The sequence below is a fragment of the Felis catus genome, chromosome D1, assembly GCF_018350175.1.
Source record: "Felis catus isolate Fca126 chromosome D1, F.catus_Fca126_mat1.0, whole genome shotgun sequence".
Taxonomy (NCBI): Eukaryota; Metazoa; Chordata; class Mammalia; order Carnivora; family Felidae; genus Felis; species Felis catus.
Genome location: NC_058377.1, coordinates 78911117 through 78983205, shown reverse-complemented (window position 1 = coordinate 78983205; position 72089 = coordinate 78911117). Strand labels below are relative to the sequence as shown.

The following is a 72089-nucleotide window of genomic DNA, read 5'->3' as shown; positions in this document are numbered from 1 at the left end:
GGTAAATAGTATCAAGTCTACTTAATGTAGTAGATACAGTCAGAGTGCCTGAACCACTCACCATCTCCACGGCTGGAAAGCTTCCCAAGAGTCAGGATCGCATCTCACTCCCACATCTAGCCTTAGAAGAATAAATAAATTGAGGACACAGAACTCAATACTAGTCAAACCTTAGGATAACCAAAGATCTATTTATTATAAACTTGGCATACAAACATGACTTATCCAATCAGATGCTATTTTCTTGAATATTTTTACTGAGAAACGTCAAAGAAATCATGGCACTTAGCAGTAAGTAAGAATGGAAGCAGAAGAAGCATCATGAAGAAAGAGCAGGGAGAAAACCAAAGATAAGTGGCAGAAACTATGAATCATAACAACTCACGTAGAGAACATGCATGTAAACTAGTAGATGAAGGGGATTGATCAGGAAAGAGAAAATAAGAAGCAGATTTAGTTACTTCTTAGCCACATGTGGCAAATCCTGAACAGAAGCTCCAAGTAGCTACCACTGTTGCGATTGCCCTGGATCCAGAAACAACCATCAATCTCTACAGTCTGGACTCCTTGTTTTTTTTGTTTGTTTTTAGTTCAGACTTCAATAAACCCAGTGTGAATTTAGTTACCTTTAGGATGCCTAGACAAAATAGCTCGATAATATCTGATTGTGAATGGAATTCAAATAGGATTTCAATCAGACAGAACTCAAACAGTATAATGTGTATTTCTAAAGGATTAGCCCATAAACCTATGGTGTTCACACTTAGCAGTTTCATTGCAGTGTTAAGATTTTTTAGTTGGTTTGCTTGATTTTGGTTTAAACAAATCATCAAACCCAGATAAAATCAATTAGTTACCTCCCAAGAGTTGACACATCTCCTAGACATTTTTTTAAACTCCATTTTACAAGGTATATTCATTCAGTCATGTAAAAAGAAAAACGAATAATTGTTTTTGTTTCTATCTCATTTTATTTAACACCATGAATAGCATTGCTGACCCTCATTACCTACCTTATTGAGCAACTGAAACAATTAGCTGGTGTTCAAAATCAATCATCTATCTGTAAGGAATAAAATTTTTCATTTACTGTGTTTGTTTAAAGTAATCTATTCCAGGTTCCTGCTGAGGAGCTCTAGAGATTCCTATGTATTATTGAAATAAGTCTCCAGCTATAGATGTTCATTAAATTTAAGAACATCATTTGGATAATGTAAGAAAGAAGTTCTGGCTGGAGTCTATCCCTTTTATTTGATTGATGAGTTGAGAAGATTGTCTTCTCAAGATTTGAATCTATAGTACTTTTAGTGTGTCAACAATTAACTTTGACTAGTTTTGAAACTTTTCTATCATGTTAACCAATTTGTTTTTATTATGTTACCTAAACTTACCTGTCAGATCCCTCCAAATAACAGTAATACTAGAAACTAACACACACAGGACACTCTTCAAATGTCAGATAACATTTTTAGCTCTTTAATAATTCAAGTAACTTTTATAGCACATACAAAAAAGATAACTAACATATAAGTATTAAATAATGTTTCTGATCATACATCAAGTAAAAGATGAAGATAAATTCATTGCTATAAATACCTATATTAAAAAATGAGAAATATCTAATATCAATAATTTAAGCTAAAGTTTCAGAAAGAAAGAAAAAGAGCTAGTAACACCTAAAGCAAGTAGGAAAATAATGAATATGAGAGCAGAAATCAATATTTCAGAAAACAGAAATAATATACAAAATCAATGAAATTAAAACTCAGTTTTTGAATACATAAATTACACTGGTAAACTTTCAGCTAGACTAAGCAAAGTAAAAAGAGAGAATATACAAGTCAACAAATTAAGCAAGGAGGAGAGGGGCTTACTAAAATTCTTACCCAAATTAAAAAGCTTATAAGGGAATATTATGAACAACCTATATCTAACAAATGACTACTTAGATATAATGGATAAATTCCTAGGAAAACCTAACAGCTATCTCAAGAAGAAATAGAAAAGTTGAATAATACATATAAAGTTTTTAAAAAAGTAAATTTGTAATTACAAATTTTCCCACAAAGAAAAGTTCCAACCCAAATTGTGTCTCTGGTAAATTCTAACCAATATTTAAGAATGCAATATTACCAACACTATACAAAATGTATCAGAAAATGCAGGAAGAACTATCTCTTAATTTATATTAAGAGAAAAAACAGAATTTCACAAAACATGACCTATATATTTCATGAACACAGATAAAAAAAATTTTTTTAGTGTTTATTTATTCTTGAGAGAGAGAGAGAGAGAGAGACAGAGCATGAGCGGGGGAGGCTCGGCGGAGAGAGAGGGAGATACAGAATACGAAGCAGGCTCCAGTCTCCAAGCTGTCAGCACAGAGCCCCACGCGGGGCTCGAACTCACAAGCTGTGAGATTATGACCTGAGCTGAAGTCAGACGCTCAACCGACTGAGCCACTCAGGCACCCTGATAAAAAATTCTTAATGAAACATCAGCAAATTAAATCCAGCAACACATAAAAAAATTAACATGCTATGACCAAGTGAGTTCACCCAGTAATGCAAGGTATGTTTGACATATAAATATCAATGTATACTATGTACTATATTCATGGGATGTAAGATATAAACTACATGAAAATCTCAGTCGACCCAGAAAATAATTTAAAAATCTCAATATCCGTTTATGACAAATGCTATAAACATAACAGGAATAAAAGGAAACCTTTTCAAACTCCAAAGGAGCATCTGTTGAACACCTACAGCCAAAATCGTATTTAATAGTGAAAGATTGAGTGTTTTCTAAGTTCAGGGGCAAGATAAAAATTTCTTCTCTCACAACTTCTGTTCAACATTAGTACTGGATATTCTACCTAGTGAAATAAGGCCAGTAAGTAAAACAAGTCAGAAAGATCAGAAAGGAAGTGGTAAGATGGTCATTATTTAAGGCAGACCTGATCTTATCACCAAAATGTCCTAAGGAATTTACAAAAATATTAATATATGAGTTTAGCAATTTTGTAGCACAAGAGATTAATATAGAAAAATCATTAAATTGCTGTTACCAGAATAATGCATTCCAAAAATGAAATTAAAAGGATTTAATTTCATTTGCAATAGCATCAAAAGTAATACTTGAGAATAAATTTAGCAAATGAAGGGCAAGACTCTTACATGAAAAAATGCAATGCATAAATATATAAAAATCAATATATGCATGTATATGAATATTAGAATATAAATATATATTAATATATAAAGAACAAATTTAGTAAATGACGTATAAAACTCTTATCTAAAACATTGCTGAGATGGGATGCCTGGGTGGCTCAGTCAGTTAAGCATCTGACTTCAGCTCAGGTTATTATCTCCTAGTTCACAAGTTCAAGCCCTACATCAAGCTCTATGTGCCTGCTTCAGATCCTTTGTCTCCCTCTCTCTCTGTCTCTACCCTGCTCGCAGCCTCTCTCTTTCAAAAATAAAATAAAAACATTAAAAATTATTTAAAAAATATAAATTAATAAAACTTTGCTGAGAAAAGTTAAACAAGATTTAACAAAATGGAGAGATACACCATGTTCATAGATTGAGAGACTCATTATTGAATAGCAATTTTTCCAAATTGATATATACACTCAATGCAAACCCTATGAAAATTCAAAAAGGCTACTTTGTAGAATTTGACAAGCTGATCTTAAAAATAGCAGATTATCACATTAGTTGTAGCAAATATATAATTCAGTGATTTCAATCAAGAGTCATTTTGTCCGCACCCCTCCAGAGACATTTAGCAATGTCTGAAGACATTTGGCTGGTCATAAATGGGTAGAGGCCAAGAATGATTCTTAGCATCTTACAGTGCACAGGGCTGCCTCTCATAACAAAGAAGTATTGGACCCGAAATGCCGATAATGCTGACTTTGAGAAATCCTGATATAATTGCATTAGAAAAAAAAGTAGATTAAAATCTCCAGCTCTTAAGCCCAGGTATTCTACCTCACCACAGCAAAAAGGTGTAGTAATAGAGAACAAAAAAGAACTCTTTGAGCCCTTTCATACTTGTTGAGTGCCTTCATGGATTCTGCCAATTCTGGCTATACAAAAGCTATCTTTTGTACTATAGCATGTCTTAAAACTTTCTTCTTTTTATGGACGCTTTCTTCCAATATCTAATCAACTGATCACGGTCACATCTTTCAAGCATAACAGCCATTTGCCTTTGTTAATGTCTGCTCTAAGGCATTAAATGTAATTTTTAAAAGTAATATTCTCGGATAATAAAAATTTACATTTTTCTCTAATTTTGAAGCACTTGTCTGTAGTTTCTGTATGCTAAAAACTTGTATTAAGAGTGTTTTAAAATGGTTGACTTACTTTGGCATTCTTATATACAAAGTGGTGATTTATCATCTTTCTCCCTTAATGTTTATTAAACAACACAAATGCTCCAAAGTCTCTAACCACTATTTAATTCAACCCATGAGTCTCTGTGCTTCGATGCTTCTCAGAGACCAGATTGCTTTGGGAAATTTTAGTGTCAACATGTAATAGTAAAATTGATCAACTGCATAGAAACTAATAAGTACAAATTTGATTTTCTTCTAAAAAGTGATTATTTGGCTCTGAGGTAAAACAAAACTCATATTTATAAGATGTAGTATGTATAATGTGTCATTTTAATAATCACATGATAGAAAATAAGGCATCTTAAGTTTGGATATTATGATTCTTACAACCAATTTCAATGTATTTTCCCCCCATACCACCAAACACTTGTCCGATGCCAGCTGAGTATTTTACAGTTCATCTTTATTCTGACATTACCTACCTGGAGATATCATCAGATCTCACATGTTAAGGGCTCAGTCTTACAAGACTGCACACACACACACACACACACACACACACACACACACATGCACACACACATACCCACACACACCATTTGTAGGTGGGTGATTCTAACCGCCAGTCTATGGACTGGGGGTTCTAAATGACTCCCTCCTTGGGTGTGATTAAGTTGCTAGAGCAGCTCACAAAATCAGACAAGCAGTTTACTTACTAAATTACTGCTTTATTACAAAAAAGTTCCAAATCTTGAACACATAGTTGGTTCCCTTGGCAACAAACCCCTATCCTTAGGTGCTTTCCAACAGGCACCTCATTAACATAGACTCAGGTTTAGTTGAAAGGGGTTTGTTATGAATATTCAAGACACATTTTTCACTGTTACCATTTAGAAAATTTCAAGGGTTCTAAGGGCTGTGTCCCAGGAATGGGAACAAAGAACAAATATGTATTTCCTATTATAAACCACAATATCACATATACAAAAATAAATTCCTGCCTTAGCAGACAAGTAAAAATTAAGGTCTTCTAACAACATTTCATATGACACATGAAATAACATAATCAGTGCTTCCCATGGTCTTTTGCCATATATCAAAAGATGGATATTGGATATTGATTCAAGGCTTCAGTGTGTTAGCATGACACATTGAAGCGCATACTCAATATTAGAACAACTTTTAATTCATTTAATAATTTTGAGATTTAACAAAAGCCATCATTTTCTCTCTATCTCTATTAGGATATTTTCTACCATTATTATTATAATAATAATAGTTTATTTTTTTCTGGTAGTCTTTGCTTTACAAATAATTGGGTAAAGAGCAACAGATTAGAAATTATGAAACTGGCTGTGTCAGTTTCATATTTACAAAACCTGTAAGTTTCATCGATTGCTGCTCTCCTGCCTCATTCTATAGCTGGCTAAAACTTGCCTTCTTATTAATGAAAATCTACCAGGAGGCAAGGCAATATAAACTATCGATGAAATGTCTAAAGGGGAAAAATGCAATTGTGATTTACTGTGAAATTCCACTTGGGAATCTGTTATAAGGCTTCACACTTTAAAGGTAATTTTATTTGTTTTTCTCCTGCTTATAAGCTAGTGTTTCAAAACGTAGGTAGTTGCTGCAGGACGCAGCAATGATACTTCCCAAATTTTTTTCCAGCAGACACAATTGAAGGAATATAGTTTCTTTTGTACCACCCCTTATTGTTACTGGAACCTCCCTCTCCCCAGGACTGCATGTATTTCCATCTCCCCACTCTCCCCCTCCCAGGGGAAGATAGGAATGGAAATAGCTGCAATTTATTGAGGGATTATGAGTGTCCAGACCTCTGCTCGGCATTCCATGGACATTGCCTCCTTTATTAAAATGATAATCCCCCAATTTTGATATTTTGCCGCAATTTTGTAGAACCTTAAACTCAAAAGGTCTTAATAAGTTGTTTGATGTTGAAACATAATAGGAAGGATCTTTCAAGTTGTAATACTTGCTCCTAACCAGTGAGTTTCTCTCTCCCTGCATAACACAATGCCATCAAGGGGAGGGAGACATCAGTATTCTCCAGACCATTATTACTGCTTCCTATTCACTATACCTCCACTTTCACATATAAGAATGATTTTTTAAAAATCTCATGCTAATCTTCCTGATAAGCTTCTATCATATTATTGGATGATCTGTGAAATTCCTGATTAATCCCATTATCTATACTGAGCCTTTTCCCTGGCCTTAGGTGTTTCAGTGTTCCTGTTGACAATCTGTACCAAACATTGACATCTCTTATTTGCTTCTCCAAGACTCTGCAGATCCACTCCAGCAAACTATACCCATGATGTGTCTAGACATTGTCATTAACCCAAAATGCTTGATACATGAACTATTAAGACTTCAACATTTCGCTCATAACACAACCAGTTGTTTGTTCCATCATTATTATTTTACTGTTTGTTTTTAAATTTACCTCATCATTATCCTTTTATGTCTTCACTTTTCAATTTGTGTCTCAATTTTGTTAACTCCCTTATTTTTTCAATTACTATCTCAACATAGCAAAATGATAACAGCGTCAAAAATAAATAACGCCATCTATGTTTTAGCAACTATGTGCTAGAGACTTTATATGTTATCACAACTGAGGATTATAGAGGTAAGGCAAAACATCCTAATTCACACAGGAAATAAATGATATAATTGGGATAAGGAAACATGTCTTTCTAAGTGATTCCAAGGTCATGTTCTTTTCACTACCTCATACTGCTACAACGGCAAAGATACAGTCCTTTAATTATCTCTCATCAATTTTTATTTGTATTTGTTTTTGTTTTTTGTCAGATCTGTTCTCATCTGCCCAGCACAGCTCAACCTCTGAATCATTATTCACTCCAATAAAAATTGGTTCTTGGGTTGCAGAGAAGATGAAAATAAATTAGTTTATATAATTGTTTTTTGTTCTTCAAAAAGCATACAGGGCATGAAAAGTGTATCATAGTATTAAATTTTATGGGGAGATGGGACACCAGGGTGGCTCAGTCTGCCAAGTGTCTGGCTTTTGGTTCAGCTCAGGTCATGATCTCACCATTCATGGGACGGAGCCCCATATCCAGCTGTGCACTGACAGCGTGGGAGCCTGTTTGGGACTCTTTCTCTCCTTTCTCTCTGCCCCTACCTCTGATCACACCCTCATGCACTCTCTCTCTCTCTCTCTCTCTCAAATAAATAAATAAACGTTAAACAAACTTTAATGGGGAGGGCAATTAGGAAAAAAATCTCTTAAAAGGCTACTCAGGGGGAGAAAAGATGTGGACAAACAATGCCAGCAAGTCACAATTTCAAGCTACTACTTTGTCCTCGATATTGTGTCTAATGTCTCTGGTTTATTCCAGTCAACTCTGTGTCTCCTTTATTTAGACTCTCACTTCAAACTTTATTACTCCTTAGACTCCTCAAAACTCTCGGCAACCAAGTATGTGTAAACACACATGCATGGATGCACACACAGCAAATGATTTTACATCCTACCTCATGGAGAAAATTGAAGTTTCAGGTGAGAGATTTCTCAAAAGTCTGCCCCTCCTTACTTGTCATCCTCTTCTATGAGCCTATACTCACATTCACAGCATCTTCCCTTTTCCAGTGGTGTGGTCCTGTTTACTTCCATTCTGGGATTCTAGCATCTCAGTATCTTGATCCCTCAACCTATTTCTCTATTAATTATATATATATTTTTCCCTTTTAGACTTCACTAATTCAATGAACATGTAATTACTTATCATCTGTGCTTTCCCTGCAAGAGACAGAAAACACAACTATCAGTGACTTAAACAAATAGAGGTGTTTGGTTTCTTATCATATAACAGAAAATCTACAGGTAGGCAGTTGCTGTCATTGGTTTGTTAGCTTAAGAATATCAAAAGCTGGCATGTCCTTATTATTTTGCTTTTGCCTCATGGTGTTGACATGTGGCTGTAGCTTTGTGCATCACATGTCTTTAGAAACTTTCTACAGACATCCTTTTCCCTGTTTTTCCACTTCATATCTTTCTCTTCCCTGCATGATAATCAGTCTGTAAGTGTTAAAAGTTTGGCTAAGCAACCATTTCTCTATTTTCTGGATCCCTCGGTGTGAGCATTTCTAGATCTCTGTCTATAAGCATTCTGAGGATGACAGAGAGGAATCCTCTGGATTCCTTTACTCTGATATAAGAATAATTAGTTTTCTTTCCTGTCTCAAAAATTATATCTTGAGTATTAAGCAATCTTTTCTTGTTTTCTTTTCAGTTGCAAGTGTCTGCATATTTTTATCCCTTTAATAATATTGTAATTTATTGTGCGTAGAGAAGAAATAAAAGTATATTCAATATGCCATCTTTAACTGGATGTTTTATAAACATATATTGTTATTATTTTATGTATCTGTATAAATTGGAAGACTATGAGTCCTTGAAGGCAGAGACCATCAATTCTTTTTTTTTTTGAATCTCAGAACCAAACACAATTAAGCATCACTCACTTAGTTACTGCAAAATGTGAGTGAAAGAAAGAGAGAAAGAAGGGGAAGAAGTAAAGAAGAATACTTACAAGGGTGCCTGGGTGGCTTAGTCGGTTAAGCGTCCAACTTCGGCTCAGGTCACGATCTCATGGTTCGTGGGTTTGAGCCTGGCGTCGGGCTCTGTGCTGACAGCTCAGAGCCTGGAACCTGCTTCAGATTCTGTGTCCCCCTCTCTCTGCCCCCCTCGCCTGCTTGTGCTCTGTCTCTCTCTGTCTTTCCAACATGAATAAACATAATTTTTTTAAAAAAGAAGAATGCTTACAGAATATAGTACAAAGGGTTTTAGAATTTATAACTGAACTCTGTCAACCTTTGTGAACCATGAATATATGTCTCTGGTTATCAGTTTACTTCTTGTTTAATTTTGAAATGATACTCTCTATTCATGTAACTCAAATGACATTGCTAAAATGAGAACAGATAATGAATATGAGCATGCTTATGAAGTATAAATAGTATAAGACAATCATTTTGACAATCATTTTATTGCAGCATTGATGTATTGATGAATATAAAACCCCACTGAATTTCAGTAAACTAAGAATAGAAGGAACATCTTTGACTTGATAAAGAATATCTCCAAAAAACTTACACTTAATATCATACTTAATGCTGAGAAACTAGAAGATTTCTTGCTAAGATCAGGCAGAAAGCAAGGATGGTTCTTCTTGCCACTTCTTTTCAACATCATACTGGAAGTTCTAGCTAATACAATGAGAGAAATTGGGGAAAAATGTATATTGACTAGGAAGGAAGAAATAAAATTGCTTTTGTTTGCAGATAACATGATAATCTCTATATAAAATCTGAAGCAGTCAACAAAAATTCCTGAAACTAAAGAATGATTATAACAAGGTTGTAGGATATAAGGTTATTATGCAAAATTAAATAGCTTTCTGATATACCAGCAATGAACAAGTGGAAACTAAAATTAAAAACAAAATGCTGTTGTATCCTGCAACTTTACTGAGTTCATTTATCAGTTCTAGTAGGTTTTTTTCTGTATTGTCTTTAGGATTTTCTCTATATAATATCATCATGTACAAATAGTGAAAATTTCCTTTTTTCCTTACCAATGGGTGATTTTCACTTTTTGTTCTTGTCTGATTGCTGTGGTTAAGACTTCCATATTTTGTTGAATAGAAGTGGTGAGAGCGGACATCTTCATCTTATTCCTGACCTTGGAAAAGCTCTCATTTTTTCCCCCTCTGAGTACAATGTTCACGGTAGGTTTTTCATATATGACCTTTATTATGTTGAGATGTGGTCCCTCTAAACCTACTTTGTTGAGAGTTTTTATGAAAGGATGTTGTACTTTATCAACTGCTTTTTATACATGTCTTTAGATGATCATATCATTTTTATCCTTTGTCTTGTTAATGTGATATATCACATTTATTTGAGAATATTGAACCACACACACTTGCTTGTCTGGGTTAAGTGACATTTGATCATGGTGGCTGATTTTTTAAATGTATTATTGGATTCAATTTGCTAATATTTGTTGAATGAAGATTTTTACATCTATGATCATCAGAGAATTGGCATGTAGTTTTCTTTTCTTGTAGTGTCTTTATCTGGTGTTGGTATGAGTAATGTGGGTCTCATAGAATGAACTAGGAGGTTTTCCTTCCTCTTCTATCTTATGGAATAGTTTGAGAATAGGCATTATATTTTATATTTTTATATAAAATGTCCATGATTTTCTATGTATATATTTCCTATACTTATATTTATATATGCATTGTTCTTATATTTCTTAACGAGAAAAATGAATTAACAGCACTAAAATAACTTGCCTAAATGTGACATTTGACTATATAGCTCTTGGAATCAACCCTATTGTCCCCCAACTTGCACACCTACTTGCCTAATGTGTGTGAGGTTCTTTTAAAAAAATATGTTTATTTATTTTTAAGAAAGAGGGAGAGACAGAGCATGAGCAGGGGAGGGGCAGAGAGAGAGGGAGACACAGAATCCCAAGCAGGCTCCAGGCTCTGAGCTGTCAGCACAGAGACGGACGCGGGGCTAAAACCCATGAACCATGAGATCATGACCTGAGCTGAAGTCGGATGCTTAACCAACTGAGCCACCCAGGCACCCCAGTGTGAGGTTCTTTTTATTATGTTTACAAAATGCTGTTTCTTTAGGGAAAAAAAAAACAGGATAAATAACAGATAATCAACAAGAGCACAAGCCATCTTATGCTATTAATTTACTAATTCTTCCCCATAGATTTTCAGGTTGGTTAAGACAAGTTAGAGACAAATTATGAAGATGGTGTTCTATTAAAGTGAAGAGTAGATAGTATTCCACTCTATTATGTAACTCTTCTGTGTGAGCAATGGACTTTGCAAAATGCTTAAAAGAGTTACATGTTTAAAGAAGAGTATTCCACTGATGCAGAAAAATTTAAATATAGAAGCATAATGATTTTAAGATTAAGAGTCTCAGAATTTTAACTTTTGACAAAGGAAATTTTCACCTTTAAGGAAATTTTTATTTTGATTGCTAAATCCAGTATGCCATGTGTGTTTCTTTTTTTTTTTTTTCAACGTTTATTTATTTTTGGGACAGAGAGAGACAGAGCATGAATGGGGGAGGGGCAGAGAGAGAGGGAGACACAGAATCAGAAACAGGCTCCAGGCTCTGAGCCATCAGCCCAGAGCCTGACGCGGGGCTCGAACTCACAGACCGCGAGATCGCGACCTGGCTGAAGTCGGACGCTTAACCGACTGCGCCACCCAGGTGTCCCGCCATGTGTGTTTCAAGAATTCAATATATTACCAACACCCAAGTTTGGCTCCTTGCTCAAAAAGCCAATACGAGAGAGGAATTTTGATTGGGAAAGTATATGAGCTTTATTTAGGAGGCCAGCCACCTAGGGAGAAGGCAGACTCTCGTCCAAAACCCAACTTCGAGGTTTCTTCCTGACCCAGGGCTTTTTAAAGGTTTTTAAGGTAGCTAATCAGTAAAGGGATGTTGGTAACATTTCTTGATGATGTGCAGACTCAGTGGTGCCAAGTACAGATATCCTGGTGCTCGAGGTGTTGTACAAGGGCATTCGGTTCCTGCTTTGTGATGTGCAGGAGTACCCTGTTCTTTCTGCAAAGGAGAGTAAGGTCTACAGATACACAAGGGGAAGTTAGAAAAATCATTTGTGTGGCCTAAAAAAGAAAAACATTTGCTAAAAATTTGCCGAGCTAATCAGAAAGCTGAGGCAGCTCAGACCGGCTGTCTGGCCTCTGTGGCCTGGGAAAGTTTTGACCTTCACTCAAGACCAGTGGTCAGTCTGCTATGAATTAAGAGACTTAGGTCAGCAAGTAAGGAGTGTGCTAACTTGAAGTACGTTAACCCTTGAGACTGGTTAAATTACTGTTGCAAAGATGGGATAAACTACGTTAGAAATGGTTGAAAAGGGTGCTTTTTTTCCCCATTGGATTTCAATGGAGAAAAACAAATAGGATATTGACACATATACAAATGTCCAATACCTTTATGAACTAAATAGGAAAGGACACTTTTATAAGAAACAAGAAACAAAATGTGATGTGTCTGGAAGAGCCACATGGAGTTAATACACTGGAGACAGGCAGGTTCCAGTTCAAGTCTAGGCATTGTGCCACTCAAGATTAGTTTATCTCTGAGTTGTTTTTTTTTTTTTTTAATTTTTTTTTCCAACGTTTTTATTTATTTTTCGGACAGAGAGAGACAGAGCATGAACGGGGGAGAGGCAGAGAGAGAGGGAGACACAGAATCGGAAACAGGCTCCAGGCTCTGAGCCATCAGCTCAGAGCCCGATGCGGGGCTCGAACTCACGGACCGCGAGATCGTGACCTGGCTGAAGTTGGACGCTTAACCGACTGCGCCACCCAGGTGCCCCTATCTCTGAGTTTTTATCTGGTCTTCAAGAGAATATTTTTTTCTAATTTATTTATTTATTTTGAGATAGAGAGAGAGAGAGGGAAAGAGAGGATCTGAAGCCGTCTCCACGCCATCAATGCACAGCCTGATGCTCGTGAACTGTGAGATCATGACCTGAGCTGAGATAAGGAGTCAGATGCTTAACTGACTACACCACCCAGGCGCCCCCAAAAGAATGATTTTAAAATATAACATTTGGGGCGCCTGGGTGGCTCGGTCGGTTAAGCATCTGACTTCCGCTCAGGTCATGATCTCGCAGTTTGTGAGTTCCAGCCCCGCGTGGGGCTCTGTGCTGACAGCTCAGAGCTCAGAGCCTGGAGCCTGTTTCTGATTCTGTCTCCCTCTCTCTCTCTGACCCTCCCCCGTTCATGCTCTGTCTCTCTCTGTCTCAAAAATAAAAGATTAAAAAAAAATTTTTTTTAAATATATAAAATTTATGGGGAACTGGTCACAAAGTCTTATATACACTCTGCTTCTACATATTAGGAAAAAAGTTCATGGTACGAGAATAACACACAGGAATATTATCCAGATGCGCCAGAGTGTGAGTAAAAACCTCCAGGAGGAGGCAATGTCTCAGCTGGATGAAGGATGTACTTAGTCAGGTGAAGGAGGAGACAAGAAAGCTTTCTCAAGCTAGAGGAACTGCAAGTGGCCCCAAGGCAAGGCAGACTGTAGTAGACTGCCACTTCCAGCTGCTAGCAATAGATCATGGTAGATGACAGATACTGAGGCTGGAGAGAAAGCAAAAGTAAAGTTAATCAAGATTAGGACCAACCCAAATCTCCAACCATTTATCTTTTGCTTCACATAAGGTTAGGGAAGGGTGGTGGTTAAGGTATCAATCAATGAGAACACTAGCTGCTCCAGCCCTGGAGGAGGGTCCAGAAAGACTCTGTTGGTAGAAGGATTAACCCTTAGGACCTGAGTCATGGAATGTTCTAAGGAGCAAGGATCAGGGCAGTGTTATGCTCAACATAGTAGCTGTTTCAAATTACTATGGAAAATTTTCAACATTTAAACAACCACAATACTCATCTCTTTGTGTAACAGCTAATCAATCAGATTTAGGTTAAAAGACCAATAAATCACAGCTTAAGTTCATCTTTACTTTGAACTTACTTTACTGTAATTTAATATTCTGCTTCTATTCTGTGTGTGTATGTGTGTGTGTGTATGCATGTGTGTGCGTATGAATTTCTCAGGATATACACTCCAACTATCAGTAAATAGTCCAGATTAAAAAAAACACTGCATTACTTATTTATAATTTTAAATTAAATTTATGGTATTAAGTTGGTGATTCTGGCACCATATACAGTGTCATCCAGCTAAATTGACCTACAAATCACAGATGATCACATTTATATAGAACCTTGCCAGTTTCAAAAGTACTTCCATATTATCAAATGTAATCCTCACGACAACTTGGTTAAGGAAATGGAGCAGCTATTCAATAATTTACAAACACTCTTCAAGTTAACTTTCATTGCTGCAATTCCATTGGGAGCAAAGGGGGGCAGGTATTACTATCATCTCTACTTTGTAAATGAGGAGCTTGAGACATGAGAGATAAAATGAATCTTGACAGTGAAAATGAGTTTGGTATCTGTAGGCTGAAATATCCAAAAGAAGTATGTAGGGGTATAAAAATTTAAATTAAAGAACTTGCACAAGTGTTCTCATTGCAGTCATTATTTTTTTTTTAAGCCTAGAAACTACTTTCCTCCAAAGTCTCTAAAACATACAACTTATGGAAGCAGATTCTCTCACCTCAAAAGCTTCTTTCTGGCATGCCATTTTTATAAAGAGTTAACAAAATTACAATTTAGTTTTGGAACCAGTAACTAAAATATGTCTGTTTTAAAATACCTCTCCTGGAATTCACAAAATACTTTGGTAGATAAGAGGCAACAACAAGGATTACAAATGAAAACAGAAGAATGTGGGTAAATAATGCCACTTTTAGTAAAACTGCTTCAAAATCTTCTTACAGTCTTTGTAAAAGTTACTACTAATATTGATTTTACTAAACAATTATTGAAGAGGTCTGAGGATACAGATGATATGGCCTGTGTACATGGTACTATCACTCTGTTATGATATCTATAAAGAAGTGTTATATAAAGAAGTTTTATGGGAAATACTAAATTTGTAATCAGAGAAAACACTTTAAAGTTCAAAATAATAAGAAATTAACAAGAAATTTCAGATACAGTAAGCATACCTTCCAGTTTAGTACCCTTGGCAAGTTTCTTTGGAAGAGCTGGTGCCTACAATGTGTTATATGCAAAAAATATGATATATTGAGGTAAAGTAAAAATCTTACAAGAAGAAATAAAAGGAAAAGGAGATAAAAAGAAGAAAGTAGAATGAACTCATTGATTAGTCAATAAGTAGAAGTTAAATGACCACATTAAAAATGACAAAGTAGCTAGCATAACATTAAATAAGATAGCAAGAAACTAAGAACTGTTTTTAAATTGATTTTGAGAGAGAGAGAGAAAGAGAGAGAGAGAGAGAGAGAGAGAGAGAGAGAAAGCATAACTGAGGGGGGGGGGAGCAGGGAGAGAGGGGGAGAGCAAAGAGTCCCAAGCAGACTCTGGGCCATCAGCGCAAAGTCCAATGGGGAGCTTTATCTCATGAACTGTGAGATCATGACCTGAGCCTAAATCAAGAGTTGAATGCTTAACTGACTGAGCCACCCAGGTGCCCCAAGAACGTTAAATATATATATATATATATATATATATATATATATATATATATATATATATATAAATACAAAAGTTAGTGCTAATATAAAACACAAAACCCCATAAATATCCCCCTAAATCTTTGTGAATTAAAGAGTAAGAAATATACATTTTCTATAGAAACATAGCAACTATAACACAATGCACAGAATTGAAAAACATCATGATGGAGTTAAGATGAAACATCAGTCATGCCAATAAATGTGAAAGGGTTTAATATACCCATTGAAAAACATATTTTTTCCATTTGAGTTAAGCAAGGTCCAACTATGCTCTGTACATAAGAGACAAATCTAAAACAAAGTGGTTTAGAAAGGTTAATACTTAAGAGATGAACAAGATGAGTGGAAAAAATAAGAAAGCATTGGCAGTGATCTTGATATCAGATAAGTAGTAAGTAGCCTAAACAATATAAGTTGGACAGATACTATGGACATGTCAAATTTTATGCCCCCTAATGAGCGAGAATAAACCTCTTCTTGTGTATTCATGCAACATTCACAGAAAGAGACATATAATTGGTCACAAAGGAAATATTGATTAGTTCCATGAAGTAAATGAATTACAAGCAAAACCTATATGTGAAAAATTTGAAAGTATTCCTGAAAGAAGCAAAAGTAGATTTAACAAATAGTGAAACATCCCTCCATCTTAGTTAGGATGAATCATATTAGGAAGATACCACTTCTCCCTCTGTTGATTTATAATTTTAATCCATTTTATGTAAAATAAAGATTTTATGTCCAGGTAGATAAGATGATTCAAAAGTTCATATAGGTAAACAAATAGGCAAGAATAGTTAACAAAACACTAAAGAAGACAAACTAAAAATGAGGATATTGAAACAGATAAACCAGATATTAAGACATATCACAAAAACTCTATAATTAAAACACTGTAGTATTGATCCATGAACAGAAAATAAACTAATTTCAATTGTATGAGGCATGGATCTATTTTTATCTTTCCATAATAGGTTACCCAGTGGTTTAGGCATAACTTATTTTAATATTCCATTCTTGTTCCTGTAATCTGAAATGTCACCTTTAGTCTATTATATATAAGAATAAATTCAAAATGTGTTAGAGATCTAAATGTTAGAAATTGAAATCATAAAAGAACTAGAAAAATACATGAGTAGAGAAAGTCTTTCTACACTTGATTTAAAATCCAGAGGATGGGGGTTCTGGGTGACTCAGTTGGTCAAGCGTCTGGCTCTTGGTTTCAGCTCAGGTCATAGTTCTAGCCCTACATCAGGCTCTGTGCTGGGAGTGCAGAGCCTGCTTGGGATTCTCTCTCTCTCTCTCTCTCTCTCTCTCTCTCTCTCTCTCTCTCTCCCTCTCTCTCTGCCCCTCCTCTGCTCTCATTCTCTCTCTCTCAAAATAAATAAACATTTTTTTAATCCAGAGGCAATACAATTCTGGTAAATATAAATACATAATTAGTTTAATTACATAGTCAGAACAAAAGCTATAAACTAAGTCAAAAGACAATTGACAAAGCAAGAAAATCCTTGCAAAATTTTGCAAGAAAATCCTTGCAAAAAATGGAGAACAAAGGACAAAGGGGAAAGTCATGAACAGACAATTTACAAAAAAAAGGGGAAATAAAATTGTCCTAAAACTTATGAAAGTCATTCAAACTTACATTTATAGAATGCAAACCAGAAAGTTATAAAGGCACCATTTTTTTTACATATCATATTGGCAAAAATTTAAAAGTGACAACGTATTCAGATGAATGCTATGGAGAAACAGGCTTTCTTACACATTGCTGGTGGGAGTGCAGATGGTTGCAATCCTTCTGGTGAGAAAGTTGGAATTTATATTATACATCCACTTCTAGATGCATATCCTGAAAATTCAATGATACAAACAATGATATATAGGCACATGTTGGTTTGCAAACTGGCTCCAGTACATAGAGAGCAAGGAGAGACCTATGAAAGAGACAAAACACTCCAGATTGGTAAGGGGCATATTTAATCCACAAGGGAACTTAAATATTAGGCTTACCTTAGATGGTCTCAGATTGAGTAAATTTCTGCACCCACCTGCCAGAATCTTAAAAGTTTACAAAGAGACCTTCACGGGGTTCAGTCACCTACACAACCCAGTCACCTACACAACCCAGTCATGGTCTCAACAACACCTTGGTGTCTCATGCCTCTGTCCTTAGAACAGCTCCTACTGCAGGAATGGCAGGTAGAATGCATAGTACAAAGGCAGGGGAGGGAATGAGGAGCCTCTAAATCCCAGGTCTAACTCTAGGGTCAACCATGGTCATACCCTCTCAATAACTCCCTCAAATAGTATGCAAATGTCTGTAACTGCAAAACATTTGAAACAGCCTGAATGTTCTACATATGAAAGTGATTGAGTAAACCAAGATATATTTACACAATGGAGTATTGTATATCTATAAAAATGAAGGAGAAAGATTATGACTTCCCATGAGTGATTTTTAGCACGTATTATCAAAGATGCATATAAGATATACGTGTCAGAGACGAAAGAAAGAAAGAAAGAAAGAAAGAAAGAAAGAAAGAAAGAAAGAAAGAAAGAAAGAAAGAAAGAAAGAAAAAGTTACCAATGGAAAAAAGTAGGAAAATCCAGAAACTAAAGAAGTGTCTTACTTTTACAGAGCACAGGATGGAATAAGATAGAAAGAACACAGGAAGAGAAACAGGTTACAAAATATGGACTCAGTGATGTTTCTGTGATGATACATTTCTGTATACTTTTACTTCTCAAACCATAGAAAAACTTTACATAACCGCCAAAATAAATCAGTTAAAATCAACCAGGAGTAGATGGAAGATAAATTGGATTACTAACAACAATAAATAATCCTAAATGTATTACAGATGCATATATTTGCATGTCTAGCAAAACTTCACTTGTTGGTGTGGAATTTAATTCTAAAGTTAATTCTAGAAACAAGATTTTGACAGAAATGCAAAATAACTATACACAAATACTGTACTCTAGTTGGTAAATTTGTTTTTCACAGGAATATGTGTTAACAATTCTGAAACTATGTGAATTCTAGGTTTGAACAAAAGCATAGATTGTGTAAAACTTACTATCTAAGAAAGAATTTACAAATAAGGAAAGGGAGAAGATTAGAATGAATCTTTTGGTGTCGGATTAGATACTGGTGTAGAAATAGTGAAAATATGTTTATAAATAGGATAAATGTGTATATTTCTATGTGGGTAATACATGTATTTTCTAGCTATCTCCTTTGGGAGGATGTAGAAACAATGGCATTCCAGTGGTGATGAGCACACTCAGGGTTTTGGTTTCTAAATATCACTGCTACGTGAAAGATGGAGAACTCCTTGAAAAAAAAGACAGATTCCAGGGTTGAGCAGAAAAGTACAATATGAGTCAAAATTATCTTGTGCCAGAAAGTAAGACAGGAGTTTAAAATTGATGGGGTCATGTTGAGATTACACAGAATCCAGTGGCCAGATGGGGGGCAACTTAAGCAAAATAAAAAAGTATAGTAATGGATTAAAACCCATTGAATAAATGGGTCTGTACTGATGACCCTGTACGGATGTCTGTACTGATATAACTAATGAGTCTGTACTGATATAACTAATTTAATTAATAAGTGAGGTAAAAGGACAGCACTATTTATATTAGATTTTGAGCTAATATATGTGGAAGGAAAACAGGAAGTTACCATGTGGAAAACACCAGAGTTCATCAATGAATGCCAAAATAGTAAGCAGACATATGATGAGAAAAAATATACGTATATAGTTTTAAAGTTTTTTCTCTAATATACTTGTTGACTATAAAAGGAAAAATTGTCACTTTACAGGGGAGAGACCAGATATTTACTACTTATTTTAATTAAGTGATCAAAGTTAACGTCATAAAAAGACAATTTCAACATCATGTACCCCCTGATGTTATGCATTTAAAAGGGTGTACATAGCATCACCCCTCTAGCAATTTAGACCAAAGTGCATTACTGGAATTTAAGCATAACACAGCAGACTAACCCAAATAGGTAGACATTGTGCAAGAAAGGTAGTCAGTAGACTTCAAAGGCATCAAGGTTATCAATGCAAATGAAGTCTGTCCCAGATCAAAGGATTATGACAAACTAAGGAAGGAAAATAGACAATACTTTTATATGATAAATACAAGTGCCTTTAAATTTACAAAGATAAAGAAAAGAAAAATAAACTGATTATGTGATTGCTATTAACACACCAGGACAGGAAAAAGAGACTACTTTATAGTGAATCATTCGGTATGGCACATCTGTAAATTAAACACAAGAGGATCTGACAGAAAAAGAAAGATACACCCAATGAAGAAAATTATAGCAAGAGAACCCACTACATGGATTTTTCATCCTTAAAAGAATATTTCAGTAAGTTAAGCTTCAGACTCTTGATTTCAACTCAGGTCAGGATCTCAGGGTCATGAGATCCAGCCCCAGTCTAAGCACAGAACCTGCCTAAGATTCTCTCTCTCTGCGCCTCCCTGGCCTGCTCTCTCCCTCTCCCTCTCCTTCTGTCTCTCTCAAAAGAAAAAAAAAAGAATGTTTCAGCTATATTACAAGCTTTACATTAAAAAATGAGTTTTCCATACGAGCCATAAAATGTCTGTAATAAGCTGTTTACACACAAGGAATTAAACATTCCAATACACTTCCAATGAAAAATTGATTAATTGATGAAGGTTATGCTCACCTCTTTGGAATATTTGTTTTCAGCACAATGTTTGTTGCCCTAACTCCTTGACATAGAACTGATTATCACATATGTATCTTTAAGTTATTGTTTTGAATTTCTTTTCCTTTTTCTATTCCCATTGTCATTACCTTTGTTTAAACTCTCAACTTCTTTGGCTTAGGCTATCAAAGTTTTCTGAAAGTATGATTTTTCTCTTCCTCAAAATGTCTTCACTACCTTGAGTCAACTCTACAAAGATTGATCATTTGAAAACAAGTAATTTCATACAATTATTGGTGACTCAATACTTCCACAAATCTAAATACATTGACATTACACAGATAGTATGGTCTAAGACTTTTATACCCTTTATCTCCTATTAGAACCTTAACATTACAGCCATATCTAATTATTTTCTCTCTCCCTGTCTCTCTGTCTCTCTGTCTCTGTGTGTGTGTGTGTGTGTGTACACACACACACACACACACACCACACACACACACACATAAATATAAATATAAATATAAATATAAATATAAATATAAATATATATAAAACATTCTTTGTGAAAGTGGGTATATTTAATGGTTGAGAATGTGGGCTTAGCTCTAGGGAGAGGACAACTTGGATTAGATTTGGCTTTGCCACCTATTAGCTGTGTGACTTAGAATCCTCTTTTGGTGTCTTCATTTCTTTATCTGTAAAATAGCGATAAATATTGTATCTACATCTTTGACTTTTATAAAGTTTAAAAGGGTTAATCTTTAAAAATTTAGGACCTCATATGGAATAGAGTAATAGCTTCATAAATGTTAGCTATGAAACAATGATGATATGGTACTGATGCTGATCATAGAACCAAACCTCAATATTTTTGAAATGTCTATTTTCTTTTCCAGAAACACCATCTTTTCCACTCTAGTTCTCAGATTAGGAAACCCTGAATTATATTTCATGACCTGGGCAAAGTTTCACATTATAAAACAAGTCTTGCCTGAGTTCACGAATATCTATAACAGAGGCTATCCTATAATACCGTGTATATTTACTTGTGTGTTATTGCATATATTATTTATATAGCATAAATCTGTGTATTTATCTGTAAAATGATCATAATACTCCCTACATTATAAGATTTTATGACTGCTAAGTGAAAAATCTCTGTAAATTTCTTCCCAAAGTGATTGACATATCATAAACTATATCCAAGTGTTATTTGTAGTTGCTATTTTTTTTAATTTTATAAACTTTGAGTTCCTTGGCATGAAGACTGTGATTTATTTATCATATCTCCTATATCCACCACATATAACACTAAACATGATTTCACTCATGTATAGAAGGTGAAAAAGTCAAATTCATAGAAACAGAAAGTAGAATGTAGTTACCAGGGCCAGAGGTTAGATGAAATTGGGAGATGTTGGTCAAACTGCACCAGCTCTCAGTTGCAAGATGAGTAAGTTCTGGATACCTAATGTCATGGTGTCTATAACGGATAAGGCACTGTATACATGAAATTTGCTAAGAGAGTAGATGTCAGATGTTCTCACCACACACACACATGCATAAACAGAAAATCTAACTACGTGTGGTGATGGGTATGTTAATTAGCTTGATTGTGGTAATATTTTCACAATGTATACATATATCAAAACATGTGGTACATCTGAAGGATATACAATATTCATATTTTAATTATATTTCAAGATGGAGAAACAACATTTTAACTTGAATGCTCCAATTTATCAAGATTTAAATTAAAACAAACTAAGACCTTTAATTGCATTTCTAGCCCCTTAAAACAAGATTTAGAAACATTGGAGACATTGTAGGTCAAATAAGCAGTACTTCTAAATTATGGGCCATGAGTTAAAACAAAATAGTACTCAACAAAGGTTTAGTTTAGTCTACATTCCAGTGTCTTTATCATAAGTTAGTCTTCAGATGCAGTTCTTCAAAATACAATTCTAGATACTTACAAGCTCTAAATACAAAGCTCTAGCTGGACTCTAAACTAATAATAACCAACTCATACTTCATAAGCAGAATCATTGAATTCTGTGACTTTTTGAACAATCCTTATTGATTAAACTAAACAAATGTCTCCATCCAAACAAGGAAGCCTAGCAGCATTCTTTCATTAAATGCTTATTGTGAGTCAATTCTGTGCAAAACATTATGCTAAGCATTGGTACCCTGGCTAATGAATGAACATGATCTCTCCTCACAAGGAGATCTGAGTCTATAGGGAAGACAAACATTAAATAAGAATAACTCTTACCTTTTAACCATTTCTTTTGTTTGTTTTTGTTTTTTCACTTCCAAACTATTTCTTAAACAGAGACATTAAAAAACTAGATATTCATAGAAGATATATGTTACTCTCTGCCCTTTATTACTTTTTAGTTGCTTCCCATTTTATATTCCATTCCACTTCCATTTAGCCAAGTATAGAATTTTCACCAGAAAACCACACAGACACTCTTCTAAGATGTCCTGTCGTTCCTGAAAATGGACTGTTAGGTGCCTTAGTGATGTTGTTGGTATGTTAAATTCTTGATAACCTCTTACTGAGCTGAGAGCAACAGGACAGATATTAAAATGGAGTTCAAGCTCTCAAAGGCTACAGATTAACCAGTGGCACTTTATGTAACTTGTCACCATGCAAACCCATGGAATTCAATAAACTCAAATCACTCTACAGTCTTATAATGATTCAGCCTGAATTTCCCAAGTGTCAATTTCTGGGTAATGCATAACAGTGCTGCAGAGAGGGCTTTTCTTTACTTGTGGCTACTTAAGAGGTCTCTCACTGGTAAGAAAGACAGTGTGTTTTCAAGAATTCAATATCCCTAAAATGGATACATGAGAGCCAGTCACAGAATCTTAAACAATCTCAGTTTACCCACCTGTCAGTCTTTTTTTTTAATTTTTTAATGTTTATTTTTTGAGAGAAAGAGACAGACAGAGCATGAGCTGGGGAGGGGCAGAGAGTGAGGGAGACAGAATATGAAGCAGGCTCCAGCCTCTGAGCTGTCAGCACAGAGCCGGATGCGCGGCTTGAACTCACGAACTGTGAGATCATGACCTGAACCGAAGTTGGATGCTTAACCAACTGAGCCACCCAGGTGCCCCCTGCCTGTCAGTCTTTAACCTGGTACATAATAAATATTGGAGATACCTTCTTCACAGGCAGGGTAGAAGAGTACCCTAACACCCATTTAGTGCTCACCAGAGTTGAACACAGTGCAAAACTGAACCCTGAATTTAGAAAAGGAAGTGGCCACCACTCTCTGTGTGAATGCATCTATCTTCCACATCTCATCAATAAAATCTCCTCTGCTTTGGATTGATTGAAGGCCACTGTTAAAATGTTACAACATACATCACCCACCAGATGGAGAGAAAAGGTCCCTTTAGAGTTTTAAAATAACACTTAGGCCAGCAAGAAAAAAAAAAAAAGCCTTATATTTGGTAGACAGCCCTCATAGACAACTCAATTTGAGGACAATGTTGACCACATCTCTGTATTTCACCCCCTGTCATATGGCTTATATTTACTCTGGCCTATCCCAGTCTAGGACATTTTAACCTGATCCAGCTTGAATTTCCTAGTCTTCTGTGCTCAGATGGCTCCTCTGGATTTCATTCTAGGAAAAGGGAGATAGGAAAGTATAACAGGCTTCTGGCATCCATCCATATCAAACATTGAATAAGGTTGGCTAACTGTTACCTTAAATAGCTAGCCACGTGTACCTGAGAAAGTTGTCACAAATGTGACTCCATCAGATCTTCCCCAAAACATCAAGTTCTCATTTGGGCCCATTTTGTAGAGGAAGAAAAATCCTTGAGGAGGATAAGTGAATACAGTAACAGCACTTAACTTTGGGCTTTATTCCCTATCTCCTGTTCTTTGCACCATATCATATACTTACCAATAGTTGAGGTTCTGAACAGTTTGCATTTTTTCTAAGCAATAAAATATTATATTGTGATCAATCTGTGTATTGCTAAAGTACAATTACAACATATATTAACCTACACTGTAAGGTGAACAAAAATTTTTTTAGAAACCCAACTGTATCTCTCATTATTAGACAAAGCATATGGAAATAAAGCCGTGTGTGTATGTGGTTATATATTTTGCATTAGGCATAAGAGTTTCTCAGAGATTTACTTCAACTTTTTATTTGTCAGATGAAGAAAATGGGGTCAGTTAAGTGATTTATAGTTTATTCACCTAATAGGCATAATTGGCACGTTAAACTCAATCTCCATAGCTCTATTTTCCTTTCTCCTATAGTTGAACCTTTTTATAATCTCCTGCGGTACTCAGAAGGGTATTATAAACATTTTACATGCAGGGAAATACACCTAGAATGAAAGATAAAGTTCCATCTTTGCAGCTAAGCAACTTAGTGTCATATGGCAAGTCAGTGGCAAGGATAGGTCTGAGCCTGTGTCCCCTCCCTCCTTCTCAAGGGTTTTTTTCAGTGTATTGGACTTGTGCTTAATCTCCTCTTTTCATGAATCTACATATTGTTTGAACTCTATCATTAGGAAGAAATAAAAAGGGCTGTGTCTCATAAGAACTAATGTCAATGTGTCAGATAAAAGAGTATCCTTCCATGCAACAGCATTTAGGAAATGTTTGTATATGTTTGTATATGTGTGGATGAGTGACAAGTTTTGGTTATTTATTTATTTATTTTGACACCACAGTACTGCTACTGGAAGCAAAATACATAGGAATAGCTAGTTAACCCATGTAAAGTGCTTACACAGTAATTATCTAATAAATATTTATAATTGTTATTACTATATCAGACTGCCTTCTAAAATTTTTGTTTCAGGGACACCTGGATAGCTCAGTTGGTTAAGCACCCAACTCTTGATCTCTGTGACAATAACTGGTCATGGGAAGAAAGCAAGATGCAACATTGAAGATTAGGGTTGTCATCTTTATTATTATTATCATTATTATTATTTTATTTTTATTTTTATTTTTATTTTTATTTTTATTTTTATTTTTAGAGAGAGAGTGCCCACAAGTGGGGTGGGGCAGAAGGAGAGGGAAAGAATCCCAAGCGGGCTCCATGCAACCTGGGCAAGGCATTTTGGTTTTGAAGATCTCATTCTCTTGTCATGTCAAGAGAATACGCTTTTATTATTAAACTAGAGGTGAATTAAATTAGAGGTGAATTAGATAAACTAGAGGTGAATGTTCTTCCCCCAACATTGCTAACATTTATAGAGCATTTCCCATGAACAAAGCACTCTCTAATCTCAATATTTTCCAAATATACCATCATTTAGTGTTAACATAACTTCTTGAAAGTGGTCATCAATTAATAGATGTAAACATTGAGAATCAGAGAAGGTAATAGCTAAATGTGACAGAACAGGGATTTACACATAGATCTCTCTGAGGACTGGCTTTTTTGTTACATTATTCCAATTCTCAAACACCAGGTAAACATTTCTTAACATGTGAACCTTGAAATTCTCAAGAAAAAAGAGATGAGAATATTAGAATTTGAATATCCTCTCCCCCATCCGCAAATGGAAACCCATACTTGGTGAGTAAATGATTGAGAAACATTTGGGTTATTGCAGATTACAGCTGCAGGAAGACAATGCAAATAAAAAAAAAGAAGAAGAAGCCTTAATCTCTTCATTCCTTCCCAAATTCCATGGGGTCTCTAAAACTTTAAGGAAATTATTGATACATATCTTAGACTAGTGAGATTCACAAATGATCTCGCATTTTAAGAAGAATATAAAAGGAATGTAACATATTCTAAAAGAGAGGGTAAAGAGAACACATATGATGTCACATGAGAAACATTTGAGGGGCTGGGAGTTGGTTAACCCAGGTAGTAAAAAATTATGAATTATGTTTGCTCTATATGGGCATTGGGTCAGCAGTCAGAACAATTAGGCAACATGCAAGATACTAAAGGTAGATTCGATAGATAATTGCAAGCAAAATACAGAAGGATTTCCCAACAATTAAAGTGTCCCAGATATGAAATGGTCTGTCTTCTAAGAGGGAAATAACTAGAGAGATCAGCTGACCAGCTAGCAGTGAAGAGCTGGCATGGATACACTGATAAAATCAGAGTTGGGGTGATGATAGTGATGTGAAATGTGTATCTATAACTTTAATAGTTTTGCCTGGTTCAACTCTAGTAAGCCTAACTCCTTTGGTGTCTATGTGTTAGTGCCTTTCTTTCCACCTAACTGCCTCAAAGACAAAGGGATGGTTGTCTTAATGTTCTCATTGCTTTGTTGATGGGTTAAAAAAAATCTGTCTTAAATGGAGGCTGATAAACCTGAGTTTAACCCAAATAAGTGTAAAACTTAAAAAAAAAAACTTAAAAAAATAATGGCTGGGGGCGCCTGGGTGGCGCAGTCGGTTAAGCGTCCTACTTCAGCCAGGTCACGATCTCGCGGTCCGTGAGTTCCAGCCCCGCATCAGGCTCTGGGCTGATGGCTCGGAGCCTGGAGCCTGTTTCCGATTCTGTGTCTCCCTCTCTCTCTGCCCCTCCCCTGTTCATGCTCTGTCTCTCTCTGTCCCAAAAATAAATTTAAAAAAAATGTTGAAAAAAAATAATGGCTGTAAAATTTCTACTTAGACAGCCTATTATTTAGAAGAAAAATTCCAAAGGCCACAGTCTGGCTTATATGACAGAAAACAAACACTTGACCATTTGTACACAATCAGTGATTTCACTATGATTCCTACACCAACTTCTTATTTTTTCCTGATCCTTTTGTACTGGCAACAAATCTATCTTTGGGATTGTTTCTCTGGACGCAAAAATGCCCACTGTGTTATCAACAGCTGTATATAGCCTTCCCATATCTCATCTAGTTTCTTTTAAATGGACACAACTATATTGCTTTCTTACCTTTGCAAAGCTCTTTTGTCTGAAGAGAAAAACTTGCCTGAGAGTTATCTTTGCAAAAGATGTACTCATTGGTTCTAACTAATTTAGCTTATTTTCAGGAACAATGTGGCGGGATTTATTTTTCATTCATCAACAAATGAGAGATGCATACCTTCAACTTCTAGTCTCTATCCATCCTCACCTCTTCTCAACCTCACCCACATGCATATATACCTTCTTCATCTGAATTATTTCAAAGCCCGCTTAAATATGTTACTCAAGCATTATCTTCCCTAGAAGTCATTTATGCCACACTGTGTTTCTTCTTTACTTCTTACGAGCCCTCTTCTAGGCTCCTATAAACTCTGGGAATCATAACCCCTTATTATAATCACTGAAATCATCAATTTACTCATCTCCTACAAGACTGATGATGGATTTCCTCATTTTGTTCTCAGAATCTGGCCCAATACTCCTGTCCCTACAAGACAGAGTAGGCACTTGGTGAATGTTATTAGCCAGGCAACAAATGAGTCAACAACTATTTCTTACAGTATGAACTGCTCTCTGAGGTACAGGCAGTGGGAAGGCCTATCCAAGTGGATATTGCAAGAAAAGTACTGTTACTTTGCTTTATACAACGTAGGATTTCTTGCCATGAGGACCAGCCAGTAGAGCCCATGTAGAGTCTGCTGCTTTGACTAGATGTGCACTTTTTGTCAACAGAAGAAACAACTTCCTTCATAGGCACATGATGTCTCATCCTCTTCTTGAATTAGTTACTATTTACATCCTTAAATCTTCCTGTATTTAAAGACATTCAGGGGCACCTGGATGGCCCAGTGGGTTAGGCGGCCAACTTCAGCTAGGTCATGATCTTGCTGTCTGTGAGGTGGAGCCTCATGTCAGGCTCTGTGCTGACAGCTCAGAGCCCGGAGCCTGCTGCCAGTTTTGTGTCTCCCTCTCTCTCTGCCCCTTCCCTTTTTGCTTCTGTCTCTGTCTCTCTCTCAAAAATAATAAACATTAAAAATTTTTCAAAACAAGAAAAGAGATGCAAAACCACACCATCCAGCCCACTATACATAGAATCAGAAAGTTTGACACCTCTTAGGACATGCCAACCCTGAAATCTGCTTAAAGAAAATTAAACAGTGCTGTATTGTATCTGGAGGTATTTTAAGTAAAGCCATTCTGCGGCAGTCATGTGGAAAACTATGCAAGATATTCCCTTTGTGCAGCAAACACAAGCCCTGGTCTGATGCATCACAATGAAGTATAATAAAACCCTTGAAGAACACGCTCATTAATTACAGATTATAAAAAATAATAACAATTATCTCTCACACTTCACCTAATGTCTCCACATGATGAATCTTCAGTAGCAGATGTGTGCCTGTTTTTGACAGCCTCTATTTTTCCTCCCTAATAGCCCTCTCATTTATTGTCCTGCAACTATGTCTTCACTACTGGAAGAAGTCTTTCAGACACAGAGTGTAAACAGTAGTTATAGCTTCCCAAACGCAAGCCTCGCATGACCAATTAGACCAATTAGATGTTTCTTTCTTAGAATATGACAATTCAGTAGAAAATGGTTTGTTTTCCATTTCTTCTGACAGGAGTATTTTAACTGGATTTTTCCTGCTATGGAATTGCCATCCAGGTCCCTATCCCCTACTACCTGGATCCTGGTGGTTTTAAAGCTTGTTTTTCGAGCTTTCTTCTTTTCTGTACTTTCTTCAGGACATCTTAATTTATCTTCTCTTTCTGTGCTCTGAAGCAACTGTCATTTTCAACAAGTGAAGAAAAATGTGAACAAAATATAAAATTATACCCAATGAAAGAAGAACTGATGGAATTAGAATAAAAAGATTCCCTTTTGTATTTATTCGATGAGTTATGTAGTTTTCACTAAATGTAATGCATGCTCAGAGGCAGATGTACAGAGCTGAAATAACCACAAATTAAATTCATCTTCTTTTAAAGTTTATTTATTTATTTATTTATTTATTTATTTATTTATTTATTTTGAGAGAGAAAGTGTGCACACAACTGGAGGAGGGGCAGAGAGAGAGAGAAACAGAGAGAGAGAGAGAGAGAGAGAGAGAGAATCCCAAGTAGGCTCCACGTTGTCAGTGCAGAGCCCAATCGCCACGTGGGGCTTGATCTCATGAACTGTGAGATCATAACCTGAGCAGAGATCAAGAGTCAGACACTTTACCATCTGGGCCACCAGGCGCCCCCACCAAAATTAAACTCTGACCTCAGGGATGTTATAAAATATATGGATAACAGACCAAGTGGAGGACATGAGGTATCTATATAAGTGGTTTAGTGTGCACTAGACGATATGATGAAACAGTCTATTAAAGATCCAGATACACTGTTATGAAAGTTCTGAAGGGAGTAAAAGTAGTTATGGCCTAAGAGGCAGAAATTGAGTAATAGCTGAGGAAGAAACAACACACATTATGTATGAATACTAAAAAGTCAAAACTGTGTCCCTGTCATGGGAAATTGAGAAAAAAGATGGAAGTCCGGAAGCATAGGTATGAATCAATCTGTAGATCATTTAGGCACAAAGTCAACGACTTATAAGGGAATAGTGGGTAGAGGTTATAAACTCATCTAGGGATAAGATCTTAGAAGGCCTTGAATACATTTATTTGTAAAACAATTGGGAGCAGCATGTTTCAGGAAGATTAGCCCAGTGATTCTGTGGAGGATGGATGGGAGCATGGGCAGAAGCTGACAGTCCTACTGAGAGACCATCACACTGTCCCCCTGAGCTTTATGGAGTATGAGCAAGCCTTTAAAATTCTGAACATACTCAGCCTTATAAACAGGATTCCTTTTATTCTCTTATCCTTTTAATTTGTTTTCTGAAGCAAGAAAAACAGACTCTGGTATATCAATCTATTTTAAAGTTACATTCAAATCTGACAGGGAAAATGCTAAAAGTCCATTTGAGTCAGCAGAAAACAGAAGAACAGGCATTATTTGAATTTTGGGCATCATTGATATATATCTTCAATGGGTTTTATTCTGAAAAGCACAAAGAATTCTCCTGAAAGATTGTTTATTTTCCCCCCTCTCTTTCCAGTTTTATCTTCCTCTACTCCTAGTATTATTTGGCTCTGACTTTTAAAAGAAATATTTTCCTTCTTTACATACTAGGTAATGACTTGACCACCAACACATTTAAAAGGTCATTTATGTTATGATTTCTCTTTCAATTCAGAGAATGATAATCAGATAAAATGTTTCTTCAGCATACTAGCCCTGAATATATGGACCGTGCTTAAATAAGTCTTATTGAATAATTTAGCATTCAGTAGAACATGTTCAGGCATCAAGTCTGTCTGGGAGGAAGACTTTCAGATACAATTTTATAAGCCATATATTGAAAACCATATCTAGACAATAATAGCTGAAGAATTTCTAAAACTAAAGACATATCATAAAACATTCCGGCTTCCTTAATCAGCACACATCATGGTTTTGCACACATTATTTTGCTTGTCTCTTAAATATACGATGGCATTAAAAAACAGTCTAATGTTGACAGTTCTTTTCTTAGAGGTATATTGAAAACTCAAAACCTCAAATTAAATATGAAAAGGTCCCACAAATACTACAAACAGCCAAGACAATAATAGATCTGTTTAAATGCAACACATAAAGAGATATACGGTACCATATATATTTGGCACACACTGCTATCAGGCAATGTGTAATCAAAAATCTTGGCAAAACCTCCCAGTTAAAAAGCTTAATATTTGCTCAGGGCCAGGCATATAAAATCTTAGTGGGAAATGCTGCTGGCTGAATAGCAACTGTGTACAGAAAAACCCTGGTGTGGTTTTCTCTTGCCTGCCTGCATGGTACAGTGCTTTTTCCCAACCATTATTTGTTAATCTGCAAGGGGCTCAATAGGTATATTGTAGGACAGTAACAGTTTGCTGAAATGGACTTTAATGAACACTGGCAACTATTTGTTTTTCATTAGAGGCCAATATGCCCTGGACAACAGATGCCCGAATCTCTTCAGAGAGTATCTTGGAAATAAATATTTCTTAATGTTATTATTGCTATTATTTTTATTGCAAGTGGCATTTGGCTTCCCATAAAGTGCAGCCTGCTTTGTGGTTGTTACTGCATTCATCTTCCCAGCATGGTAAGCAGGTGTCAACTATGATTATTCTGGTTTTGCAGATGGTAAGAAGAAACTCTGAGAAGTTACACAACTTGATCAAGGTCGTGAAACGATCTGAAGCTACAGCTGCCATGGACCTACTAAGTTTCTTATTAATTTAAATAGAGGAAATCAGTCAAATAGGGCTCAGGAGAAGGAAAAGCGTATTTTTTAAATGACTACTTGCCATAATCCTAGTTTGCATATTATCATTTATCCTTAATAATGGTGCAGATGAGAAAATTAAGCTTTTAAGGTACCCATGTTTTTCAAGTTTAAGGAGCAAATTGAAGGGTAGAGCCAGAATGTGGACCAAGATGATCCCTATGACTCTTCCCATTGCATTTTGAATGTTGATCTTCACTATTACAACAGTTTGTTTTTATTTGCCAAGGTTACTGCATAGGAATAGCAATTGTGACTTAGCTACCTGTGTGTAAGAAGGTGGGGGAAGTAGGAGGTGATTGAATCCATCGGTATCCAAATCTATCAAATTATACTCCAACCCAGAAAGGCAGCTTGCTTTAATCATTCTATGTGTTTTCCTGTGAACTTCCTACTATTGTATATCACAGCTGGCACTTTGAAGTTGACAGAGAATCTTGTCCCCCAAACCAGATTTAACAGATGGAGAATCCATAGAAATGTTTCTCTGAGGACCAAATGTCTAGAAAGAAACTGCTCTATCTAATTCCTTCTGCTCTTGCTAGAGGAGGCTCCAGAGAGAAATGGTTGAAAACGTGATATTGTGGACAAACTTACTACCACTTCTCATGTCACAGTTGCAGATTAACACCAACTATGGCTCTCTTATTTCACATTTTGTTTTTAATTCCACATGGTAGACTCATAAAGCAGTGTATATTTGAGCTTAAGCAGATATCCTAGAAAGATTCAAGATCACACAAATTATACTATAATATAAAACTTACAATAATAAGTCCTTATGCTTTGGCTGCTCACTTTGTGCCAAACCTTTCCAAGGAAAGTAGTCTTAACAATCTTGTATGAAATCATAGGCTTTGTGGTTGGAGTGTGTGCGTGTGCGTGTGTGTGTGTGTGTGTGTGTGTGCGTGTGTGTGTGTAACATGACAGGTAAAATCCCTTCAGTTTCAAAAAGGTTTATTTGAGATATAAAAAAAAATAAAGTCACATAACATAAGCTCATACTGTCTGCCAAAAGGAGAAAACTAAATTATAATGACCCCAAACTGATAAATATTGTTTCATACTAACACAGTGAATGGAAATTGATTCATATCGTTCTCTGATGTCAAAGAAAACTAGAAAAAGCACACAAATTATAGTTGCCTAAAACATCATCATAATATTATTATATTCATGACAGTGTCATTTTCCATAATAAACACTAATCAGTCCCTGGAAATTTCACCCATTTTAATCCCAACACTGAGTGTATTACATCTGGCCAGTCCATTGTTATTACAATGGGAATATTGATTAATGACAACAATCCAACCATGAAAATTTGTGACTTTTAATGGTTATTGCTCCTTTGAAATTGAATCACAAAAGCTAAAAAGTTGTATTTACTAAATTAGGGGACAGGGTTGGTCTAAATGCAATCGAGAAACAGAGTAAGAGAAAGGGAGACAGGGAAAGGGGGAGAGAAAAAGAGACAGAGGATCTTGCTTATATAGAGGATCTAGTCTTATATAGAAGACTATATAAGTTTTAAAAAATGTATTTCTGAAAAGAAAACTACTTATGCAGATGCCTTAAGAGAAAGCAAACATCCTGTTGAAAATTTGGCAATAAAAACCTTTCTAAATAAGAATCACAGAAGCATATCTGCTTTAGAAGCAAGTGGCAGAGTTGAGAGGAATAGTATAATTTTTAGAGTCCAAAATATGAAAAACAAATTTTAAATTTAGTGTCTCTTCATAATATAGTTGACTAGATCAGGGTTTAGTGACTGGTTTTCTTAGTTCTAAAGAATGAGTCAATGAATAACTTTCAAAGCGATGGCTCCCTTCTAATGTTATTTCTGGGTTTATTTCAATCACTCATTTGAATCTTCATGAAAGTTATCAGAAAGAAATAGAAGAAAAATGGCAGTTAATTACTGCATTGGGCAGGCATGGAAAAATTCAAACATTGCATATTTCAATATTAGTATTCATGTTTGGTTCTCTTTTTTTCAAGTTTTGATTTTCCTTTTGAAATATCCTACCAATTTTCTTCTAAACTCTTTAAAGTAGGTGTAGTGACTGATTTAAAGCCCTTGCTACCATTTCCAATAACTAGGTAACCTGTTGATCTACTTCTATTTTTTGTTTTTGAGTAAGGTTACCTTTTTTTAATATAATTTTTTATTTTTTTAAATTTACATACAAATTAGTTAGCATATAGTGCAACAATGATTTCAGGAGTAGATTCCTTAATGCCCCTTACCCATTTAGCCCATCCCCCCCTCCCACAACCCCTCCAGCAACCCTTAGTTTGTTCTCCATATCTGTGAGTCTCTTCTGTTTTGTCCCCCTCCCTGTTTTTATATTATTTTTGTTTCCCTTCCCTTATGTTCATCTGTTTTATCTCTTAACGTCCTCATATGAATGAAGTCATATGATTTTTGTCTTTCTCTGACTGACTAATTTCACTTAGCATAATACTCTCCAGTTCCATCCACATAGTTGCAAATGACATATCAGATGGGTTAGTATCCAAAATCTACAAAGAACTTACCAAACTCAACACCCAAAAAACAAATAATACAGGTTACCTTTTTCCTATTTTATTCAATATCTGGTAATTTTTAATTATATTCTGAACACTGTATCTAAAAAAAAAAACATTGGAGACTAATGTGTGGGTGTTTCACAAAGAAATGTAAGGCCTTTCCTTTATATGACAGTTAAGACATGGGGCAGGTAAACTTTCTAATTTCTTCAGGAGTTGAGTTATTCTGGGCTGTGTCACAAATGTAATTCTAACTGTGACTATTCCAACCACAAACCAACCCACCATCCTGGAAGCATACTTTCTTCTATTTATTTTTTCCTTCCTTCTTTTTTTTGTTAATGTTTTTATTTTGATAAAATATCAAAAAGAGGAAAGTTGCAAGAAGAATATAAGCACTGTTATCTACTGGATTTACCAATGGTTCATACTTGGTCCACTTGTGTTCTCTCTCTCTCTCTCTCTCTCTCTCTCTCTCTTTCTCTCCCCCCCCCCCCACTCCTGGAAAATGTATTTATATTTTATATATGCATTTTTTTCTATGAACACTTTCAGACCATTGTTTTCCTGAATGATTTGTAAATAAGTTAGAGTCATTGTATCCTTTTAACCCCAAAAACTCACTTGCGTATTTTCAAAGCAAAGATGTGACTTCCATGACCACATGGAATTTCCATACCGCAGTGTGGAAATTAAATTAAATTTAATTCAAATTAAATCATTGATTTAACATTGATTAAACAATATTCTTTAGTCCGTAGTCATTAGTAGCTATATTTTTCAAAGTCCAGAGTCCAATCTAATATCAAGCACTGTATGACCATGTCTCCATAGTCTTCTTTAATCTAGAACAGTTTATCAACCTTTCTTTGTTTTTCCTGGCCTGATAGTGGCCAGGAAAGTAGGGGAGAGTTGTTTTGTAAAACATTACTTAAGTTTATCTAATGATTTCTCATGACAAGACTTTAGTAACACCTATTTTGGCAGAAATATATTTTTAAAATGACATGATATCTTTTCTAGTAAATCCTGTTAGGAGGCTTATGATGACAATGTGTTTCAATATTAGTGATTCTGTTTCTTAAGGTGATGTAGGCCAAGTTGCTTCACTGTAAATTTACTATTTTCACTTTGTAATTGTGTGAGTTGGCGTCTTCTGAAAAAGAGGATGGGATTAGATGTACAAGAGGCTATTGGGAAAACCATATATGGAAAAAATAATGGAAAGAGTCAGAGAAGGCAGAGAGAGGCATCAGATCTGGATATGAAGGACAGAGGGAAGGCAAGATGCCTGGACAGGAGACTCAGCTGAAGTAGAGTGTAAGAAATCTTCCTTCAAGCCAATGGCAGGGATCCTGGAGTCCAAGCCAGCCTTCCAGGAATCCAAGTCTTACAGGCTAGGATACTGTGGGGTGGGAGACAGTCTTGTGCATCATAAGATGTTTAGCAGCATCCTTGGCCTCTATCCATTACATGCCAGTAGCAGCCTCCCAGTTGTGGCGATAAAAAATGTTCTAGATTTCACCATATGTCACCTACGCAAGGGGTAATGCTGCTTCTAACTGAGAACCATTGCTTTACACAAGTAGGTCTTCTCCTGTCCTCTGATGAAAGTCAATACTCCTGAAGTCCCACCCTTTGCATACAGGAGATTTCCTCTAAAGTTGTCTCCTCTTGCATGATGAGGTATGATTTGTGATTTATTACTAAAGTCTTGCTTACACTCCTTGTGCATGAAGCTTATTTACAACAAATGTGTCCTCTGGTGTCTAATAACCAGTGACCAACAGAAAGCCTTCCCTACATTTACTGCAAATAAGTTTTTTCCCTTTAGTGTGTTCTCTGATGTGTGCTGAGGGTTGCCTCATCACTAAAGCCTCTGTCACATGCCCTGCATACAAAAGGCTTCTCCCCACAATGTGTCCTTTGATGTCTTATGAGGGCTGACTTCTGCCTAAAGCCTCTCCCACATTGCCTGCACACAGAGGGCTTCTTCCTTGAGTGGGCCATCTTGTGCCTGACTAGATTCGCTTTTTGGCTAAAGCCTTGCCCACACTCAGTGCAAACATAAGCCTTTTCCCCAGAGTGTGTCCTCTGATGACTGATGAGGTGTGACTTCTGTCTAAAGCCTTTCTCACATTCCCCCTACACAAAAGGTTTCTCTCCTGAGTGTGTCCTCTGATGTGCAATGAGAGTTGACTTATGTTTAAAGCTTCGCCCACATTCTTGGCACACATAAGGCTTCTCTCCTGAGTGTCACGAGAGCTGACTTAACACCAAAGCCTCGTCCACACTCTGCACATATATAGGGATTCTCCCCTGAGTGGGTCCTCTGGTGTGTGGTAAGGTTTGACTTATCACTAAAGCCTCGTCCACACTCCTGACACACAAAAGGCTTCTCTCCTGAGTGTGTTCTCTTGTGTTTTATGAGGTATGATTTATGACCAAAGCTCCGACCACATTCATTGCACAAATGAGGATTCTCCCCTGAATGAATCCTCTGATGTTTGCTGAGAGTTGATTTGTCTCTAAAAGGCCTCTCACAATCCCTGCATACATAAGGCTTCTCCCATGAGTGGATCCTTTGGTGTGTGATAGGGTTTGACTTATCCCTAAAGCTCCGCCCACACTCCTGGCACACAAAGGGCTTCTCCCCCGAGTGGGTCCTTAGGTGTCTGATGAGGGTTGACTTTTGGCTAAAGCTTCGTCCACACTCCTCACATATGAAAGGTTTCTCCCCAGAGTGTGCCATCTTGTGTGTGACTAGGTTTGACTTCTGGCTAAAGGCTTGCCCGCACTCTGTGCAGAAATAAGGCTTCTCCCCCATATGTGATCTCTTGTGGGTGATGAGAGCTGATTTATAGCTAAAGCTCCGGCCACACTCCTTGCAAAAATTAGGCTTTTCTCCTGAGAGGGTTCTCTGATGAAAAAAGAGGGCTGATTTCTTGTTAAAGCCTAGCCCATAATTTCCACAACTCACTATTTCAAATCTGGACAGATCTACCCACTTTAATACTTTGTCTGTTTCTAAACGGTTTGCTTTCTCAGCTGAGCTGAGCTTTATTTCCACCACTCTTTTGCTTTCCCTCAAGCTTATTAGCTGTCCATCAGGTGGGTTGGAGAAAGTTCTAGAAGTAAACATCCCTCCTGTCCTCTCAAAGATTTGGAACCCTCTTCTCTGTCTTCATCTTCTACTTGTCATCGCAGAAGTTTTCATAAGAAAGTGGTTGCTCCTGCTGCTTCTGATATGCTGGGCAGCGAGTTCCTGCAAACAAGCCTGGGCAGAATGGATGGCAATAATTGTGTGGCACATGTTGGCATGATTGTTGATTGCAGAAGTCCAGAGCAGAGTAGGAATAAAGTTGAATATCTGGCTTTGAATCTCCTGAACAGAGACATTCTCTCTCCTCTCTCCAGGGCTCTTCCCCCTGCTCTAGCACAATGACAAGTGTTGGCTTGGGAAATGGAATTCCCAGGAAGACCAGGTTGCTGTAGTTTTGTAGCATCACATACCTGTACAGCAGCCTTTGAGCGTGGCTCAACAGCGGCCACTCTTCCTGGGTGAAGTCCACAGAGACATCATGGAATGATGCAAATGCTTCTTCTCTCCTGGCTGTTAGTCCCAAGGGTATTTTCCAATCTTCTAAATGGTGTCTCCGAAGAAAGGTGAAGTCTTACCTTTGCTCAGTTTTGGATCCTGTGGAGTAGCTACCCCCAGGGTGGAGTCTACATGTCTGTGCAGATCCCAGATGTGGGGACGTGTCACAGACAGAGAGGTTAAAGCTGGTGAGGACACAGGTGCAATGTCTGTCCCACGGCAGGTATAACAACTGTAAAGAATGATGAGTGAGAGCCAGACTCCTACAACACCTGTCTTTCTTTTAGAAGTTATATAATTTTAACTTTTACATTAAATGTATGATCTATCTCAAATTCATTTCTGTGTTTGGTGTATGATAGAAATCAGTTCGTTTTTTTCCATATGGAAAAAGGAAATTTTTCCAACATTTCTTAAAGAGACTTTCTTTTCCTTTTTAAATGCATTGGTGTGTTTGTTGAAACCAATGGGTTATATTAGTACGGATCTAATTCTCAACTCTATTCTGATGTCTTCTACGATCTTCTAGTTTTTGATGGTGTCTGCCCTTGAGTTGGAAGACTTGGCTGAAGTTTCAGACAGGTTTGCTATACTACAGCCTTCAATTTCACAAAGTCCTGGAATCTAGTTACTTAGAGAATGCCCAAGGCTGAGTGATTGACTTCTCTTTACCTACTAGGCCTTTATCCAGCATTTCTTTCTCAAGGGTAGGGTGAGGAAAGAGGTACTATGGCTTCGCTGAGTTGGGGTTCTTCCAATCTACATTCCATTCCAACCAGATCTCAGCGTCCTTATTCCTGGTATGGTACTCTGAATCCAAACCTGGCAATGACCTACAGATAGAAGTGGCTACTGCTCTCTCCTCCTCCCTGAGGGGTTTGTTTCTCAATAAAATTCAGTTCATTTAGCTTCTTCCAATCCACCAGTCTTCTCTGCTTCATAGAGAAATATGATTTGTATTTATATTTTGCTATTTTTCTTGTTGTTACCATTAGAACAAAGGTCTTTCTTTTCTTTTATGGTTTAACTGGCAGCAGAAGTGTTCCTGGTGGGGGAAAATGAAAAGAGTTTAGAATTGTTTATGGAAAAGTAAAAAAAAGAACTTATATGTTGAATATTTTGTGCTACCAATTCTTTTTTTTTCTTCTTCTTATTGTGCTATCCAAAATTGGTTGTTTTTTTTCTTCAGCCATTGAAATATCCTCATAAACCTTTAGAACTATTTAACATTTACATTTAATAACATTATTCTAGGATCGAATGTCAAAGTTTTACCTTGCTTTTGTGATAGGGGAAAAAATGGAATGATAGAAGTCAATACAACAGTCAAAAAACCAGGAGTCACCTTAGCAATTTTTCTCTTATTTGTCCATTGAATATGCTATCCAAAAAGGTCTTCTCAATGACCCCCAAGAAAGTTATTTTCAAGCAGAGACTTAGGAATACAAAAGGTCAGAAGTTTGTCTGTTATTTCTCAATTAAAAAAGAGCAGGATATATATTATTTAAATAAGACAGAGAGTGGTGAATACAACATTATGAAGTGAATAAATAAGATACTTTCCAAAACGTAAGCTAGAGAAATCATCTCTGTTGGTTTAAGTGACACAGTGAGGCTTGAATTACAACTCAAAAAGCTAATAGTAGTTACACTGAATTTGAATCTGGCACTGGCTATTGATTCACAAGTAAGCCTCAGTCTTGGATTCTGTGTGGTAGCATTAGGACAAACCCAGGCAGACACAGTTTCACTAGATGTACAGATTGTTAGAAACCTAAAGGCAGCATTCACTGTGGTGCTCCTACAGTCTTTCAAGGCATATAAGTCAAGTGAGTAGACAATGTGAAGGAAGAAAAGAGTCTTCCTGTGTGCTTTCCCTGTTTTTCATTTATTTACCCATATTTACATTCCTTTTACAATGTTTCAGCATTCACACTATATGGAACAGGTATTTGAGTGGCAGCACTTTTCACACAGGAGCATGATTAGATGATATTAATAATAGCTAATAATCATAATAATAATCATAACAATATAATAACACTAATAAAATAAATTTCTTTATGTATCATATAGTGGCCAACTAGTAGGCATTCAAATACAAGCAAAGATCATCCAGTAATCTAAAAGGTCATTGTAGAATTCTCTATGAGTAATATGAAAAGATTAAATGTCTATTCTCAGCCTTTAAGCCACAGAATTGCTACCCATTCAGCCTAATGCAAGATGATTCTCAAAATATCAGTGTTACTCAAGCTACAAACAGGAGGAAGGAAATTAAGGGAATTCTGTGGTCCAGTAAGTTTGAAAATCATTTGGCCAACACATCTTATTCATGTTTCTTAATTAAAATTTTTTCAGATACTTCAATATGTCTAAATCCACTCTCAAGCTCCAAGATAGAAACATAGGGTGTTGTGTTTGTGAAACTTATTTGATGAAGAAATTCCTTTCCCAAGAATATCCTTTAAGACTATTGCTCTGAAAAACATGCTTCAAAAAAAATTGGCCTAATTTCAATAAAACATATGTTATTGTCTTTTGTCTTTGTTTTTGTTTTCTCAAAAAAAAAAAGCAAGATCTGGAGTTCCTTTGATCCAAAAAATAAAACAAGTATGTCCAAAAGGAAAAGTTTTATTGCATTCATAGCTCTTTGAAAATTTTTGTGAAAATTGAATCATTTATTTTATTTTTTTTTAATTTTTTTTTCAACGTTTATTTATTTTTGGGACAGAGAGAGACAGAGCATGAGCGGAGGAGGGGCAGAGAGAGAGGGAGACACAGAATCGGAAACAGGCTCCAGGCTCTGAGCCATCAGCCTAGAGCCTGACGTGGGGCTCGAACTCCCGGACCGCCAGATCGTGACCTGGCTGAAGTCAGACGCTTAACCGACTGCGCCACCCAGGCGCCCCGAATCATTTATTTTAAAAGAAGTAACTGGAGGAACCCAAGATATATGGATAAAAATGTATAGTAAAACATTCATAAAAGATTGGTGTTTGTCCTTGGTTAGCCTTTAAAGGGAGTAATTATTAAATAGTGGCATTTTCTTCCCATACTTTCTAAATGCAAAATGCTTCATGCCCTTATCAGGATGTTTTGAGGTTGTGTTGTGTTGTGTTATTGGTGTAGATGCGTGTATATGTGTATGTGGTGTGTGTGTGTGTGTGTGTGTGTGTGTGTGTGTGTGTTGTGAATTTTAGAACATCTGATGAAACTAAACAATGAATTCTACAAGGGAAAAGACCAACTGTTACCATTTTTGTTTTTCAGAATGATAACTGTACCTATAAAACCGATGCTTCATAAAAAAATACTTCATATATTTAAACCGTTTCATCAGGCTCTTTTTCAAATCAGTAACTTTTACATTCTACAGTTTGCAAGATCATTTTCCTATGAAATGTAATATAACTCTGTAAATATTTAGCAAGTGTATAATATGGTAAGGCAATAGGCTATGTGCTAAAGATTCTTCTGTTACCACTGCCCATATATCAAGAAGCTCAAAAAATTAGAGTACAATTTATTTCCTAATATGGTGGTAGTTTAATAACCTTAATTAAGAGACCTAAACAACTGTGAAGAAACTACTACTGCAACAACACTTAGGTTACCGAGGGCTCTCTGCTTGATCTAGAGAAGTTAAGGCATTCATTCACCCTTCACCACATGGAGAGCAATATATCAGAAGTATAATTGGCGAATGGATAGAGACTAGTGCTTTTCTTTCCAGATGAACAATAATAAATGAATGTCAACTTCAGCACAAAGCTTAGTGATATAAAGAGCAACTTAAAAATATCTCAGGTACTGAAGAACAACTGAACGTCATACCAAAATTTCAGCCAGGGGACTGTGGTGGTCAGTGGTGGGGCCAGGGATAAAGGCAAGACCATGTGGGAAATGAGAGTATGGGTGGGGGTGGAAATAGGTTAAGGTAGATCAAGTGGCAAAAGAGTAAAGTGAAAGAAACTAAAAGTAAAGAGGGAAATAAAGGTTCATATTCTAATAGTGCACTAGCAAAAGAATAAAGTTTAATAATATTTAAAATGAGTCATACGAATCCTGAACCGTGATCTTTCCAACATGAGTACACAGTACATTCTATGTATAATCTATTATTCTAAATTTTCTATGAAAATAATACTGTGTGTGTGGCACCTGGGTGGCTCAGTCAGTTGGGCGTCTGACTTTGGATCTCGACTCAGGTCATGATCTCATAATTTGTGGGATCGAGCTCTACATCAGGCTCTTTGCTGACACTGTGGAACCTGCTTGGAATTCCCTCCCTCTCTCCCTCTCTGCCTTTTCCTACTGTGTGCTTTTGCTTTCTCTCAAAACTAAATAAGTTCATAATGATAATAATAATAGTAATAATAATAATAATAATAATATTGTGTGTATGTATTTAAAATTTGAGATAAATACTGTCATGTTCCTCATCTGAGGGATGAGGCACTGATATGGTAAGGTTAAGTCATTTCTGAAAGTCTTAGAGTCAAAACCAGATGCAATAAGAGACAGAAGTTACCCTCATTATTAAAGCACATGAAGATAAGCAGAGAATGATAAGGACAAAGGAGAATTGGAAATGAAAAGGGCTAAGTCCCCTCAGACTTATCAAATAACAATAAGTTGCTTTCAATATGGAAGTGTTCTGCAAATGTAAGAGATATTGGGGGAAAGTGTTAACTACTTCAAATATATGCACTTAAAACTGTTACATTGAGAGGCGCCTGGGTGGCTCAGTTGGTTAAGCCTCCGACTTTGGTTCATACCATGATCTCAATGGTTCGTGACTTCAAGCCCCATGTCTGGCTCTCTGCTGTCAGAGCCTACTTCAGATCCTCTGTCTCCTTCTCTCTTCCTTACCCCTGCTTGCACTCTCCTTCTCTCTCTCAAAAATAAAATAAAACATTAAAAAAAACTGTTACATTGAAAAAAAAAGACAGAGCTAAGGATTTAAACAAAGCAATCTAGTTCTAGCATCTGAGCCTTCATCAATATGATGTACTATCATTCTGAGCATAAACCCTCTGATATGGGTCTAGACCAGTTTATAAGAAGGAACTGAGCCCACAGGCAGAGCAGAGAATAAGGGGACAGGGTAAGCCATTTCCTAAGAATTAATGAAGAAATTATAGCTTGTTTGGGGCTGCTGGGTGGCTCAGTCAGTTGAGCATCTGTCTTGTCTTGGGTCATGATCTCACGTTCGTGAGTTTGAGTCCTACATCGGGCTCACTGCTGTCAGCCTATACTGTGGAATCCACTTTGGATCCTCTATCCCTCTCTCTCTGGCCCTCCCCTGCTTGTGCTCTCCCCAAAATAAATAAATATTAAAAAAAATAAATTACAGCTTGTTTGATTATGTGCTTGTTTGAATTTTGAATTGATTTGTCAATAGCCCTATATCTGTGGGAATAAATAGTCCAGACACAGTGAGTGTCTGTTAAGGATGTTTGCTTAAATATTATTCTGCCAAGTATAAAGAAAGGCTGGTAATCGAGGGGAGAAGATAGCCAAGAGTTGGCCACAGGGAATTTCATGAAAGCACACTCAGTGCTCTCTTTCAAGCCATGACTGCCTTTTGCTTCCTTGGTCAAATCAGAGAAACAGCTGCATATGGTCAGACTTCTCAAATGCTCTCATCCGTCTACCACATGTCAGATATAAATCCATGGGAAGGATTTGGATTGGTTTCATATATTCTTTTTCTACTTCCTCGTACTTAAAGAAATAGTCTTTATATTACCATCTTGTAAATTCACTGATAAATGACAAAGACATTTTTAAAAATGTATATACTTCAGCAACAGAGTCACAACTGGAACACTGAACTCATAGATCAGGCAAGAGTGTAATACTTTTTTAAGATTAGTTCAAGAAGTCTTTATATCTACATAAAATTTAAAAAATTAGATTGAAGGGTGCCTGGGTGGCTTAGCTGGCTAAGCATCTGACTTTGGCTCAGGTCATGATCTCACAGTCCGTGAATTCAATCCCCACATCAGAATCTATGCTGACAGCTCAGAGCCTGGAGTCTGCTTCGAATTCTGTGCCCCCCTCTCTCTCTTCCCTTCCCCTGCTCATGTTCTGTCTCTCTCTCTGTGTCACACAAAAATAAATAAACATTAAAAACATTGAAAAAATCAGATTGTTTAAAATGGAAAATGACTTTTGGTTCTATATATCTAGTTCCTAAAATTGCTGAAGCCAGAAGTTTACAGTAAAAGATCAGATATATCTCCTTGCAAACTATAGCATCGGTGTATTTATAGTGTAATCTCTCTAATCTGTCTTCTTACAGAAAATGAACTCAGGATAAAAGTGAGCAAAATTCACATTGATAACTGTGTGGACTGCCAACTTTGGACTCATTTGGAAAAATTTTCATGAGAAAATATTTTCAAAACGTTCAAATAGGCTATAGTTAAGTTCTATGAGAAAGTCAACATTTTATAAGTTAGCAAGAATCCTGATGAATATCACGTGATATTCTATGTGTTAGAGAAACACAATTTACATACCCTGAATTAAAGCAATCAAGAACAAAATAACTGCTTGAACTTGGTAGGATGCACTCCCAGCATGGTTTACAGATGATAGTAGTGAGATGTGATTCCTTGTCCCTCTCCTTAATGGCTAGGTACAGTATGGGTGACTTCACCTCTCTACACATCAGCTCTTCACCAGTGAAATGAAGACAAAATCATATAACATAGTATCTATAGTTAACAATATAGTATTGTACACTTCAATATTTTTAGAGTTAGATGTCCTCACAAACAACAACTACAAAACAAACAAACAAAAAAACCCAAGAAAACTACAAAAAAAAAAAACACAAGGAAATTTTGGGAGGTGATGGATATGTTTAGTGCCCTGATTGTGGTGATGGTATATCAGATGTAAGCATATGTCCAAACATCAGGTTATATACATTAAATGTGTATGGGGACAACTGGGTGGCTCAGTTGGTTAAGCATCTGACTTCAGCTCAGGTCATGATCTCATGGTTGATGAGTTTGAGCCCTGCATTGGGCTCTGTGTTGATGGTTCAGAGCCTGGAGCCTGCTTCAGATTCTGTGTCTCCCTCTCTCTGTGTCTCAAAAATAAATAAACAATAAAAAATAATAAATGTGTGCAATATTTATATCAATTTCACCTCAAGAAAACTTTTTAAAAAGAAGAAAATAAATGGAGAAAATAATATTCTTACTTCATAGTTTTGCTTTTGAAGAAAATAAAATGAAGAAATGCCCAACAAGGGTTACTGATATTTTATTTTTGTCTTAATAGTAAATCTCTTACCACTTTTATGCAATCCATGGTTTAATAATTATAAAACCCAAGTCCACTTGAATTAAAGACATTATGAGGAAATTAAACAACCCTTACAAGGTCATATTCCAGAGCTCGTGTGCTTAACTCCTACACAATAACTCCTCTGACCATGCAAAGTGAGCTGTTGTTCCTGATAAGGATCCCAAGCTACTGTAAGAAGCTCAATTCCAAAATTAAAATAAAATAAATTGGAGTATAATAGCATGGATTAATGTTAAGTACACTTGACTTTCTCTGGAAATGGGCAAAAAATTCTTTTGAATTTAGCCAAACTAAGTGAACAAAGTTTGGGATTTGCTTACTTCCTATGTTAGTCCATCCTTTCCCTCTTTGATCTAATGCCTTTATTGAAGACTTCTCTGAGTCCCTGCTCCTAATTTTCAATACCTAATTCTCCATAGATCAATGTTCTACCCAAGGATAGACTATAACATTAACTGGTACTAATTGATCATTCAATAGTTGACTTAGAAATAGCAACCAACACAGAGATATAACCACCAATGGAGGTTTGAGGTTGAAATAGGTGGAATTTTGTGCTCTGAAATAGCATTTCTTAGATACTCATCTACTTTTCTTTGAGCCTTTAGCTTTAGAAGTCCCTATGCCTTCTTAAAAATCTATCTTATTCCAGAAGACAGAACATGTTTATTGCAGAAAAAAACACATCATCATCATCATCATCATCATTAACAACAACAACCACAACCACAATAACAACAAAGAAAGCAAGGAAACTCTAAACTCTTTCTATCTGGAAAGAAAGTTAAGTCCTTGGTGCATTGTTTTCTAGATCCTTTGGTGTGAGATTATGTCCTCTATCCTCTGAGGCATGACATCTCTTTGCACACTCAAACACAGTTTTATTTTGAGCTTGTGTTTAATTTTTTCCACTCAAAATTTAAAAACAAATAAACAAAACAAAACAAAAACTCAGTATATTTCTTCCTAGCATTAAATGTTTGGAACCATGCCAATACATCCCAATGTCACTTTGCCAGTAAAAGGAATAAGAGATATTTTTTCTGTCCCTCTGAAAAAATTAGGATGAAGCAAAGTTTTTTATGCCTAGCAGTCTCCTTACTGAGCTTTGTCTAAGCCAGGAATTCAGAAGTGAAGCTTAGCAAAATAGGCTAGAATGTTGACACACATTGAAAATTAGACTTTATGTAATTGACATATAGCCTCTGGGCAAAAACATAATCAAAATGAGATTTCTATTTCTATTTTTCTTACCTTTTATAGGGCAGTAAAATGTATCAGTTATTTTTTTTAATCAATAGAAGGAATTCTAGAAAAAAACTACAGTATGAATTTGTGAGAAATATTTTATCTTTCCTCATTTTCAAGATATGGAAAATTGATGAGGTTTTTTTTCTAATGAGCACTATATTCAATAACAACTTGGAATAAAAATGTAAGATGGTATGAAAGTAAAATTAGGGAGGCTCATTAAAATCTGTACATCTTCCAAACATGTACAGCATTGAATAATTCATTAGCTGTTTAACACATTTACACACCCTTAAAAACCACACAAACTGATTTTACTACTGGAATTTTATTTTTTTTTTCATTTCCAAAAAGGATTATATGGTTTTTTTTTATCTGTGAGACTCCAAAAGTTTAAGTGCAAAATAATTAACATTGAGTTCTTGCTAATTAAATCAGCAGAGGAGATTTAACTGACGCTAGACTAGGTTCTCAAATTAAGAGACTGTCTCATTGCATTACACAGAGTGCATTTATCACAAAGAAACTCTCAGCCTATTTATTTGATATGACAGTTAATGGGTAAAGAAAATGAATCTTCCTAATGTTGTAGGCAACAAATGCAGATCTCTCCTGCTTCTAATTGTCTGTCTAGATTTGAAGCAAATATATTGTTCTTAAACTAAACCAGAATATAATACCTCAAGTAAGTTTCGTTTCAATAAGTTGGTGAGTGTCATTGAACTAAATAAAAAGATGAATAATTCTGAAGATGTATGTGCAAACATATGTAAACTGTACTGAAACATGATGAAGCACCAAGGGATGTATTATAGCTTAAATTATAAAATAAGCATAGAATTGAAACAGCAAGAATATCCTAGGCTTCTTTTTAAATATCACAAAATATGTCTATCCTAGAAATTCTGTCATACATTTCTTTTAATATATTCACTTTTTGATTTGTTTGTATTTTTTGAATTCCTTGTACATGACAGCCATGATGCTAAATGCTACACAAAAAACTATAAGGAACAGCACATACCTGTTGGCTCAAATTCTTCTAAAGTCATGTACTTTATGGAAAAGTTCTGAGAATTTTGTACATGGGCAGCACAGAGATGAACTTAAAGATATAACTTAGAATTTGTCTCCAGTAGGATAGAAGCCTATTGACTGGTAGGGAAATTGTGCTTAAACAATATCAGCAGCTTCAGTAAATACCAATAATAGACTTCTAGTTTTTGACATGTGCTTGAGAGGTTTCTTGAAAGATTTTTTAAGAGTAAAATTAATTAATTTTAGAATTGACCAAATTCATTACAGTACTTTCTTCATAATGTTTTAAAGTCAACACCGTAAGTTGATTTTCTAAACTGCTATATTCCTAACATACAACGGAATTTTTATTTATTTATTTTTATTTTTGTTTATTTATTCATGTTTTTTTGAGAGAGAGTGAGAAAGAGAGAGAGAGGGGATGCAAGTGGGAATGAGTAGAGAGGGAGGAGAGAGAGAATCCCAAACAGGCTCTGCACTGTCAGCACAGAGCCCAAATGCAGGACTCGAACTCACGAATTGCGAGATCATGACCTGAGCTGAAATCAAAAGTCAAACGCTTAACTAACTGAACCACCCAGGCATCCCCAACAGAAATTTTTAAAAAATAAGTGAAAAAAGTAAATGAAATAAATAAACAAGTGATTTTCTTTTTAATATATTTATCTGCAGAAGGAATATATTTAGCTAACCCAGCTCCACATGACTTTGATTTGCTATTGAATATATTTTATCAATATAATATATAAAATGCCTTGATTTTTAATCCAGGACCAAGAAAAAAATAATCTCCAGTGATCCTATGATAATTTCAATACCAACATGATTTAAGGTGTGATCAGAGTCAGGAATATGGATTTGTAAGACAAATCAAACGTTAGAACAAAGCAGTTTTGAGTATTTATAATAACTTTGTTCCTATAATTCTGTAGAAATATGCTTGTATGCTTCAGAAAAATGGGGAATGGAAATAGCAATAAACCCACATTGTTATAGTGGTCTTAGACTTCATGCAAGCACCTAAAATAAATGTATCTTACGCTAACAGAGCATATTTCTCTTATTCTTGATATTTCACAATCATCTCTGACAGTTAAACTAGTTCAATTAGGTCAGGTCAGCCTGGTAAATAGAGAATATTTCTTTTCTGAGATATTGTTTTTCTATTAATTCCCAGTTGGTTTATATTAATTTTGTTGGCAACTACATTACACTCATGTGTAACCACATCCTCAATTAACTAAGATGCCTAAGATGTTTTCAGTATATATTACATGTACATCTTCTACTTTGGCTATTATTGCTGATTGTGATAAGATGCAAGGTAAGGTAACTCGAGTCTATTGTCATCCTTTTAGACTCTGAAGCTAACAATCTTTGATGGCAGTGAGCAGTCCACACTGCAATTTAAGAGCATTTTGGTACACAAACTCAGATATCCCACCAGGCATTCATAAAATCAATAACAAGTCATATGTCAATGAATAAAATATTTTAAAGAAACAAAGTCAATACTTTTTTGATAGTTTAGTGAAAATGGTGGGGATCAAATTGTATTTTCAAAGGACTTAAAATGGGCTAAATTAAGGCTAAGGAAAAACACTTAAAAAGGAAAACATTTTCCTAACAAATACTATTAATAAAAAGTAAATTGGTAGTTTAAAGTTTTATACACAGTATAAAACATATTCCTTCACAAACAATTTCACATTTTACCATTTAACCTTACATGAACACTTTCTAAAATAAGTTTTATTTTATTATGAAACATAGTAAGACATTTCAAAACAAGAAATTTATTTAATGTGTTACAAGCCCAGGACCAAACAAACAGACTTTTCATTTTCTTGTTTTCTTTTAGCCTTGATCCAAATACATGAATAATATACATACATATTTTAAAATATTGTCTTTATTTCCGTTACTATATTTCACAGGACATGTCTGACATTTCATACATTTATTTTTAGAACATTCAGGAAGTAAAGCAGCCTTGTAGAAAATCAAGCTTTGCCTACCCAAATGATTTCAGTTTTCTGAAGCTGCAGTTCTCAATATAGCCTTTCATGTTCTTCCTGTTGGCACTTTGGACTGGACACAGAAGCTAAAACCCAGCCATCCGCACGTTAGTGTCACATTTACAAAGAAAAGAAAACATCAGACTTCCAGTCTCTGGATGCCACAGAGAGAGATTGCACCAGGAGGAAAAACAGTTTCCTGTGTGGTCTGCCCAAAATCTTTCTTCTTCAGAACTGTAGACAAAAACACTTTCAAGGTCTTTTCAGTCCCAGGAGAGGTGGAGGACACTCATGACTATGGCAGTTTTACTCATCTTTTCTCAGACAGAGAGTTACCACTTAGGGAAATGGCCTGTTAAATGTGAAAATGGATTTTTCGCACTTAAAATGCAAAAGTGGGGGAGTCTACAGAAATGGTGTGGGCATGAATGTACTGCAGCCCAGCTCACAACCGACATTCTCACTTATGCCTCTGGGTATCTGACACAATATGTACGGAATGGTAAATAAACCTCTGGAAGAAAAAAGGAAAGAGAAAACTACCTTGAAACAAATGGATTTTGGGGGGAAAAAAGTGATTCTTGCTATAAAACATGTCCGGACTTATAAAAAGAGTTTTTATAATATCTCATAGCTATAAAGGTTATCTAATTTGCCTATAAGCTTCAGTCTAAAAATTGGATCCTTGTTAAAGATTTTGTATGAGTACTTGCTTCTTAGAAGAACTTAAGTATTTCCAGGTTAACATTGACACGTAGACAAAAATGAAAGAGAACAGACTTCCAATCTAATGATGGTTCGGATGTATATATGTTTTTATTTTGTATATAAAATGTATATATTTTGTATTTTGTTCTTGATGAGGTTCATTCTAGTAAAAGGAGAAATAAACGTCTTTAGTAAATGTGTACTAGAATGAAGTACTTTCTATGCATTTTATTATTTACTCCTAATTATAAGTACTAAATGTATAAATATTCCCATTTTGAATTTTGGCTGTTTTAAACAGGTCAAGTAACTTGGATAAAATTAAATAGTTTATAAGCTATATAGCTGAATTTTAATACAGATGCAATTTTGGCTTTGATACATGAAAACTAACTATATATAAGTGCACCCCTAACACACAGGTACTAAAAAAGCATAAAACCGGGTTGGCAAACATTTTCTGTAAGGGACTAGAAGTAAATATTTTAGGTTTTGCTAGATATATGAGCCCTGTCACAGCTATTCAGTGTTGCCATTATAATGTGAAAGCAGTCATGAATAATATATAATCAAAGAGTATGGGTGTGTTCCAATAAAACTTTATTTATAAAAACTGATTGAAGACCAGATTTGGCCTATGGGTTGTACTTTGCCTACCCCTGGCTTAAAATAATGCAAAACTTGGAATAAGTTTTTACCTTTTGCCACAATAACATGAAAAATAATTTAAATGTTAACATAAAGAGGAATAATTGTTTAATACAATTCAAAGTTAAAACACTGGAGCACCTGGGTGACTCAGTTTGGTAAGCATCTGACTCTTGATTTCAGCTCATGTCATGATCTCATGATTAGTGGGATCGAGCCCCACACTGGGCTCCAAACTGACAGCACAGAGCCTGCTTGGGATTCTCTCTCTCCCTCTCCCTTTGCCCCTCCCCCACTCATGCTCACTCCCGCTCTCTCTCTCTCTCTCTCTCTCTCTCAAAATGAATAAACATTTTGTAAAAAAGCAAGAGAAAACAACATCAGTTTAGAGGGAGTTTAGAGGGAGTAGATAGCCAACTATCTAAACTCTTCCTAACTTTTTACCTATGGATTATGCAGGTTTCAAAAGAGAAGCTGAGTTGAAAATAACAGGAACTTAACAGACACAATTTACATAGTGAATTCAAACCAAAAGGGGTCAGGGACATGTGACCAAAATACAGAAAGGAAATCTCAAAAGTCTCTATGGTAAAAATGCAATTACCTAGAAGGAGAACTGGTATCTGTGTAAGTCATGGTGGCTACAGTCTTGTGTGCAGAACACCATAGAAAAGAGATCTATGTAAGAGAGGGCTCCAGAAACCTGCAAAAACAATTCCTAGAGCTCTTAGCTGAGAAATGATTCACATATAATAGTGAGGACTATTACTAACCCAAACTAATGAAAAAACAATCTATAAGGATTATATTACCACTTAATCTGAAACAAAACCATAGTCAGGAATAATTCTTATTGCCACAAGCCAAAATGGAAAATAACTCATGATTCACAGAACATCAGGTAGAGTTCTCAGAAGGATTTTAGCTAGGTTGTGAGGTAAAATGAGTCCTAACTTATAGCTTCCCTCGTTTCATCAACAGATTTTAAAAACAAGCCTATAGGGGACAAAATGTTTTCAAAATAACTATGCCTCAGAACAAGATCAAGAATGTTTATAGGGATATAAAACATCCAATACCCAAAAAAGCAAAATTCACAGCATTTGGTATTCAAATCAAAATATTATCTGTATGCAAAAAAGCATAAAATCCATAAAGAGGTGAACACTGAATTAATAGAGTCCCTGATGGAGCACATGGGTGGCTCAGTTGGTTAAGCATCTGACTTCAGCTTGGGTCATGATCTCTCAGTTTAAGAGTTCAAGGGTTTGAACCCCACTGTGGGCTCTGTGCTGACAGCTCAGAACCTGGAGTCTGTTTCAGATCTGTGTCTCCCTTTCTCTCTGTCCCTCCCCTGCTTGTGCTCTGTCTCTCTCTCAAAAAGAAATAAATACTAAAAATTTTTTTAAAAAGTAGAGAGAGACCCTAAAATGACACAGATGATAGAATTAATAAACAAAAACAGGAAAGCAGTTATTATAACTATACATAGTACAAGAAAGTAGAGGAATACTGAGATTTTGAATGGAGGAAATAGAAAATCCCAAACATAACCTAAGTCAAACTTTGGGAGCTAGAAAAATAAACATTGTCTGAAATAAAACATGCAATAGCTGAGGATAAGAGCAGATCATTTACTGCAGAAGAAAATATTAGTGAGCTTGAAGACATAACAATATAAGCTATCTAAAATGAAACATAGACAAAAAATAAACAACAGAAAGATTAGAAAATAAAACATAAACAGAGCATCAGTGAGCCATGGGATAATCATACACATACATATATCCTTTTCAGTGAAAAAATCTGGAAAACTACTTGTATAAGTAATAAAAAAATATGTCTCCAATGTAATGAAAACTAAAAACCCACGGATATAAGAAGATCAATTAATCCTAAGCACAAAATATATTTTGAAATTTCTCCTTTGGATAGTTTCTTTAAAACATGGAATAAACAATTTAAAAATATTATTTAACCCTTTTCACACATTATAAAAACTTTTATTCATTTTTTAGTTTATTGCACATCCAAATTATTTCTTCCCAAGGGAATCCACATGGGTATACACTTTCAAGATATTACATAAAAAATTATGTTTTGTCAATCACACATAAAAGAGAATCTGGCTGGATATAAAGAGGTTGGGGTAACTAATTTTTACCCACTTATGTCAACCTTTGCTCACATTTTTGTAATTTAGTGTTTCCATAAATTAAAATGTTAGTAAAATTAAGGATCTTATATATTGAGATAATATCCATCCCCTAAATAATAGACCACATTTCCTTTTATGAGGTCCCACCTAATACAACAAAATTTTCTCATCCCTGACAATATAATAATTACTTTTTTGTGAAAAATTAAAACCTTTGCAACCTTAACCTTTCCTCCTCAAACCAACAGATTTAAAAATACACACAATTGCATATTTGAATCAAAAAAGAAATATTATTTTTTAAGGATTCATCTTATAGGAAAGCAACATAATATGTCATTCAAACTGAAATGAGATGCCAAAATTTTTGCTTTATCATTATCATCAGTTCTATTTTTTTCCCTTTCTAAGGCTGTAAAAATATAAAAGCAAGATTTAGCATGAACTTCACTATTCTTTAAAACAATGATTTTTATTTATAAGACTATAACTATAGATGTGATTTATCATTTCAAAAGTTTTATGTTACTTTGGGTCTAAAAATCTCAATTCACTTTCTGGTACTGTGACAATTGCCCTAGTGACTCATGTTCATATCATCTTTTTTTCACTTAAAATTGGGGACAGAGTTAGACTCAGTTAATGTCAGGAGCGGTGTGACATCAGTTATCAAATCACTCGTAGAATACAACTGCTGAAAAACTTTGAGTTGTCCTAGTTTTTATATTGTAGAAACAATAGAGGCATAGCCACATATTGATAATGTAACTTACGAGTTAGTCTTAAAATTCTACATGAAAGGAGCAACTGAGCACAGATGTCCCCATATCTTTATTTTAATTTTTTTAATGTTTATTTATTTTTGAGAGAGACAGAGACAGAGCACGAGTGGGGGAGGAGCAAAGAGAGAGGGAGACACAGAATCTGAAGCAGGCTCCAGGCTCCGAGCTGTCAGCACAGAACCCCACATGGGGCTCAGACTCACAGATCGTGAGATCACTACCTGAGCCAAAGTTGGACACTTAACCAACTGAGCCACCCAGGCGCTCCCCATTTTTTTTCAAATCTTTAAAAATTGTTCCAAATACAGCTATGGAATCAATTCACGTATCCAGTCATCATAAAAGTAATCATGCAATTTTAGAAATAGACTTTCCATGTACAATTGTATTCAAAAGCTCAAGGGGACATGAGGTGATAAACTCATTTATTGCTCACTTTTCTCTTTGAATGAGAAAAAAAATCTCTGTTTTAAGTATTAATGGATACTGAGATTTATTTGGGGCTATCTCTAAAGAAAAATGTAGCAGCTAAGAATGTATACTGGAGAAACTTCACACAGGGAGTAAAGAAGTACTGGTCTGGCTCCAGATAATAAAATAAGAACAAGTTAGTGGCAATTATAAAGGGACTTGTAACATATTAAAAACAACTTATTTGTTTTTAATTTGTTTAGTTTCCATACAGGGAACTCAGTAATGGGTAGGAAGTTGGGGAACAATGAATGAAAATTCTGTTTTGAGTCTAGATGCATTGCTCTAATGAAGTTGTTTCTACTACTTAATTTTGTCTATTTAGTAAAATGAAATTCTCTGATAATTTTCCTCATCTAATTCTAAAATAATATGAATAGTGGATTAAACTAGTAAAATGTTTTGAAATAACATAAAATAGAACTCCAAAAGTATTCCTCAACGGAACATCCATAACATGATTTTGGCTCATATTTTTAACACAGAATGTATGCGGCAGCTTCTGTTTTTATTTACTCCAGAGTGACTTTTGTAGGAATTATTAATAGAAAATATCTATGAGTCAGTGTAATGAGAGTGATGTGTTGTACATCAAAGCAATAAAATTGATTCATAGGTATTCATAAACCTTAAATCATTGAAGAAGTTCCATAAAGTAATTTGAATATTAAAAGGATACCACAATTTTAGAAATTCAATCATTCAGAATAATATTCATAAGATTTTCTAAACCAGTGCTTCGATTTCTTCTCCTGATCTCTCTTTTCTGAGCAACTGCAATTTTGTTTCTTTTTTATTATTGTGACTTTCCCAACTGATACCCATAAAATTGCCATTAACAGTAACGCGAATAGTTACTTTAGTCAAAAATTTCAGATAAAGTCCTATAATTGGTCTCACACAAAGGTATAGTATATAGCTTTCGTATAAGAAGGAAAAGTTTCACAGAAATAATTGCTATTTCTGCTGTGGCTATATGCCCATGTCTGCTTCCCAAATGAAATGATGAACCAACTATGCATGCTTCCCATTGGATTTAGAGTAACCCTCAAGATCTGGTGTATCTGTTACCTGAGGACATGGTCAGTTAGACAGTTACTCCAATCTGAAAATAGAGCAAAAGTATATTTCATCTTTATCAGATATGTTCAGTCTGGAGTGGTTTCTAGCAGGTTTTTTAAAGCAGAGTAATCCAAGACCTCCCCCTTCACAACAATGTTAATTAAATAAAATGAGCCACATGAAACTTTTTGTCCTTAAATGAATCAGTTTTCCTGGACAACTATTTTACATCCATCTAATATGTCATTAATATGTCATCTCTCTTAGAAGATGGGGTGGGGGCATAAATAAATAAATTCACCCTAGCATGAAACAATGTAAGCAAATGTAGGGTGTTTTTTTTTAATGTTTATTCATTTTTGAGAGTAAGAGACAGACAGACAGACAGAGTGTGAGCATGGGAGGGCAGAAAGAGAGGGAGACACAGAATCCGAAGCAGGTTTCAGGCTCTGAGCTGTCAGCACGGAGCCCGACACAGGTCTTGAACTCACGAACCACGAGATCATGTCCTGAGCCAAAGTCAGATGCTCAGCCAGCTGAGCCACCCAGGTGCCCCGACAAATGTAGTTTTTTTGACAAAGTATCAAACTGTTAAGAATGCCACTATTTGGATTTTTGATTACTATTTACTCTTTCTGGCATGGTGGGTACATAAAGGAAATACATTTATTTTTATTTTAATTTTCTTGGAGCAGAGATTTGACAGTATTACCCTTTATACATTTTCCTTGAGTCCAATTCCAGATCTTTCTTCCCACAGTATTTGAGAAAATCTAGCTGATTAACCCCCTAAATCGTCAGGACAAATAAATGTAATGTGCATTAATCTTCAGCACAGATCTATAAATACCTACTGAACTGCTAAAAGTGACCCAGCCATTCATCAGAACTGTGGACCAAATCTTTTTATGACTGGAAGTGACTATTACCTAATCATTTTTAAGCCAATTAACTAGAGTATTGTATGGAAACTATTTTATGTAATCATCTATCACACTCTATAAAGAGTATTCTTCCAGAGTGTCCTTAGGTAAATATTTTCATTAATTTTGGAAATTTAGTATCTGGTCTCACTTCCTCTGCTCAACTGCCCTGTAATATCTGTATGGGTTTAGTGTTTTACAAGAAAAAATGTTATCTCATGCCTTCCTTTACAGTTAGTCCTTTAACTTCTACCTCTATGTCCCAGGAAGGTAGCTATACTCATGAATTGCAGCATTAGACACACACACACACACACACACACACACACACACACACACACTTGTTTTGTTCATAACATCACAAATGCATATCAAACAGAATATATTTAAATTTTTTTAATGTTTATTTATTTTGGGGAGAGAGAGACAGAGTGTGAGTGAGGGAGGAGCAGAGACAGAGAGAAACTCAGAATCCAAAGCAGGGTCCAGGCTCTGAGCTGTCAGCACAGAGCCCGACACGGGGTCAAATCCACGAACCGTGAGATCATGACCTGAGCCAAAGTCGGACGCTTAACCAACTGAGCCATCCTGGCGCCCCCAGAATATATTTTATATGATACTTAGGCAGCTAAAGAAACATACATGGCAAACTAACATCACTGATGGGTCAAAATAAACCTATTATAAATCTAAGGGATGCATCAGTCTAAACCTTAACAAATACGGTACTGTTTTTCTCATGTATCAAAAATGCAAAGGTAGGGACGCCTGGGTGGCTTGGTAGGTTAAGTGTCTGACTTCAGCTCAGGTCATGATCTCACGGTCTGTGAGTTCAAGCCCCGCGTCGGGCTCTGTGCTGACAGCTCAGAGCCTGGAGCCTGCTTCTGATTCTGTGTCTCCATCTCTCTCTGCCTCTCCCCTGTTCATGCTCTGTCTCTCTCTGTCTCAAAAATAAATAAATGTTTAAAAAAATGCAAAGGTAGGAGATCCATGGAGTGTGAAGCTACTCAATATTTTGTGCTCTACTATTATTTCTGCTCTGCCATCATTAATAGATTGGTCTCTGTCCTTACGTTTGTCAGTTGACACGAAGGAATTAGGTAGCATATGAAAAAATAACAGTTGCACACAGATCTGTTTGGTGCCAAATTATATAACCTCAACTCCACCTCCACCCCACCCACAAACACACACACCCACTACACGAAAGTATAGCATCACTGTCTTATATAGAAGACTAGATAGAGGTACAAATATATTGACCTTTGAATTGCTCAAGCTGAAAGGTCAAAGTGGACATAGGCCCACACTCCTTAGTGGATAAATGATGGAGCAAAAGTAAAGAAAGATGATAACGGTACAAAAAGTTGAAGAACTTTTGAATCTCCCTCAGTGAAACTTCTGTCTAGAGGCAAGCTTTTCCTTAACCTCGATCTTCTTTCAGGAAGTCTCCATACTGTATTATTAGAAGCGTGGAACACCAGGAGGTAGTAGGTTAACTAAGATACACTGCAAACTTCAAACTAAGATATTCCTTATTTAATATTCCTTTCTGCAGGCAGTCATCATATGGACTGAAATCTGTGAGAGGATGCCCTCAACTCACGGCTGATTGTTTTACTTTGTGCTTTGTGATAGCTACACAAGTTTCATTTTTTAGTCAGACTTTTTCTGTATTGTTTTGTTCTGTCTTCATGATAATCTATTTAACATTTTAGAATGGGACAATAACCATGCTACAAAGATCATGAAAAAAATCAGTCTTCAAATTCATCTTTTCCCAGCCTCCATCCCCGTGCTCTTCACTGAACGAGATGCCATACTCAATAAAGTCTTACAGAAGACACCCTGAGTTCTTAGCCTGAGGTTTATGTATAACTGAAGCATGAAAATAGAGATGATTTATACATTTCAGTGCTTATGACATTATCTTGCCATACTCTTAAAAATACAAAATGTAAATACTATATATATTTCAAAGATAAAAGTTTCTTACGGTAAGAATATTTACATGCTTATCTTGCATATCTATCAAAGTATTCTAAGTGTCCCTTGCAAGCATAATACTCCATTCTATTTTGGAAAATATTAAAAGATCCATTTAGCTTTAAATGTCTTGTGAGAGTGTGTGTGTGTGTGTGTGTGTGTGTGTGTTGTGTGTGTCTGAGTGTGTGTGCATGAAAAGTGATGATGAAGGAAAGTCATATAGATGATGGAGATGATGGTGACAATAAAGCTAAGTTTATTTGAGTTATTTCCTATATAATACAGATAGCATAAGCAAGTGCTACAGATTAACTTCATGTGAGAATGGCATGCACTTGGCAGAAGCCAGTTAGAATCTTGGGTAAAGTGACTGGTGTAATGGTAATATAAATAAGAGGACAATTGAAGTTACAGTTACAAATTCATCTCATGCAGATCAATAGATAGATAAACTTTCTATATATTTATAATCTTGGCACAATTTGATTGATTGGCTCTTTTGAGTGAGGTCTATATACCTGTTAGCATGAAAAAAAATAAAATAAATTTTCTGAAAAGTAAAGCACTGTTAACTTATTATTATTCTAGGTGTTACAGATATTAGCATATTTATATAATTTCTCTTTCGTGAAAATACATAAAATAAACTGCAAAAAGCATAATTAGTACAGTATATGCATTAACATTTAATAAGACATTACAACTTGTCCTCTCAAAAGTTATATCATTTGGTACTCTGCCTTGACTATACAGAAGAATTTGCTTGTGACTACTTATTGGTCAGCACTGAATTTTTTTTAATTTGCAAGTTTGTTGTATAAGAAACATTATACTTTGTTTTTACTTGTACTTCATGCATTATTAGGAAGAATAAGAATTCATATATCTAATTTATTTTTATTATTTTCTTTATGATTTTTCTTTCCTTTTTTAAATGTTTATTTATTGTGAGAGAGAGAAGAAGATAGAGAAGGAAGAGAGAATCCCATGCAGGCTTCACACTATCAGCCCAAAGCCCGATGTGGGGCTCGATCTGAGATCATGATCTGAGTCAAATTTAAGAGTCTGACACCCAACTAGCTGAGCCTCCCAGGCACCCTTTATGATTTCAATATTCATATTTTTGATGAATTCTTCTGTAATGACATATAAATAATTTTAATCATTTTAGAGTATGATAAATATGTATAAGAGCTTTCGCTGTATTTTATAGAAGTATAAAGTGATGAACAACAAAAATGCTATACCAGCATATTTGTGATACATAAAATTATTATTCTTGAAGAAAACAAACACACGGGTAGCTCAACATTGTATTTCTTTTATCTAACACAGCTTGCCTTATTTAAAAATAAAGCTAGGCAGCAAAATAAAAGTTTCAAATTGTAAGCTAAAAACTGAGGTAGACCCTACCTATACAAAGAAGAAAGCTTATTTTATGATTCTTATGTTAGAAAATATGCTAACCCAATAAAGAATGAAGCTGTCCTTAAGGGAAAAAGTGGTCTCTTTATTTTTACTACTTACTCTATCAATATAAATATGTCTCTAATTTCAATACACATAGCCTCAGTTTAAGAAAGCATATCTCTAATAAAAAAAGCCATCTTGGGCCATTATTAGAATTTGGAGGTGCGCCTGGGTGGCTCATTCGGTCAAGTGTCCGACTTCAGCTCAGGTCATGATCTCATTGTTGGTGGGTTCAAGCCCCACATTGGGCTCTGTGCTGAATGCTTGCTCAGAGCCCGGAGTCTGCTTCAGATTCTGTGTCTCCTCTCTCTGCCCCTCCTCTGCTCACCCTCTGTCTCACTCTGTCTCTCAAAAATAAATAAATCTAAAAACAAATTTTAAAACAAAAAAGAATTTGGAAGTGTTTTCAAAAAGCATTCCAAGAAAATAAGTAAAACTACAAAATAATTGTTTGACAACTTGTTGTCATGAAAATATCTTATTATTCTGATGATTATATCAAATGATTAATATTAACTTATTGAATATTCCTGTCTATAACAATATTCAGAAATGACTATAATATTCAATTACTTTGCCCTTCTGGGATGTCTCTCCCTCCTCCTTTTTATGATCCTTATTTTCTGCTAATTTTTCAAATCCATAAATATACATATACATATATACATATGTGTGCATCTATTTAATTTGTACTTTACCTCAAATCCTTTCTACAAAAAGGTGTCATATACAATAAAATGTATGTATATATATTTTAATATGCATATTTATCATAAAAAATTAACAAGGTAAATTCACCTATTAAATCTTCAACTCTAGCCTGATATTAAGAAAATATAAAGATATGCCTTTTGCAGTAAATAAAGGCAAAAAATCTAACAAATACATATTCATTCAAAAATGTCCCTGTGTAATTCAAAAAATATAAACAAATACATATTAGTTCAAAAATGTCCCTCCTTGTGTATCATGTACTGGAGAAATAAAGAAGCTTAGGAATAATGTTACAAAAGAGAATAGGAAAAATGTATGGTACCGTAAAGGTGGAGGTGAGTAGAGAAGAATAGGGAAAGAGGGCACAAATAAATTATATAAATGTGTTCAGGGAACTATATAGATTCAGTGCCATACACATATCTCATAATAATCCTAATTCCCACAATGTGGCTTTTATTAAATAAGGTTTTACATATACACAAACCAAGAGTGAGGCAATACACTTGAAAAAATAACCATAGACAGCTGGCAACATCAGTAATGAAACTGTAACAAAAAGTTATCGTTTAAACAAATATTAAAAGAAGCCCTCATGAAATGCCCTGGCAACACAAAGGTATGATGGTTAGGTGACTGAAGTACGTGATAATGTTCAGCTAGAACTTGTTGAGACAACGAATATTTATGTAAAATTCCAGGTATGTCCTTCTAAAAGAATATCAACAAAAGAGAGAAAAGTGTTTGGAAAGAAAATAAATTGAGATCTCAGAATTTTCATTATAAGTGAAACTAATTTTAAAATAAGTAGGCAAGCCCTACATGATGTACACCTGCTGTATATATGAAATATATGTACGCACGAAAGCATGGCTGCCAAGAACCTTCAGGCGACTGCAGAATAGTACAAGTCCAAGTTTGCTAACCTTTGGGACCGCTAACCTAAGTAATGATGCCCTGAGCCAGGTGAAGCAGGAGTCAAATCAGTACCAGAGACAGGTGCAGTCCCTCACCTGTGAAGTAGTTGTACTCAAAGGAACTAGTGAGTCTCTGAATGCCAGATACATGAAACAGAAGAGAACTTTGCTGTTGAAGTTGCTAACTACCAAGACACTATTGGCCACCTGCAGGGTGAGATTCAGAACAAGAAGGAAGAAATGGCTCATCACCTTCAGGAATACCAGGACCTACTGAATGTTAAGACGGCTCTTGACATTGAAACTGCCAACTATAAGAAACTGGTGGAAGGTGAGGAGAGCAGGATTGCTCTGCCCCTTCCAAACTTTTCTTCCTTGAATCTGAGGGAAACCGATCTGGATTCACTATTTCTGGTTGACACTCTCTCAAAAAGGACCCTTCTGATTATGATGGTTGAAACTAGAGATACAGGTTATCAATGAAATTTCCCAGAATCATGATGACCTTGAGTGAAAATTGCACACACCTGGTGCAGCAATATATAACCAGCAAGAATAAAAAGGAAATCCCTATCTTAAAGAAACAGCTTTCAGGAGCATTTCTGCAATTTTTCAGGAGCGCAAGATAGATTTGGAATAGAAATAGCCTCTAGTTATCAACACTCCTAAAAGATTGAGAAAAAAAGTTTACAACATAATCTATTTTATGAAGAAAACTTGTGCTGGAATGCTTTTTGAAAAGTATTTTTGAATACCATTAAAACTACTTTTTTCCAACAAGTATCTGACCAACTCATTTCTGCTTCAATAAATCTTTGGAAAGCTAAACTAAAATAAAATAAGGAGGCAAGCAATAATCTCTCTCTTTCTCTCTTTCTTACACACACACACACACACACACACACACACACACACACACGTGCGCATGCACACCAAAGAATTTAACTGAAAAGAAACAGCTGTTTAACATAGACAAAGAACAAAAATCACTTTTGGAATTTGTGACTAATTTCCCAGGATGTAATGAAAAAGATATGGAAATTTCCACATCCAAACCACATGAAAAATCTGCAAGATAATCCATATATGGGAAAATCCTACGCAAGAAACAACTTAATCAATTAAGTAATTGTGGGCCAACAGGAAGAACAGCCATCAGATGTGTAGGTGACAGGGCAGTGTGCTGAGCTGGTCATGTACAAAGAGCATTTAAATAAGAATTGTAAACACATAATGTCAAATGTGGTACACAGAAGCTAGCAATTAGAATTCTTGGCATAGTTGCTCAAAAATTAAGGTGAAATTGCTACATTAACTTAGACTTTTTTTCCAGAAAGACCTACTTGATTGTTTCTTGTTTCTCTATTTTGAAATTCTTTGAAAAACTTAAAAATCTAGAATAAAATTTTTGATAAAACTCAAAAAAGATCTTGTGCCATTAGATATTATGGTTAATTTCAATTTTATTATGTGAATTGTTCTGTATAATCCAAGCTTTATACAATGAAAGAAAATTATTTTTAACTTTATTATTTATTCTATGTATAAATGCAAGTTTATTGTATTTATACAATTGAAATATATAATAATATAAATGCAATTCTGGATTTTTTATATTTATGAGCATGTTTTATGTATATTTTTGTAATATACCATTTTAATGCTCAATAAAATATGTCAAACAGATGTTTTTCTATGTTTACTTAGCTTCTCAAACTGTGGAGTCTCATTTCAGTACAAATCATCATTTTAATACTGCCTAAAATTCCGTACTATTTAAACTATTCCTGTTTGTTTATGCTTATTTTTTTTCTAAGTTGGCCCACTGCTTGCCATAAGCATTAATGGTACCCACATGCATGTGTATATGTGCGAGCAAGTCTTCTTATACTTGCTTCTTTATGTAATGTTCTAGTAGTCTGAAATCAAGATCAAAAGGCCATAATTTACTTTACTGATTAGTAGAAGAAATCTCCTATATTTGAAGTTAAATATATGTATCAGAAAATATAACATGGAAGAAAAGCAGATAACGTTCTGAATATTATCAGAAATCAGTAAGAATATTGTAAAAAGGAAAAGGGATCTTGAGTGGGTTTTATAAAATTGAAATCTATTAAGCTAATAAAGGTTTGGAGGAGAACTTAACTTGAGGCATTGCTAAGGTCACCAATTCTTAGACTCAAGAAATATAAAGATAAAAGACTCAAGGAAAGAACAGGACTTAACATATATGAAAACTTTCAGGTGTCAAAATGGTTCATTTCAGTCAAGTGTAATTTTTAAGGTATTTCAGTTAAATGAATGAGTGCTGAAATGTAAACAATATAATTCTTTGTATAATGGTAGGAAAGTAGCAATTACGCATCAACTTGGAATCAGACATCACTAGAACTGAATCCTTTCACTCAGTGGGATTGAGAAAAATGTAGACAAATGAATAAAGCTAAAAGATAAGAAAATGCTCAGTATTTCAATCTATAGACTCTTGAAAATAAGAGAAAAATGGCATTTTTACTAATGAATTGTCCTCATGTAAAAAAAGGTAACTCTCAGTAAATAATCCAATTTCATACATTTATGAAAAGACTTTATTATAATTATTATAAATCAATGTGCTAAGTGTTAAATATGTGAAATATTCATTGAAACCTGAGTAATTAAAAAGAAAACTATAGGGGTACCTGGGTGCCTCAGTTGGTTGAGCGGGCGACTTCAGCTCAGGTCATGATCTCACTGCTCATGAGTTCAAGCCTTGCATCAGGCTCTGTGCTGACAGCTCAGAGCCTGGAGCCTGCTTGGGATTCTGTTTCCTGCTCTCTCTGCCCCTCCCTGACTCACGCCCTGTCTCTCAATACTGAAAAAAAGTTACAAAAATTTTAAAAAAATAAAAATACAAACTAAAAATCATAAGGAGAAATATATGCCAAACAACAGGGCAAAAGACCAGTGCACATGGGTGTAGGTGTGTGTGTGTGTGTGTGTGTGTGTGTGTGTGTGTGTGTGTTTGGATGCTTGAAAATCAAAGAAATAAAACTCAAAATAAAAGGAAATACCAATATAATACTCACTAAACTTTCCATATTAAAATAACTCTGGATTTTAAATTGGAAATCCAGACTTCGTAGCACAACATTAAGGAAAGTGAGTCTAAATTTTATCAAGAAGATAGTAATGATTTTAATTGCATGAGAGCTGGAATGTTTTTGTCTTTGTAGGGCCACCATAATTTTTAAAGATTATTTTAGGAACCACATCCAGCAAACTTTTTCTATCTATCATCTATCTAGGCCTTTGCTCATCTACTACAGAAGTCATCAACTATAATATAAAAATACATAATTTTAGGGACAAGATGAAGTACAAAAAAATAAAAATACTTGTTGAATTACTCTGTGCAGAATGAGCATTGCCTGGGTGATGAAGAACGGGAGGGGATGTCCTTGCTGATATTTGCAGATGTCCTTAATCTGTATGAGCTCACTAATCATTATGGTTCCTTCAGATTCTAAATTTATTTAAGATAATTCAGGAGATGACATCATTATAATTGTCTCTTTCAAATCAAGAGTGAGTTTGATTTAACAAGAGTTTTGGACACTTTCCCTGAAGCAAAGATTATTATTCATGGGAGCTTCATAAAAATCTTGAAAGCTAAGAGATGGATTCTTTCAGTTGAACAAAGTCAGGAAGATTCTGCACATTTTTTAAGGTTGCCTTAATTGTCTCTGCTCCATGACTGATAGCTTACCTCATGAGCTTTGTAAACTAGTTTACAGAGGTTCAAATGCTTAAAACTGAATGATCTTTGAGATCTTAACATTAGAACACAACAAAACGGTGAAATGTTTCCTTTCTGGTTCTGCAAACTAACAAAGAATACATTTCCATTGCATGATATTTGAGGCCAGCCTTCATATCCTTCTCACAAGCCTAACCTATTGCTGCTTAGCCTTTTAACCTCAAAAATTGCTTTTCAATACTATTTTTATAGCTAATATGGTAGATTGATTTCATTTTGAAGCTGTGGTGTCAGTTGATGGCTTGCTTCTTCCCTGGATGATAAACCAACAAATATGAAGCGGTTAATGGAATAAAGTGCCAACTATGCTATTTTCTGCTCAATAAATGTATTGTTGCTATTGTGTATAGTAGATCTCAGGAACAGAATAGATTATCATTTCTTCTTTAGTTACTTAGAGTCTGTATAAAAGGATCAACCTCTGAATTGAAATGAAAAGAAAAAAATAGATAAGCTTTAAACTCAATGTCACAATAGTTGATAGGGTAGAATCTTTCTATAGAAGAGGACCTTCGAGTTGGGCCATGCCTGGTGCATAAGTCTCAAGCCATCACATTGTGTGGTCACTGCAGGAGGCCAAAAGTCCTGCCTGAAATTACAGTGTGTGGCCTCTAATAACTATGTTTTATTTTGAAATATTCTTTATTGTATTCTTTTCCCAAATGAAATGTAGCAATTAAAATCTCTATCACTTGGCAGAAAATGATGAAAATGTCCAGCTTAACTCCTGAAGCACTTCCAGAATCCAAATCATTAATTTGAGAACCAGACTCTTATTCCATATAAGTATGTATCCAACAGTTTTGTTTAGGGTAAATTAAATTGTCTCATTCCTGTCATACTAGCAATAAAAAAAAAAATCAATTCAACCTGTTTTTCTCCATTTGCCTCACCTAACATGGAGCATTTTGAGCAGTTTTCACACAAACAGAATACATCTCAAAATCTTCAACGTACATTGTTTAAACAAAACACACCTATAAATAATAGTTTCATCTCTAGCTATTCTCCTGCACTGCACTGCTTCTAAAATCCAAGATCAGAGACGCTTTATTAAGATCAGAGTCATTATATTACTAAGTTTTGATGCAGGCATATACTTAGAATGACGTCAACTAAAAATTACCCACTCAGAGAAATTAGGTTAAACCTCATTTAAGCTATGAAGATAATACGTTATTTCCGTTGGTTAATTTACTTGTAAATCCTTATTACCCTGATCCTTAGTTGCAAAGAAGTAAATAATCTAAATGTGCTAATCTAATAGGTTAAGTAACATTATCAAAATCTGCATTGTAATGTCTTATTAAACATGAACTATCAAAGTTAGAAAGTAATCAGCTTTCAGAATTAATCTAAATTCAGAGTTTGATTTATATCAAGGCATTTGCAACTTGTTAAGCGAACTGATCTAATCACAAATCGTTATTCAACTTTAATTATATATTGATCTCCTTATTATGAACTGATTAAAAAAATGGAAACTGTTAAAGTACTAGGATTATAGGAGTCTTTAATTTTTGTCTTTATACTTTTCTTTATATATATATATATATATATACATATATGTAGTATTCTGAATATATATATATATATATATATATATAGTATTCTGAAAATTAAATGATTCTTTAAAACCAAAGGAACTCATTTCTTAGGGTTGTATATTTGAAGAGGTTGATTAACATAAGGTATGGTTCACTAGGACATATTGTACAGACCAGAATTATATCTCGTGAAGAGTTTATATACAAGAGTAAATAGAAATATATGAGAAATATATAAACTGAAGAGTTTAATATTAGAATAAATAGGATTTGTATGGCAGATTCACTCTATAACTTGATGTTGGCTGAAAGCTGATCAGGGAGACACTTCTTAGAGACAATCATTTGCCTTGAAAGAAAGATGAAGTATAATTGGATGGAGTAGGCAGACTGAGTCTAAGAACCTGGGGGTGTCCTGAAAGACCAGTCAAGAGGGTCCATAGCTTCACACAGGATAGAAATCAAACACAAACCAGAAAAAGTGAAAGCAGAGTTTATTAAATAGTATAAGTGATAGAGTATAGCAAATGGAGTAACTGAGAGTCTCAGAAAGGAAAAAGGAGAGTGAGTCTCTCCATCGCTTGGGGCTGGGGGTTTATATTAGAAAGGGGTCTAGGGTACATGTTCTTTCAGTAATCCAGGGTAGGGTCTGATCCAAGGTGAGTGACAGGTGAATAGTAGGTGTTATTTTGGGGTAATGATGCCAACATCAGCTGAGGTTTGCTTGAAGCTAATGTCTTGGAACATGTTTGGGATCTGGCTCTAGGATGTTATCAGGTGTTTGAGGCCCTAGAACAAAACTTGGAGAATAGTTAACTTCTTGCTTTCTCCTTGGAGTGGAAACATAGCTTTTTTTTTTTTTTGGCTTATTCAGATGCAAAATATAGAACATGAGTAAATGGGGCCTAATAGAAAAACAGTAGAGATGGAACCTTTCTAAAATGGAGTCCCTTCAGCTTCCCTACCTCAGTAGCACAGAAAGATGTGTCCAGTTAAAAATTATTACATGGGTGAAAGAAACAATGTAGGAAGTAAGTTTCATTATGTGTGTGTATGTGTGTGACTCACAGAGAAAAAGACAGAGAGAGATAGGTAGAGAGAGAGAATATGATGGATAAAAACGAAGTAATTCTTAGGTGAGTAGGAGTAAGCAGGATATTGCAAAAAAAAAAAAGTGTTTGTCTCCTCCTTGAGGTCAGAAATCTGGAATAATTTTACCTCGTATAATTTGTTTGAAAATTATCATAATTGTATGAGTAGGACTAAAACTAGAAATACAACTGAAAAGGAATTTCTTGTCAAAAGTATGATCATAAGACTAATGGGACTCTACCACACAGATCACATTCTCCCAATGTATTCTATAAACACCGAAAGACACAGAATTTTATAAAAGTAGGAATAGTGCTTAGAGGTCACCTGAGATACAAAAAATTCTGATTGTTTTCTCAAATATATATATATATATATATATATATATATATATACACACATATATATGTGTGTGTGTGTATATATATGTATACACACATATATATATGTGTGTGTATATATATGTATACACACATATATATATGTGTGTATACATATATATATATATATATATGTACATATACGTATATATATTGAGCACAAGTGTCAGACTCTTGCAAATGAGGCATGCGGGGCATTAAGAACCGTGACTTAGACCCTGCCCTCAAAAGACTTTCTGCCTAATGGGGGAAGCTTCTACTTACTTCACATGTCTGGGATTGCTTGCAATACACTTAACATTGTCCAGGCTATATTATCTTTAATTCATATGATCAGATGCATGTTTCTGATTTTTGACTTTTGGGAAAATGGAAAAACACCCAACAACTTGACATAGATGCTTGACAGAGTCTCTAGAATTAATTTCATAAAACATATTGATATTCATGCCCAAATCTATATTTTCTGATATAAGATGATATATGTTTTGACACAACTTAAAGGCGGCTACACCAAAGATGATGTGCCTGTTTTGATGACATGAGGGAGAGCAAGGTGGTTCTATGGGTTTCTCCCGTTGCATATTCTTCCATGTCAAACTTTTCCAGGAAAATGATAAACCTTTTATATAAATGTGTTACTTTTCAGCTTTACAGAACAAAACAAAACAAACACTGGACTGGTTATTAGCTACTCTAAGTTTTTATGTGAAATCTAATTTGCTTCCATTCTTTTTCTTAAAATAATACCAAACAAAACAATATCTCCAGCACTTTAGTTGGCAGAGATGAAATATTAGTGGTAAAGGGAAAATGCATATTCCCATGAACATTTTACATTCTTTGTCCAGGAAAGTAACCCTCCCACCCCCAAAAGAAACCTCACTGGCATATTAATGTCTTCTAAATATAGGAAAAATAAACTTCCATAACCTGACTCTTCAGAATAGTATAAAACGGATCACAAATAAATGAATGTGTATAGATTCACTTGAAGTGGTGTGTGGAAACCTTATTTTGTGAAGAGAACTATGTAAAACTAGCTCACATTTCTTTGAGAGTATTTCAGAGACATTAAATTGGAACTGGCTCCAACCTCAAATTCATTTGCTTGATATTAAGGTTAGATTAAGGAAAGACAAAAGAGGAGCCTGAGATATCACCAACATATAACATTTCCTTAAAATAGAATACTAACAAGTGTTCCCAGATAGCTCAATCAGTGAAGCATCTGACTTCGGCTCAGGTCATGATCTTGCAATTGGTGAGCTGGAGCCCCACATCGGGCTCTGTGCTGTCAGCATGGAGCCTGCTTCAGATCCTCTGCCTTCCTCTCTCTCTCTCTGTCCCTTCCCTGCACTCTCTCTCTCTCTCTCTCTCTCTCTCTCTCTCTCTCTGTCTCTCTCTCTCAAAAATAAATAAGCATTTAAAAAGCTTAAAAAAATAGAACACAAATAAATGTGTGGTATGACTGCTAAGGATCTGAGGGCCCATGAGAGATGCTTAAAGTGCCCCCGACTGAGAGGGCTACAATCACTCATCTGCTAAAGTCACTTGCTTGATGCAAAAATTACCAAAAGTTGGTAGAATTTCACTCCTTCCCTAACAAGTCATTTAATACTTATGAAACCAAAGAAACAAACAGTAGAAACACAGCATAAAGGAACAAAAAAGTTGCACAGAATAAAACACAAGCATCCTCAAGCACCCCACCAGTCCTTTTCCACCGAGAACTAAAGCACACTTCATATTGCTTTTTCTTTGAATATCTAAACTTTTTTTTCCTTGCTAAGTAAATTACTGGCTGCCTTGAAATAGCAATTTAATACTTCTTCAGAATGAAGTTCTTTTAAAAAGTGCAGTAATTCTCTGCTGCATCTATTAAACCAACACATGTTTACTTTCTTTGACCGTGGTTATTTGCGCACACCTTAAATGAGTTTCTATCTTGGTTACATTATTCATGTCATTAAATTGCCTTTTACTGAATTTACCTGCCACCTCCTGAGGGGAACAGCCAATTGTCAAGATTAAATAGCTTTCTCATCTCTATGGGATTTACCCCTTCAAAAAAAGCAAAATGCTTGGCTTTTGCTGAAAGCTGAATATTGAGTTTGCCTGCAGGACAACAAAGAAAGTCTCACCGGGGCCCTAATGTATGTTCAATATGGGAAAAATTATGGACTAATGAGTGCAATAGGGCTTCAGCTACTAAAATTGTTCATGAAAAAGTAGGATTGGGCAAAACCTTAAAATTACATATGATTTCATATTTAAATTAAGACCTTTAACCCCGGTCATTATATTATTATACAATGACTATAATTTTTCTAATTGCAGTTAACACATTTCTTTACTTTAAAACAATGCTGATGTTTTGACCTACTAAATCAAGACCAGCAAATACTATGTAATAGAATATGCTTTTGAATCAGGATCCTCAATCTCACATTCCCCCAAATCTGAAAAGAATTCAATACTGGCTAAGCACAGATATTGCTTTACATAGAACTTAGGTTACAAGAAGTTCTTTGAACTACAAAACTGCCTGTTATAAGTGACCACTGAAGAGCTAAGCAATTTTAGTGTCAGGAAAATGAATTTGCCACTTAGTGCTACAGCAGTTTTTGCAAATGGTCTTGTCTGAATCTGTGCATCATAACTCTATGTGTATAGGAACTCTAGAAGGAAATGAAGGACTGGAATAGGAGGAAGAAGAGAGGGAGAAGAGTGGCCTTCTGTTAAAGTCAATTAAATCATAACTTCTTTTGCAAAATGAAACATTGAGAGCCCCATATTTTCAGATTTTCAAATTTCCTCCCAGGGATGGAAGACCATAAGAAGTCAGTTATATAAGTAATTAAACAGTACGACACCAACAAGGTATGCTTTGATTCTCTGGGTTTTGTTTTTTCAAGACCATTCTTTCATTTTGTTCTGTTCTCTCAATGAATTGTCAGTGGAGGATAACTTAAGGAACAACAATCACAGTCTTCATATAAATTTATATTTCAGAAGTTTCTTGTCCAAATTAGCTAATAGGAATGACTACTCTAATTTTTAATTTTTTTTTTTAATGTTGAGAGAGAGAGACAGAGACAGAGACAGAGCACGAGCAGGGGAGACACAGAGAGAGAGAGAGACACACAGGATCCGAAGCAGGCTCCAAACTCCAGCTGTCAGCACAGAGCCCAACATGGGGCTCAAACCCACAAACCACAAGATCATGACCTGAGCCAAAGTCAGACGCTTAATTGACTGAGCCACCCAGGTGCCCCAACTACTCTAATTTTTCGTTCCAATAAACATGTAAATTTTTAAAATAAATACTTTATTCTTTATCCTGTAAAAACTCACAGTAAAAATTAATTATGGTTTTTTTCTTTACCTAATTTAACCATCATTAATATGCTGGCAGCCAGGAACTACAAAGATTTCTGAGACAAATTATAGCATGTTCAAACATACTACTGCAACTTTAAGAATATTATTTCTTCTCTCTTGAATATTATTGCATCACGAGGGATTGCAAATTGTATTTTCATAATAATTTTTTTACAATTTTTATAAGTGTTATATGTTGAGAAGCATCAGCTAAAGTCCAAAATCTTGGACATTTTTTTCTAGAAGAGTAGATTATTAAATTCCACTCTAGAGTTAGATAAAAGTGCTAAAAAGTTCAAAAGAATAGCTCTGATTTAAATTGCATGGTTGTCTATAGAGCCAATTGAAAATAATTAAATATCTATAAATGGAGCAAGATATAATGACATTGAGGAACAGCATGCTTTCTTTAAGACAATCTATATTGCATTAACTTTATTGGAAACCAAGGCAGAGAGTGAATAATGTATATTCATATTTTATTTTGTGAAGTTCATCTGGATTTCATATGCAAACAAAGATGAATCAGAAAACTTGGGAATGATACAACTATCCTTACACTAAAGGAAAGCCCAGTTATGCTAGGTTGAGTGACAGTGAGAAATTCTTTCCTTCTTTTTTAGGTTCTTTGGCTTGTCTAATAATAAAATTGAAAAGGAAGACTAACAAGAGAAAAGCAAATTTAATTTCATACATATGGGAGCCCCATGAAGTATGAGACTCCCAGGCACTCAGGTAA

The 72089-nt window shown here is 35.3% G+C and overlaps 1 protein-coding gene and 1 pseudogene across 1 annotated transcript; one reads left to right on the top strand and one right to left on the bottom strand.

Annotated features, from left to right (window-relative positions):
- Nucleotides 1-34126: 34126 nt before the first annotated feature.
- LOC101100590 (zinc finger protein 875-like) lies at nt 34127-49659 on the bottom strand. Its single transcript, XM_045039067.1, is given in 3 exon segments — nt 34127-36329; nt 36331-38715; nt 49307-49659. Coding segments are annotated over 2 exon segments (1311 nt in total). The 5' UTR covers nt 37215-38715; nt 49307-49659; the 3' UTR covers nt 34127-35902.
- An 11438-nt stretch (nt 49660-61097) lies between these two features.
- Nucleotides 61098-62029, top strand: LOC101099833 (annotated as a pseudogene).
- Nucleotides 62030-72089: the final 10060 nt, after the last annotated feature.